This window comes from Spea bombifrons, chromosome 6, assembly GCF_027358695.1.
Source record: "Spea bombifrons isolate aSpeBom1 chromosome 6, aSpeBom1.2.pri, whole genome shotgun sequence".
Lineage (NCBI taxonomy): Eukaryota > Metazoa > Chordata > Amphibia > Anura > Pelobatidae > Spea > Spea bombifrons.
In genome coordinates this window covers 24,800,320-24,872,408 of record NC_071092.1, presented here as the reverse complement: position 1 = coordinate 24,872,408, position 72,089 = coordinate 24,800,320, and the positions used below count along the sequence as shown (strand labels likewise).

At 39.3% G+C, this 72,089-nt stretch overlaps 3 protein-coding genes across 4 annotated transcripts; 2 read left to right on the top strand and 1 right to left on the bottom strand.

Annotated features, from left to right (window-relative positions):
* Window positions 1–3,843: 3,843 nt before the first annotated feature.
* CDC42EP1 (CDC42 effector protein 1) lies at window positions 3,844–14,424 on the top strand. 2 transcript variants are annotated; one of them, XM_053470012.1, is made up of 3 exons: window positions 3,844–3,989; window positions 12,246–12,818; window positions 13,833–14,424. In XM_053470012.1, exons 2-3 carry the CDS (start codon window positions 12,425–12,427, stop codon window positions 14,366–14,368), a joined length of 930 nt encoding a protein of 309 aa, XP_053325987.1. In that variant the 5' UTR covers window positions 3,844–3,989; window positions 12,246–12,424; the 3' UTR covers window positions 14,369–14,424. The 2 variants fall into 2 exon arrangements, with proteins under 2 accessions (XP_053325987.1, XP_053325986.1); XM_053470011.1 differs by having other exon boundaries at window positions 12,246–12,830.
* Window positions 14,425–38,085: 23,661 nt separating this feature from the next.
* LGALS2 (galectin 2) lies at window positions 38,086–43,185 on the bottom strand. Its single transcript, XM_053468865.1, has 4 exons — window positions 43,093–43,185; window positions 41,095–41,177; window positions 39,483–39,642; window positions 38,086–38,278 (listed from the first exon to the last, which is right to left on the bottom strand). The coding sequence occupies exons 1-4, from the start codon at window positions 43,096–43,098 to the stop codon at window positions 38,132–38,134; spliced, it is 396 nt and encodes a 131-aa protein (XP_053324840.1). The 5' UTR covers window positions 43,099–43,185; the 3' UTR covers window positions 38,086–38,131.
* Window positions 43,186–57,094: 13,909 nt separating this feature from the next.
* GGA1 (golgi associated, gamma adaptin ear containing, ARF binding protein 1) lies at window positions 57,095–70,718 on the top strand. Its single transcript, XM_053469729.1, has 17 exons — window positions 57,095–57,184; window positions 57,682–57,766; window positions 61,016–61,091; window positions 61,454–61,552; window positions 64,040–64,163; window positions 64,273–64,373; window positions 64,902–64,982; window positions 65,458–65,595; window positions 65,770–65,851; window positions 66,090–66,197; window positions 66,322–66,489; window positions 66,820–66,881; window positions 67,648–67,802; window positions 68,394–68,575; window positions 68,736–68,905; window positions 69,589–69,699; window positions 70,038–70,718. Exons 1-17 carry the CDS (start codon window positions 57,154–57,156, stop codon window positions 70,146–70,148), a joined length of 1,884 nt encoding a protein of 627 aa, XP_053325704.1. The 5' UTR covers window positions 57,095–57,153; the 3' UTR covers window positions 70,149–70,718.
* Window positions 70,719–72,089: the final 1,371 nt, after the last annotated feature.

Below are 72,089 nucleotides of genomic sequence, written 5' to 3'. Positions count from 1 at the left end.
AAAGGAGAGAGAAGGGAGCTAAAGAGAAAAAGAAATATTAGATAATGAGACATGGGAAGAAGGGGAGGTGAGGAGACATGAGAGCAAAAGAAGAGAAGAGATAAAGAGAATGAGATGGAGAGATAAACAGAAAGAGAAGACATAAACCGAAAGGTGAGAAATAGGGAAAAAGGGTGAGGTAAAGAGAATGAGGGGGAGAAACATATCCTATGTGCACAATCTGGATACTGGGACAGTCCTATGGATGCTGGGCAGTTCTGTGGATGCAATTTGGTGCTGGGGCATTTCCTATGTGTATGTCTATTTGCAACAGGGTTGATGTTCCTGGACGAAGAAGCCAAATGGCAAATGATCTAGGTAAACTGGAAAAATGGTCAGAGCTGTGGAAACTGGCATTTAATGAGGGTAAATGCAAAGTAATGTATCTAGGGCATAAAAACCCAAGGGCAGAGTACAGAATATTTGATACTGTCCTAACCTCAACGTGTGAGGAAAGGGATTTAGGGGTAATTATTTCTGAGGATTTAAAGGTAGGTAGAGCAGCAGGTAATGCTAGCAGAATGCTTGGTTGTATAGGGAGAGGTATTAGCAGTAGGAAGAGGGAAGTGCTCATGCCGTTGTACAGATCACCGGTGAGACCTCACTTGGAGTATTGTGTACAGTACTGGAGACCGGATCTCCACAAGGATATAGATATGTTGGAGAAAGTGCAGAGAAGGGCTACTAAAATGGTTTATGGATTACAGGATAAACCTTACCAGGACAGGTTAAAGGATCTTAATCTATATAGCCTGGAAGAAAGACTGGACAGGGGGATATGATAGAAACATTTAAATACTTAAAGGGAATCAACAAGATAAAGGAAGAGAGTTTATTTAAAAGGAGAAATACTACCACAACAAGAGGACAGCTAGAGGGGCAAAGGTTTAATGGTAACATCAGAAAATATTACTTTACGGAAAGGGTAGTGGACACATGGAATAGCCTTCCAGCAGAAGCGGTAGATGTTAATACAGTAAAGGCATTTAAGCAAGGTATGGGATAGGCATAAGGCCAAGCTAGATATAGGATAAGAGCAGGTACTAAAGAAAAGTACTCAGAGGTTGGGCAGACTGGATGGGCCTACTGGTTCTTATCTGCCATCACTTTTTATGTTTATAATCTGGGTTCTGGGCAAGTCCTATGTAATGTAGGTGCCATCAACACACAGGGGTTAAGTGTATGATGTCCTGATATGACTCCACCCCAAGGGGCAGAGCCAAGGGCCGGAGAATACATTTTTGTCTAAGGTGACACAAATCCTTGCACCAGCCCTGGCAAAATGACGAAGCTTTTAGTGACGTCCCCTTCCCTGATTGGAGTATCAGGGAGAGGACTTCACTGCAAGTGCCGCCATTTTGCCATAAGTTCCTTGCAGGTTATGTCTGCGAAGATGCGGACAAAAATATAAGATAGCAGATTGAAGAGAGAAGAAAAAAAGTTAAAAGATATTATAAAAAAGATAAGATAAAAGTGAATGTGCACATGTCTAATATTTATATAAAATAAGTAATGAATGTAGGCACCAATTAGTAACCATTATGGTTGTTATTGTATGTATGATGGTGATTTCCTGACATACAGTACCAGCTTTTTATAAAACAGTATAGCAGCTTGCTATGGTCAGTTTAAGGAGGGCTTTTGGGAGAAATACATAACCGACATATGTATTTTTGGTTTTGTGCCAAACAAAATGAACTTATCTAAAACTAAAGTTCTCTAAATTCCTTGATACATAGTTTAATGATTTTTTCAACCAGGCTTGGCTTCATCCCAGCTCTCTTGCCTCCATTATTCATTCCTCTGAACTTTGAGTTGTGCAGGAACAACATGCGTTTTTTTTTCCTACCTACTATTCAAGGCCTTTCCCAGCTAGCTATGTTATATATATATATGTTAAGGCTGTGCAAACTTGTCAGAAAAGTTTCTCATTTTGTTTTTGTTTTATATAATTTCCATGGGTTTGCATAGATCCATAGTACAAACAGCAAGCGTTATGTACATGTGTAAAAATGGGCACATAGAACTTTTGGATTCATTTTTAAATAATTGATGTCCAGGTGGTTGTTGCCCGTTTTTGTATGGCCTAGCTTGCCTGAAATAAGCCTGCACATAGTTCCCATAGGCTGCTCTCTCAAATTATATGGTTTTTGACCCTTAACGTTACAAATCTGCACAACACTGCTTTAGCTCTACCTGATTGACCTGTAAGAGATAAAAGAATATCTGCATACCTGGGCTACCCTCTTAGGAATGCGGGTGGGCAAATCGATTTACATTAGTGGGTGGGCCTGTTTCCAGGCAGATGGGACTAGTCCCAAATGCATTAAATTTGTAAGCGGTAGGAGGGGGAAATAAGCACAAGAGTGGGGGTGCCTAAACACTCCTCCCACGACCTGGAGATTATGTGCAGTGGTCCGGGGAGGGCCAAAGAGTTCCTGGGTATGAATAACTGTATAATCTGCTCAAATTTCTTATTCTCTAGTGGTTCAGGATACAAATAAACAAAGCCTAAATGCTCACCATGGTACATACTTAGAATTTGAGGATTGTGCAATCAGACATAGTTTATTACTGTACATACAACAAAGCAAATAGTTTATTCATGTGTTATGCAGTCTATTGAGCTTCATAGTCATGCTTTAAATAAGTGCTCATATTAATTGATTAACATTGACGGTACAGTCATGGAGAGGAAAGATTCTAGATTGAAGAAGCCAATCAGTATCAAGAAAGCAATCCCACACTGAAACAAATGGGAGGATACCTTCTGAGGAGATTGGTTTCTCTACATCTGCATTTTACTTTTGGATAGTCATTACAATCTTTTTTTCCCATTAGGATACATGGCAGAGAAATTTTGAGATCGCAACCCTTTGGCCCACTGTTTGGTGCTTGCAAGAATGGTTTGTGTCTCAACCCTCCCTGCGCCAGTTTCACTTGTAGTGCATATGCCACCAAATGACAGTAAGAGATAAAAAGATGCCAGGGTATTTTAATGCCCAAAGCAGATCTCTGGACCAGCAACCAGTTATGAGGCTTATGAGGCAACCAGTTATGATATATATCATTGTGTTTTCAATTAATTTGGATAAATGCACCTTCAGTGTCAAGTTAATAATGCAGTCATTTGTTTAAATTAACATTGCATGGCATAAGAGAGTTGATTATGGAAGTTAATCCCCATTTAATTAAAATAATCAATGCAACAGAGTTTATTGCCACAAGAGGCAATGTACAATGTGCTACAGAACCCAACAGATCAATAGACCATGCAGGTCAAATGATGTTACATGAATGTGTGTTTCCAAATTTCAATGTAACCCTATAAACAAAACAAAGCAATTAAATGTTACTGGTTTTTCAAAGAGACCTAGTTAAAATGGAATCACTCTGAGAATAATATAATAACATCACATATTAAGCCTATAAAAAAAAAAATCAAAGTCAGGGCGCTGATGACTTCACACTTTGTTTTCCCATATATAGTAATATAGTAATGATATATTATGTACAAGAAAAATACTATAATCCTTTAATTCCCAACAGCTTGGCATCCAGTATTTCTTTCCATTATATTTATTCTTTATGTAGTTTACTCTTATCTCATTATTTACTTCTGCGTTTGCCTCCTGTAATGATTAACTTTCATTCTCTGGTTTTCTCTCTTTCCCCTTCTAAATTTTTTCTAAAAAAAAAAAATTCCTACCACCCATTTCCCCTGATTACATTACTTTCTAGGCCCCCTGCTCCCTGTCCCATATCATTCCCCCTCCCTCTTCAGTCTGCCAGCCCTCTTTCACTACCCACTTCTACAACACTTTCACAAATCCTTATGCATCCAGCTGGATTTGCACAGGACCTACAAGGAAAACTGTTCTGTATTTAACTGTTCTGTATTTGTCTGTCAAAGCAGAACACAGACGCAGGGAGCAAATCATAGAGAGGGGGTAAGTTAAGCATATTTCCCAGAACTCTACTAAATGGCTTTACTAACAAATTAATATGAAGGATGTTATTAAAAGTGAAGATTCCAAGTATTCTAGTACTATCCTTGTAGTACGATCATAACTTACATTAGAGAACAGAAATGCAGAACAGCTGTCCATATTTTTGTAATATAATTTCTATTCTGCACATTTGCTAATGCATGTAAAGTTTCAGTCACTTGTAAAACAGAAACACTGCTACAGAAAAGGGTTCTCATATCAATGTGAAATGTCTTGAACTTTTTAGACAAAAGCAGTTGGCCCAAATGGTCCATTTGTGTGCAGTACTTGGTACTTGGTGGCATTTTTTTTGGTTATTAGCTTGTGTGGTGCTTGTAATTAAGGGGTTAATGTGTGATAATTAAATACTTGAAACTTGTATTAGAGATCCTATTGGAAGATAAACATATGGAAAAATCTATCGTGAAATCTGGAAAAGGTAAACTGAAGATGCCAGACTATAGTAAAGTAAAATGAGATGTACAGACACAGCCAGATGATGGAATAGTTGTAAATCTTTATCAGGTGTTCCGTTACATCTCAAAGAGACACACAAATGTCCCCCTCCCACCTTGATCCATATTCCAGTATGATCTATGTGCCATTATCTCTTGTGTGTAGTTCACCCCTCCACACATGGAATCGCATTCCAAATACTCATATGGCTGGTTGGTTTTGAAAGATTAGTTTGAAACATGTATTTCTAATCTTTCTAGCCCACATTAAATGTCAACTTTTTCATACTAACATTTCTCACAATTACATTTTTCAATTGAGCCACAAGGGTATCTACAGTTGTAGCCGTTTTGGAATTGTTTCTCAGGCTTTTAATGGTTAAATTACCTAATTACCCACAAACCTTCTCACCTTTGAAAATCCAGAGTACAAAACCCCAAATGTGGAATCTGAGTAGTAGCATTCATAACAATATGTATTAGAAACAAGTTACAGAGTAATCATACAAGTTCAAGCACTTCATTGTATTTTAAGCAGCTTATCTGTTGGCAAGAGTGTCTTTGTATTTGGTGTTAGACTCAAATTAAAACTTGTCTGAGCATGCTGAGAGTTGTTGTTAGATGGCAAGCAGTCAACAGCTGTTACGCAAGATAGATTTTACTCTATTTTCTCCCTGCAGTAAAATGCCACTTACATTTTACTGAAACTGGACTCTTATCTGTCCTGGTAAAAATAGCAGCTAAATTTGTTTTACTGTTTATTATTAATTTGCAAAGTACTTTTCAACATGGCAAATCTGTTTACTTAAAGAAGGCAGAACGTCCTCTGTGACCAGAACTTTGTGAAATTCATCCATGCTGCCTTTTTGTTTGTTTTGGATTTATTGCCTTCCAAAAATTACATTAAAAATGCTACTTTTTTTTAATCACTCTCTTTGTTCTTTCAGAATTCAGATTTTTTAATAGTCAGTAAAAATTACCATAGATTTATCAATTCAACAAGCATGCTCATGAAGTGTGTGCGCATTTTCCATATAAACCTACAGCTTTTGGATATTTACACAAAACAAATTTCCATTAGCTACACGAATAGCTACATACCACTTGAAAATCATTGCAGCAAATGAATGGACCACTTTGTGCTTCTATTTTATGTCTTCACTCCCTCTCAGTCCAATCTTAGAAGTCGTGTTCCTTTGGTATTTTCCCCCAGTCCCTGCATCCTGCCTGTGCTCTTTCCTCTCTATTGTTTGCCCTTTGTTTACATCACTTTTTATTTATAAATGACTCTCGCTTTCTCAAGAGTGTTTATCCTTTTAAACAATCCTTAAACCTCTCTTCTTCTTTTTCCTTCACCTCCTCTATGCTGTGTTCAGTTTGCCTTGTTTTCATTTGGAAATTAAGGGAGGATGTTCTGAACTGAGCCAAAGAAGTAAAAGAAACTGCTGATTATCCCAAATTTAGCTTAGCCTCAAGATCACAACTGCTATTAAATGGTAAAGTGAGAGGGAAAGATGAGAGCAATGTTTGGTGTGCACCAGAATTTTTTATCTACCATATGCAGGGTGTTCCTTGGATATTAGAAACAAATGACAGACGTGCTACTTTTATATCTGAAGTGATTACAAACAATACATTTGGTGGTCAAAGGAAGGCTTCCATAGTGCTTGAGAGCCCAGTACCAGAGACTGATGAAAGAAGGGACTGAGGTTTGAAAGAAAGTGTGTGTGAAGGGTAGAACATATTTGTTTTCAGGGTGGCATACACTGATCAGCCGTAACATTATGACCTCCGACAAGTGAAATGAATAACACTGATAATCTTGTTAGCATGGCACCTGTCTGTTGGTGGGATATATTAGGCAGCAAGTGAACATTTCATCCTCAAAGTTGATGTGTTAGAAGCAGGAAAAATGGGCAAACGTAAGGATTTGAGTGACTTTGATAAGGGCCAAATTGTGATGGCGAGACGACTGGGTCAAAGCGTCTCCAAAATGGCAGCTCTTGTGGGGTGTTCCAGATTTGCAGAGGTCAGCACCTATCAAGTGGTGAAAGGAAGGAAAACTGGTGAACTGGCGACAGGGTCATGGGCGGCCAGGGCTCTTTGATCCACTTGAGGGGTGAAGGCTTGCTTTTGAAGGTGTGCTGTGGTATCTGGCACCAAGATGTTAGCAGCAGATCCTTTAATTTTGCAAGGTGGGGCCTCCATGGATGCATCCTGGTGCTATAAGTTCTCCAGATAAACAACGCACACGCACCCGGCCATCCACGTGTTGTAAAAGAAAACTTGATACATCAGACCAGGCCACCTTCTTCTATTGCTCCGTGGTCCCAGTGGACAGGGGTCAGCATGCGTACCCTAACTGGTCTATGGCTATGCTGCCCCATACGCAAAAAAACTGTGATGTACTGTGCGTTTTGATACCTTTCTATCAGAACCAGCTGCTTTAGCTCAAATTGTTGAAAAAGTTAATGCTGGTGTCAGTGTGTAACGTCATCTACTTGTATTTTGCAATCCATAGAAATGTTATAGCGCAAAGGATGACAGTCTGTACATGTGGTGGAATACAGAACTATAATTAGAGGGGCAAGCTGGGCCTAATATTGCATAAGCTGAGCAGGGCCTATCCAAATACACCTGCTGAACACCAAGTTGAGCATTGCTTTCAAGCATTAAATATAATGATGGGCAGGTTAAGCAGTCATCTCTGATGTTAATCTCTATCTCTTGAATGTGGAACATAATGTCTCTTAAAATATTGTTTGTAGCTGCATTTAGACATGACTTATACATAACTTCGACATTACAAAGAAGAATACATTAGTACTATAACCTTCTATTCACTGTTCACAGGGTTGCTCTGTGTAATCTCTATTAAAACTACCCTAAACTCTGTACTAACTTGTCCTGTGATTATTCTCTACAACTAGTTTGATCTGTCATAGGGGCAGGCTGGCATCCTCTGCTCCAGGGGACAGGTAAAACCAATTGGCCCCTTACCCCTGGGTAACTAACATATGCGCTTGCACATATAGTTGCACATACTCTTAAAACTAATGCACACTCACTCTCACACATACATACTTATGCTAACACACATGCCCTCTAACACACGCTTACACATACACACTCATGCTCACACACTTACATGTATACACTGACACATACAAACATCCAATGGCCTTTAGCCCCTTTAGGACTCCAATCCATCTATCTCTGTGGGGTGTTGTGCTAATAAATTAATCCACAAGTTATATGCCTCGTGAACTGTATTATGTAAATTAAATTATATTATTGTTATCATTTTTATAAATTACTCACTTTTTGGGGGGGTTTAGGGAAGATAAACAAGTGTTAGATTATTAGTCATATATATATATATGTGTGTGTGTGTGTGTGTAAAAAAAATGCCCTATCTTATCTCCTCCTAAATAAAATTTAAAAATCCCTTTCTAATCCCCCTAAACACTCCTCACTTTGCTAAAACAAATAGTAATAAAGGATACAAAACGATAACATTGTTTTATGGGAGTAATTTGAACTGAGGTACAACGAAACATACAAAGTATGTGTGAAAACAGCAAAAACACAATGTTGCCACAAAGATTTGGAAAGATTAGTGATGAAATGCATGAAAAGTGTCAGTTTTCACCCTGGGAGCTAATCGAATCAGAGGCTGTTAAACTGTACCAAATAAGACATGGTCCCAGAAAGTTTGAGAACTGAAATGCACGTGTTCCAGCTTTGGCCTTGCAACGTCCAGAAAACATGCCAATCTTATGTATGCAGGGCTGAATATAAACTGGTGTGTTTTTCCCCTGCAGTTGTTAATATTCTGCACAAAAATTTTAAAGCCACATTACAATGTATGTGTAAAAAACACCCAAAAATAAAATTACCGCAAAATTGACTGACTGAAAAGTGTCAAATAGTCCTAGTGATATACTCTGAGTTGTCCTCTTATTGGTAACATATAGTTTTATGGTGTGGTTTTGGATCTGTGACCGCTATATCAGTCCCAGCATTCCAAATTTGATTCTAAAAACTATAACTGCCAAAATAGATGAAAGTCCTAGCTTCCAAATCAGGGTATTTTAAAATTTAGAAAGTTCAGGCAAAATGCCTTATATATATATATATAAATCATGTACAATTTGTAAAACAGCCTTGGTCCTTAAGGGGTTAAACAGCAAAATCCCTTGCAAACCAGAGCACATTTTATCACGTCTTATGTTGTATGAGAACATTAAGTGGCAGAGCACTTTCTTCTAATGAAAGCATGCCTTCCGGTAAGTAACCGTACCATTTAGTGGGCTAAACGTGAGCCCTCAATACTAGTGAGACTGCCACATAATGTGTAAGCAAGTCTGTCTGTTAGTGACTGAGATGACAGGTATGGTATGACTCAAGATTTAAAGGAAGGAAATCTGTATGTATGGTCTAAAGAATTTCATGGGGAAAAGGGTTTACAGGAAAAGCAATGTAAACTTCCCCCATTTAATGAAGGCTTAAAAGACAAAGAGACAATAGCATGGAGGAGGTGGTGGCGTCAATACAGGAACATTCTTCCACTGACTGTATGCCAATACTGATAAAAGCAGATAAGTCACAAAACAGCCATACCAGGGATCTGTTATTTTGACCATGTCCCAACAGCACTTAATAAATGAGCAGTAATGAGGAGCATTTATCAACATCTTCTGTTTCCAGGGGGTAGCAATCTGACAGATTTATCATGCTAAATACAAAAGCGCTTTTCAGGGGGAATAAGCAATAAATGATATTCATGTGTAAGAAAATATCTCAGTAAAGAAACAAATGGTTGTGAAATGTGGATTAAAATATATTCAGGTAAAATAAATCCAAATGCATGTAATTGGATGCTGGCCTTCCCTCACCAATTATTTGGTTGGCAGGGAGGTCTTGCAACCTTCTGACCCTGGGAAAAAGTAAAGCCAAGTGGCCACATTGGCCACCCGCCTCAATAACTAACATAGGCACTCGCCAACATATTTACACATACTCACACAAACCTACACACACATACTAGCACACATGCACACTTGTGCTGCACACATACTCACTCTCACACTAACATACTCCCTCTAACACACAGTTATAGATACATACTAATGCTAACACACACATACACATACACATTCATTGTAACACACTCCCTCTAACACGCAATTACATATACATACCCATACTAACACATACACGCTCACATATAAACACTCATGCTTACTCTCCCTCTAACACACACTTAAACATGCACGCTCATGGTAACATATACACAATTAGACAGCCACTCTAAGATACATACTAACATGTATATATATTCACTCCTTGCCTAACTCCCTGGCCCTCTAACTACCTTTACTTTGCCCGGAGCCTTCTTTCTAGCATCTCACCTCTGCTGCTTGGTTTAGTTAATGCTTGTCCCCCAATTTACCTGCTCATTTAAACACATCCTGTTGGTATATATATATATATATATATATATATATATATATATCAATCATTATCTTGCATGAAAATATCCAGGATCAGATCAAGTCTCTGGAATTTTACACTATGTCTCTCAATGTGTATGGGCTATCCTCAGACTAATGCTATCTGAGTATCCCGATTAGTGGTTTTTTTTGTTACTGGTACATCATAATTAGAATCACTAATTATGCATACAAGTAACATAATTAAGAATGTCTCCATTTCCAGACAAGTTTTGTTTTTTATGGAGACTTATTATAACCAAGTTCATACATTAGACCATTAACAGGTCACTAATACCAGTAGCCCATCCTATCAGTCCATCTGTCTGTTTTTTATAATTCATTCCAGTGTTATCCAACTTGATACCCATTAATTAGGTATAACCCTAAAGTCTTTACTAATTGCCCAGCAATAAAGGTCTATTGAATAGTTACAGGTATCAGCCACACAATATAATGATAATGAATCATACTATTTATCAATACACCTGCTCCTGTTGTTCAGCTTAAAATCTTACCGCATCCCTATCCTTGTAAACTGTAACATAACTGTAATCTCTAGTCATAAATGAATGGAATATAAGCTTTTCTTCAATAATTTACAAAGTTACAGTTTAGCGTCTGTTGGTGGATATGTTGATTAATTGGTAACCTAACCACAATGTAGTACTGGCCATGGTTTTCAGAGGTCAAGGTTCTGTGCAGCAGTACATGCGGAATTTGGTGAGATAATTCTTTGTTTACTTTAAAACAGATAACAGAATAGACCTGTGAGGTGAGTTAACAGATCTGGGAAGGCCCAGACTTTGAGGAACGGTTATGGTTTACTAATTGGGAGTATTTAATACACATATATTGTATTATTTTCTCATTTAATTATAAAAGTACAAAAAACAATATTATTTAGGTATAGAAGACCAGGTATAGCACCCAGACATACACACACAAAACATAACCAGACACACACATACTAATATACCCATATATGTGAGTACTTTACTATACATTATTTCAAATATCTAAAAGCAAAATAATATACTCACCTTAGGCAGGTAGGCGCAGCTCCAGAGCTGCAGTGATTCAAGCCATTGATACAGAAGAAATGCAAAAGCACATCAGTAATTAACAAACCAAAGCAGGGCATCCACCATTTTAACCCCTTAAGGGTGAAGGCTGCCTTTTCTCCAATAGTAATCTTTCTCTCATTTAGAATACTTACCTAAACTATGCATTTTTCAGGACAAGTAGGCTTTCTATTGAAACACTGCATACGCTATTATTAAGAATAAAGAAAATAAAAAACCTTAACATATATTCATATACTTGTCTTGAATTTGGGAAAAACTTATATGCCTAGGATTTTTATCTACCCTTGGTATTCACAGCAAATATTAAAAGACTAGTGTATGTGCCCATCATTGACATAGCCAAAAACCTCTCTCTTTCCCCCTTTGTGTGACTCTGTAAAGCATAGGAGAGCTTCAGAGCAAACTGGCAGAGGAGGGAGTAGGCCAGATCAACAGGTGTAGGGCAGAAAGGGTCACTAAAGGGTAGAGGATCTAAAGGGAGCTTGAGGGGGCACATCAGAGCAGAGGGAGTTGGAGGGGTCAGGTCAAGCAAGGAGTAGCAAGGGGCTGGTCAGAGACAGGGGAGAGCAGAGAGGGTGGGTCAGAACAGAGAGCCGCTGGAAGAGAGACAGGTCAGAGCAGATGGAGCAGCAGGGAGCTGAAAGGATCAGAAAGGATCTGGATGGGACAGAGGGGAGTGGTGGGCAGCAAAGGGACACAGAGGGCAACAGAAGACACTTGTTCCCATGAGAACTTAAATACTGAAAGGGGCAGGGAACAACGTGCAACATGTACACCCTGATTGGCCTTTATATTAAACCCCACCCAGTGTGACAAATTCCCATGGTCTATTATATATTTATATATTAAATTAAATACGGTAAGCTGTATTGATTTTTCAAATTTGTATATGGGAACTGTAGGCTTGATAGTACTCACAAAAATACTTTTCTAAAAAACAATATAGAGTATTTCACACAGGCCATTTTCATTTAATTTCCAGCCAACATCTTCTATGGCATATAGAAGATATTTCACATTTTTTGTGAAACATTCGGTATTTCGTTCCAGATCCATATGATTTTTTTTTTAACAGCAGTATACTGTGTATATATATATATATATATATATATATATATATATATATATGTATATATATATATCAGTTTGCAATATTCATCAGTGCCTTTTACTCCACAGATGTCACAGCGTTCATCAGTCAGCAAGAAAGAGGCTTTATACCCTGACTGACCACTGGAAAAATTAACAAGACAAAAGGACCCATAGCTGGACGTGGAAGAAAATAGAATAATAAGAGAACTTCATGCCATCAGTCTCCTATATTTTCCTTTAGGATTGTTTTTCAGAAACTTGGCACAATGAATCTGGGAAGCTTGCCAGTCATAAAAAGTATAGTGTCTCGCTCAAAAAGAGAACGCAGAGTGGAACTGACTGCTGACATGATCAGCCCCCCTCTGGGCGACTTTCGCCACACTGTTCACGTTGGCAGGAAAGGAGAAGTCTTTGGGGATGCATCCTTTCTCAACAAATTTCAAGTGAAACACAAGCACAGCCGTTGGGGTCATTTAACCAAAAATTTGCGCCACACTAGGTGGGTGTCTTCGGGACAGCCAGATATTGGCGTTCCTATTAGTCAACCACCCACTGTCTCCCCTATCCTTAAGAATGCTGTATCTCTACCACTACTTACCAACCGCAGCTGGGATGATAGAGATGAGGAAGACTGGAAGAGTTTGACACAAAGCCCTTCAGGTAATTTTACAGGTATGACACAGATGGTAGTATTAAGTACACAGTATTATGTGACAGTTGTTTGTGCGTGAGACATTAGCCATTTAATTAAATCACCCAAGCTTATAATGTTAAGATTTGGTTTTAGAATTAGGCATTGAGTTTATATTTCACAAATTGTTTGTTACATTTCTGTTAGACCAGAGCCATTGTTAGGGGAGCTAATGAAGATTTAGCTCCAAGACTCTAAAATAGGGTCCAAATTCAATAAACCAGGATTCGTATCTCTTTTTGTGTGTCATTTGTGTGTCATATTCCATTAGCCCCTTCCACTGCACATTGCTTTTTTCAAATTCAGCAAGCTGGGACCCTAACTAGTGGTCACAGATCTCGAAACCACCCCATAAATATATACATTACTGAAAATAAGACAGCCCAGGGTATTTCACTAGGACCATTTTGACACTTTTTTTAGGGAGCCCTACAAGTTTGAAGTAACCTTTTTTGTGGATTTCGCACACATACTGTACATTGCAATTTTGCTTTGAATTTTTTGCCTGTAAAATGGACTGCAGAAAAAAAAACAGATTGTAAAAAGTGAACCCAAGGTGTTGTAGACTTTTTACTTTTTTAAGACATTGGGAAGCATTGTTTTTTTATATTTTTCTTAGGGACAGATTTGATAGGATACTAAAATTATACAGTAAATTCCGCGTTTCCTGCATTGAAGTGCCCTAGTTTTTACTCATAATTTATGAAAGAGGTCTTAGCTGTTAGCATGGTCTTACTGCTAAAACAGAGAGTGAGGACCACGTGTTAACTGGGATATATCTTGCAAAACCATGAGATTCTGGCTTGTACAGACAGGACTGTGAGCTATACAAAAATAGTATTGGGGACTGGATCATGGGCAGCCATTGGACAAGTTATTGGGTAGTACAGCAATGAAATCTCAGAGAATGTAGAGTAGAGAACGTTTAGTATGTAAGTTTATATTTCTTGTGTGTTGTTTTTCTAACTGCTCCCTCTGTTTAGGATTAAACTCTGCCTTCTGCACGCTACCCCGTCAGCCCTGCTCAAAGGGGACACCAGACGATACAAGTCATCAAATGACCAAAGGCGACTCTGCCAGTGCTGACTATTTTGATGCCAACGAACATAGCCTTTGTAGTGATACTGTGGAACCTTCCACCAGTCTCTGGCACCCAGATTCCATGGAGTCCTTAATTATGGATTTTGGTCCATCACTCATGAGTGAAATATTAAACAAAATCAGCTTTTCCAGTGATTCTCCAGAAACAGGGACACTTAATAATTGTGGCTTAAATGAACAAAACAAATCATCAACCAACCTTCACAACTCTATGACAATGAGCACTTCTGTGGACCATAGCTACTTAGAACCCACCCAATCACAGATACAATTACAAGAAACAAAAGAACATGCCAGTTGGAAACAAGTAAATGTAAATGATGAAATGGAGTTGGGTATAAAGGAAGATGAAGAAGCCACACAAATCACTAAGGACTTTTGGGAGGACAGTGATGATGGATCTGAGGTAGAGATGTAATTAATTCTGGAAATGTAAATTTGGGTTTATTTTCATTTTCTAGGAAACAAAGCAAACATGGGAATATTGTAATATTAGTTTATTTTTTATCTGAGATGGAATGGAATTAGGATTGTGCACCCTTGTAAATGCTCAAGTATGTGTCTCTCTGTCACGAGGAGAAGAGGAATGTTGGTAATTATGTTCCAGAACTTGCCTATATGGCACTTTTGTCTAAGGACCTTATTGTGCAGGGCGCATTGCTTGTCCTATGACATTATTAAAATGCTGGTAACCGAGAAACATAAGCACTAAACTGTTACCCATGAGATCCAATGACTGCAAACTACTTCTTCACCTGTAACAATGCAGTCAGCTACTGTTTCTACTATACAGATAGCAGCTGCAAAACTGTGCTGTTATCACAATAAGTGAATACACTAGTAGTAACATACAGGGCCAACAAGATAGTAGGTTATAGTTAGCTCATTAAGCTTAAAGCCATGATAACAGACAAAAACTTTCCATTATTAGCTGGAGTTCACATACAGTAGTTGTAAATTGTTATCTTGCTGGCAAGACAGATTTTTATTGTCCATGCTTTCCATCTTTTGATGATAATCTCTTAGAGAGTATAGGATTTTCAAGAGGAGGGATTTATGAACTATTTAAAATTAAAATAATGCAACGAGAAGAGTTTTCTGAAATATTTTATAAAATATCACATATTCTGCTCTATAACATATATCATGGTGCATATATAAACCTATTTACACATGCCTTTGTAATACATATTCAATGAATGTTAGATTATCACATAAAGATAATATAATATTGCTTTTGAAGTGACCTGGTGTGACCTGGATCTAGCTAAGGGTTTTGTGAAGCACAAAAGTTTTATTCAGATGTATGGATTACATACAGTAAATATTACAATTGCTATGCTTATCAGAAAGTTAGATGACAGACCACTGGAAAATAACATTTTATTCCATATATTACATTTCAATTACCTGTTTGTGGAATTAAAGTCTGTGTTTCCAACAATATGCGCCAGTCAAAAAGGAAGAACGAAGAAGTAACAAAACATTAACATCTAAGTTGCAAAGTTCAGTTATTCCACCCTTTTACTTACGCTGATGCTTTTCCATATTAAAGTAAGTCCCCGGAAGAGAGCACTGCTTTGTCGTGGAGTATTTAGGCAGGAGAACAGAATGTTGCTTTACTACAACCTGGAATGATTAAAGATCAAAGGGCAAATGCAAATGCAACATTAGAAGATCCTTGCTATGGATCTCTCAGTATGTAAAAACAAATAAGTGCACATAAGAACCATTTGGCCCTTCTAGTCTGCTCAGCCCTTGATCTTTTCTTACAATTCGAGTAGCTGTATGCCCATTCAAAGCATGTTTAAAGCATGTTTAAATTCCATCACTATATCAGCCATTTATCTACCATCCTCTCGGTAATGTAAAGCTTCCTTACATCTTACATCTGACCCTCTACTTTTAGATTATGACCTCTTGTTCTAACATTTCTCCTCTTTTGAAATAAACTTCCCTCCTGTACTTTGTTATATCCCTTTAAGTATACAGGTTTCTATCACACATCTACTCTCTCTTATTTGCTCTAAGCTATGCATATTACATATCTCTTAGTCTTTCCTGGTATTTTTATTTTGGAAACCATTCACCATTTTAGTAGCCCTCCTCTGAATTGTTCCAAAAAAAATGGCTGATACAGGGTCTGGCACTACAAAAAGCCATAATCGTATTGTGTGTGATAAATACAGAATGCTAGAATGTTATGGTAAGAAACTTTGTATATGCATGTACATTTATAGTACATACATTATGTTTGTGCAATATAAATATATTTGTGCTGGACTGGGCTCTATCTTGGATACTCATATACTTAATTAGAAAGACATTATATGCCAAGAGGTTAATAATCATACAAACTCTGTGACTGATTTAAAAAAGACCTATATCTTGCTATTGCTCTTATCATCTTATTTTTTGGTTTGTGGCTTTAAACTACATTTTAAAGGGCATAGTTTCGTATTAATAGTGTTAGAAACTTACCGCAGTCACTGTTTTCATCTTCAGATGAATTTACTTTCAGTCTAATGAAAAGGAGTTGAAACCAAGCTACTCAACCAAAGAGTCAGCAAAAGAGGCAAACCAAGGGATGTGTAAAACAGAAAGAATATGGCACTATGCCTACTATTAAGTGGACAGACCATTTAAAGAAGGCATGAGTAACAGTTTAGTTAACCATATACTTAGTGTGAGTAAGCCGTTGAGTTGACTTTAACTGTTGTCAATTTGGGGGCTGAATTCCCTTTACTGAATATACAAGCTGCTGAGAACCTTTTTGGTTTATTATAATATTAATTAATTTGTTAATCATCTACAAAGACATCTGTATTATGGGTAGATATATGCACAAGACTACCAAAGAATCCTATTTTATTTACAATTATTAAACATTATTGTTATAAAGCATTTTGATATATAGTTGTTTAATTGGCTTGCTTTCACTGTTTATCACTATTAAATGCTTACACATAGATATTTGTTATCCTAAAGAAGAATGTTATCCCTACAATAAAAATGGATCATTTTTACATTTTTTGTCTAATACAATTTATTTTTCTTGTATGCCATAGTAATTATGTCAAGAACACTGGCAAAGTTAACAAAACATTTGGTTTGGTAAAAGTTTACTAAATGTCTTTTTAAGGGCGTAACATGGCATCACACTCTGTACAAAGATTCCTGCCCACAAATAAGGAGCAGATTTCCAAAGAGAACCTTAAGTAAAAAAGGATATAAACCAGATTTCATTCAAAGACTGTATCATGTGTTAGGAACTACTATGTTGGCCTGTATATTCTGTAATATTGGAGTAGATGTGTGTAGAGCGCAAGAACAGAGCAGCACATCCAAGCATGTTCTTTATGTTATTTTTGCTACTGACATCCGTACACCAGTATTAGTCGTGGGACCCAAAGAAGCTTTCACTGGGAACTGTCTGGTGGCTCTTGACAAGATAGTTACATAAGTTAATTTCAAGATATCTACATTTTATATTTGTTGTTTATGATGTTATTTTGTTATTAAGTTAATTAAATGTTTTATCCGCTGCTGTGTTATTACTACTATATATGTAACACATCTTAAAACCAGAAAACTTCTGCCCCTTTCCTAAACTCACAAGAAGGATAACATTATAAAGCGTTATGTCTAGACTCTGCTTCATGTTATTTCATGTGTGCATGGCCGTGGTCCAGATAGGTAGGAGGAGAGGAGTAAAAGCTGAAGCAGAGCCTTATCTATATTTGGGAACTACCAGGCTCCGGCTAACCAGGGCCCTGCCTTTTCAGGGGGGCTGATGCTGTTGGTTGGCGGAGTTGATGAGATTTGTGTCGAGATTGATGATGTCTATGTGGCTATCCTCAAAATATTTAGATCTTCAGTGTGTTGGGAGGGAAAATGGGCGGGGAGAGGGTCATGCCAAAACACTGCTTCCGTGACCTAGAAATTATACACTGTGACCTCACCCTGAGTCTCTGGGGCTATCTTGTGTGTTGCCAGTGAGCTAGGATCGGGGTCTTCTTTCTGTGCTAATGGCCAATGATGTTGTTATGTCCCAGCATACTGCATGTGAAGGATGTGTTATGTGCTGGTTAGACATAAACCTTCATAGTGCAAATAGACTGATTACAAGGGGCAACTACCCCATTGAGTAAGCATATATAGAAGTATCATAAAACTACATAATGTCTTCTAAGGACTGGAAGTTAAGCATTACAGATTCTGTCAATGACAGAAAAAGCACAGACAATGACCTATCTCTTAGACCATAAGCAGGTCAGAATAAGGAAAGAGCAAGTGGCATAGTCATTTATTTAATAAGAAGAAAAGGGGAACTGCTGTGTCAAATTCGTTTAACCCCTTAGGTACCGAGCTGTTTTTTTCTCTTTTTATAATCATATATTTCTGAAAACTAGACATCCCAGTGTATTTCAAATGGTTGTATTTTAACTCTTTGCACATGCTAATTCTACGACCTGCCTTTGTTAACGTTTGTGTAGTAATTTTTGTTTGTTTTTTTAATACAAATTTTTATTTATTTATTTATTTTAATTCCAGTACAGGCATAGGTTTGCCTGGTTGTTTAAGGACTAAAAGGCTATATTAGGGAGATGTGCATTTTTCAATTTAGAATTTTACCATCTGGTTAACCTGCCCCCCCCATGTCCTATTTGGGACATATTTAAACCCGGCCAGTTTAATTCACCCCATCAAACCATACTTTTTTTTTTTTTAAACTAGACACCCCATGGGTATTTCAGATGCAAGTTTTTTTTACTTTTTAAAAATAAATGTTTTCTTTTTTTATATTTTTGGATTTTTTTATGTTTTGTTAGAACTGGATGGTTCCCTTGACGGTGTATAGTTATATTTAAAAATTTTTTTAACTATTTTCTTTTTTTCTTTTTTTTTATAATCTACAAATCACATTGTGATTAATGTCAGCCACCTCTGCTATTTGTTGATGGTACATTCCATGCAGGGTCTTTTACTTATTGTGTAATACACCCTAAATCCCTCTAGATTGTAAGCTTGTTTGCGCAGGGCCCTCCTCACCTGTTGTCTCTGTAAGTCAAATTGTTATGCTACATACTACTTGTTAAGTCCTGCCCACCCATTGTACAGCGCTACGGAATTTAATGGCACTATATAAAACTTTGCGTAGCAGTCTCTAGGGCTTCAGATGGAGTTAGGCCCCTATATTTTCCAAGTAGGTGAGTCTTGTTCTTAACCTTCACACCCTTCTGTAGTTCTATCAGCTGGCTAACTTTTCTCCATCTTGCCTTCCTGACTTCCAATCTCATTTTCCAAGGGTATGTTCTCTTGTCCTTCCTGAGTGTGTAGCCAAGCATTTCCAGGATTACGGTGGTTCATTGGTCTTATATTGGAGTTATAGTGGTAGTAGGCATGGGCTGTGAGGCATCTATTGGCATCTTCTAGCAAGGGTCAACTGAGCCTTGGTAATCAATCTCGAGGGTTGACTGTAGCAAGTTAATCCATGGTCCTATGCCTCATGTCAGCTGCTGTGTTCTGTAATGACAGGGGATGGTAGTGAAGTTTGGGCTTCGGGTGTCAGCCGCACAGCTTGTTGTTGTTCTGGGTCTCCTTGCATCTGTGGGATTCCTCACATCTGGGTTGTACTGTGCATTTGGTCATTCTCAAGTTGTGACAGTAGCTTCCTCTTGCATTGGGTTTCACACCTAGTGCTGATGTAAGCTTCTATCCATCCTTAGTTCTATCATACGATTCATATATCTCCTCTCATTTGGTCTACTGTGTTAGTAGCACTCCATCGGTTCCAGGTACTCTTGTCTTGTCCATGTATGGTTTGTTCCAGTAGCGCACTTGTCATCAGATAAGGATAATGGTCTGGGGCAGTTTTTCAAGGTTTGGGCTAGGTCCCTTAATTCCAGAGAAGGTTAGTGCACAATCCCATAGCAACTATATGCTTCCAACTTTGAGGTGCTAAAATGCTGTTCCAGCATGACTGTGCCCGTGTGCACAAAGGCCCTGCATGGCTTTAAAATTTGAGGAATAGTATACCTACGTTATATGATCACAGGATGTAGAAAAGATCTGTTTGCACATCTTAGGTCCTTTGGTGGTTTAGATGTGTTTACGTTGACAGACTGTTGTACATCTGTCTTCACTGTGTAACACTGAGTAAGCAGAAGTCTAGCATACCTAGCATGCGCATGCAATTTCTGTTGGCCTTTGATAATGACTTATGAATCTATATCTTATGAACCTTGCTTCAGATTTCAGCTTGGCTCATTATGAACATACCTCAAGTTTGTATTTGACATCCTAAGCATGCAAATTTTTCAAACTAGTTTAGCAGGTAAAAGTTCGTACGTGACACTACTTTATTCAAACGGTATCAAGAGCTCTCTTGGGTGAACACAATTGTCATGGTTTTCAGTACTATCCTGGTTTTCTACCTCTTTTAATGTTTAAACGTTCATATTACATTATGTATGTGAATGAATGAATGTTGGAGTAAAGGCTCCTGAGTCTTCTCACCACTGGGAAGATGGACACAAGTGATTTATAAGTGTTTGGGTAATTTTGTTGCAAGGTAATTAGGATTCAACAATGCACAATGCAGTTATGCTCTTTATATGAACATGGACAGTACAGTCCACTAGCATCACTTTGCACAAAGTATCTGGACATGCATCTGTGTGAAACTGTGTTTTAAAGATTTGTTTTTGTGTTAAATGAATGTGTATTTATCACACTATGATCTCTCTCTCTTTTAATTGGATAGGTAATTTGCTTTCTCTGCATTTTTGGAACACTATTTTTTGCAGCAGCCGGTTAGAACACATTCAGAGGTGGTGCTACTCCATACAGTGCCCTACACTAATATTGCCACCCTTGGTAAATATAAGCAAAGTAGGCTGTGAAAATTGTCTATATTGTTTAACCTTTTGATATCCTTGATTTTCCTTGATTTTCCTTAAAAAATACACAAACATATCAAACAATTTCAAACAGGAGACAGGTTTATAAAACAATATATATATAAAATGTTAAATGTGTGCGGCACAATTATTGGCACCACTATGAATTCATATAAGAAAATATATTTCAAGTATATTCCCCATTGATATTTTAAATTTTTAATACACCTGGGTGACTAGGAACAGGAAATAGTGAAACCATAACTTCCTGAGTGTGTAGCCAAGCATTTCCAGGATTACGGTGGTTCATTGGTCTTATATTGGAGTTATAGTGGTAGTAGGCATGGGTTGTGAGGCATCTATTGGCATCTTCTAGCAAGGGTCAACTGAGCCTTGGTAATCAATCTCGAGGGTTGACTGTAGCAAGTTAATCCATGGTCCTATGCCTCATGTCAGCTGCTGTGTTCTGTAATGACAGGGGATGGTAGTGAAGTTTGGGCTTCGGGTGTCAGCCGCACAGCTTGTTGTTGTTCTGGGTCTCCTTGCATCTGTGGGATTCCTCACATCTGGGTTGTACTGTGCATTTGGTCATTCTCAAGTTGTGACAGTAGCTTCCTCTTGCATTGGGTTTCACACCTAGTGCTGATGTAAGCTTCTATCCATACTTAGTTCTATCATACGATTCATACATCTCCTCTCATTTGGTCTACTGTGTTAGTAGCACTCCATCAGTTCCAGGTAATCTTGTCTTGTCCATGTATGGTTTGTTCCAGTAGCGCACTTGTCATCAGATAAGGATAATGGTCTGGGGCAGTTTTTCAAGGTTTGGGCTAGGTCCCTTAATTCCAGAGAAGGATAGTGGACAATCCCATAGTCCCATAGACAATCCCGTAATTTGCTTTCTCTGCATTTTTGGAACACTATTTTTTGCAGCAGCCGGTTAGAACACATTCAGAGGTGGTGCTACTCCATACAGTGCCCTACACTAATATTGCCACCCTTGGTAAATATAAGCAAAGTAGGCTGTGAAAATTGTCTATATTGTTTAACCTTTTGATATCCTTGGTTTTCCTTGATTTTCCTTAAAAAATACACAAAGATATCAAACAATTTCAAACAGGAGACAGGTTTATAAAACAATATATATATAAAATGTTAAATGTGTGTGGCACAATTATTGGCACCACTATGAATTCATATAAGAAAATATATTTCAAGTATATTCCCCATTGATATTTTAAATTTTTAATACACCTGGGTGACTAGGAACAGGAAATAGTGAAACCATAACTTCCTGCTTAAAGATTAGGTAACAAATAGGCCAAATGGGTAAGACCAAGGAATATAACTGTGATGTGCGGCAAAAGGTTGTTGCGCTTCACAAATGGGAAGCAGGTATAAAAAATTAGCAAAACCATTGATAATGCCTATTTCGACAATAATCAGGGCAATAATTAAGAAGTTCCAACCACTGGAAATTTTATGAATCAACCTGAAAGAGGATGTGTGTCTATATTGTCTCAACGCACTGTGAAGTGAATGGTTTGAGTTGCCAAAAAATGTCCAAGGATCACAGCTTGAGAACTGCAGAAGTTAGTTGTGTTTTTGGGCCATAAAGTCTCCCAAACTACAATCTGACGTCACCTACATCACCACAGAATGTTTAGAAGGGTTAAAAAAAAAAAAAGCCTCTACTCTCATCCAAAAACACACTCAGGGTTGTTAGTTTGCTTACACCAATGAAACTTCAAATGGGATTGGGTTCTATGGTCAGACGAAACCAAAAATGTAGCCTTTTGACAATAAACACCAGAGGTGGGTTTGCTGCACACAGAAAGGTACCTCATGCCCACGGTTAATTGTGGTTAAGGCTCTTTGGGGCTGTTTTTCAGCCAGAGGACCTGGACATTGTCTTAGGATACATGGCATCATGGACTTTATCAAATATCAACAGATATTAAATGAACCCCTGTCTGCCTCTCCCAGAAAGATTAAAATTGGCTGTGGTTGGATCTTTCAGCAGGACCATTTTCCAAATTATACATCAATATCAACCAAAAAAATGTTCACTGACCATAAAATCAAGGTCTTGCCATAGCCATCCCAGTCTTATCCTCATAGAAAACCTGAGGGGTGAACTGCAGAGAGGAGTCCGTCAGGTTCAATCTTGAAATTAGAAGGATCTGGAGAGATTCCTTTCCATGTATTCTCCAATCACATTAGGCATTATAGGGGAAGACTCAGAGGGAGGTATTGACTACAAGGGTACCAATAATTGTGGCACACGTATATAGATACAATTTTTCACAGCCTTCTTTGCTCATATTTACCAAGGGTGCCAATATTAGTGGAGGGTACTGTAACATAGTAATATGCTTAGAATAGTTCCCATTGGTTTAACAGGCCCTCTGAGAGAATGGATCATAAAACACAGATTCTGTAAAGTAATATAATTTTAATTTATATTTTTATGTATAATAATTACTTTGATCTTATACTTTGTATAAGATCCCCCCCTCTAAATTGTATGGCTTAGGGTCCTTAAAAATCTGAACACATTTTATATGTAAACAATGTGTATAGGTATCCAAAAGTCAATCATCCATATACATCTATTGACTACCAGTATGCCTCACACTACTTTGAATTTCTTTTTATTGCACATATAAAATGGAGTATGTGTGAGTGTCAAATAGCTCCATTACACTGTTTCTATTGTACATCCCACTGTTTTTCACTGTTCTTAAAAATTCTTTAACTTTCCATTCAGTGGTTGACCTTCTCTCTTAATTCTAAATTGCAATTTGTGTCAGCAGATCACGTGTTCTGTTGCTGTATCATGTTTTCTATGTGTTAGACATTACTATTTATACCTTTTATTTAACCTAACAGGAACTTTTATAAATAAATAGAATACTTTCCAAACCCCTTTAAAAAGTAGTGGTTTAGAATGCTTTGATCGCTAATCAATACTGACTCTAGGTTTAGTAGCACCTTAGGCAAACCACTATTCTATAATGACTTGCTTCTTAACATAGGGGAGAAATGGTTTTGGCACCTACCAATTTAGTTCCCTGGGTTGATAGTAAGAAGGAGGGGATAGATAGTAAGAAGGGGGAGAGGGGGTAGATATTAAGAAGGGGAAGAGGGGGGAGAGGGGGTAGATAATAAGAAGGGCGTAGATAGTAAGAAGGGGGAGAGGGGGTAGTTAGTAGTAAGGGGGAGAGGGGGTAGATAGTAAGAAGGGGAGAAGGGGGAGATAATAAGTAGATTCTGTGAATGCGTGAGGATGAATGAATTGGATGGATTTTGTGAATGTGTGAGAGAATAAATGAATTAATGTGTGGATGAATTGTGTGAATGAATTAGAGAATTAATGAATTAACGTGTGGGTGAATGATGAGAATGCATTAATGAATATGTGTAAATGATTTGTGTGAATGAATAATTGTGTGAAGGAATTGTGTAAATGACAGATTGAAGGAGTGACTGTATAAGTGTTTTGTGTGTATGATAGATGTATAATTGATTTGTGGAAAGGCAAAGATGGCACAAGCAGGGTGTTTGAGCTTTGGGGACCAAGATGGCACGGGCAGTGTTTATGGGACAAAGATGGCACAAGCAGGGTGTTTATAGGACAAAGATGGCACATGCAGGGTGTTTATAGGACAAAGATGGCACATGCAGGGTGTTTATGGGACAAAGATGGCACAGGCAGGGTGTTTATGGGACAAAGATGGCACAGGCAGGGTGTTTGGGGACAAAGATGGCTCACGCTGGGCTGTTTGGGGACAAAGATGGCTCACGCTGGGCTGTACTTTGTGTGTGTAATCTGGGTCCTGGTCAATTTCTATGGGGTGTGCAATTTGTGATGTATGCCTGTACTTTCGTTTTTTTAATCTATACCTTTAATGCGTAATGAGTTTGAATGTGATTTCATACATTATTTAGGTATACCTGCAAAGAGAAGGTTTGTAGAGCCTATTTAGTTGATCTATACCTGCAGTTATGTTTCCATGTGTTGTTTATTTGATTTATACCTTCAGTGCTGAGTTTGCATGTGATCCCCAGTTGATCTATACCTGCAAAACTGGGTTTGTGTGTTAATCTGTTGGATTATACCTGCAATGCTATACACGCAAGTGTTGTTTACATGCATTGTTTATTTGATCTATACCTAAACTACTGGAGGAAGGAAAAGAGAGGTGTGGCGTAGTGAATGAGGGGACAAAAGGACTCTGGGGAAGAGTACGGTAGAGAGGACCTTTCAAAGTCACAGTAGAGTCAGGAGGGAAGAAGGGACTCCACAGTCTTCCCCTAATCTGGGGTGTGGGGTCGGAGGGAGTGATCGCATGCTAGGGTGCATGAAGGGGGTGCAAAGGAAATACTTGCCTAGGGTCCAGTTTTTTCAATATTTAATGGGAAATGTTTTTGTTACAAAGTTACAAAGCAAAGCAGACCTGGCACTGGCAGATCATCACTGGACGGCGGAGGAGGTGAAACCATGTGTCATCGCACCGGGTGACACCAACCCTAGTGAAACCACTGGTCAGGAGTACTGAGATCAGCAATGGTCAGACAAAGTCAGGGCAGGAATGCAGAGATCAGAAATGGTCAGACAAAGTCTAGTCAGGAAAAAGAGATCAGTAATGGCCAGATGAAGCTGGTTTAGGAATACAGAAATCTAATATGGTCAAATGAAGGCAGGTCAAGAATATAGAGATCAACAATGGACAAGCAAAGCCAGATCTGGAATACAGAGATCAAAACACTACTAAAGGACCGCTAAAATCTAAACCACAAAAAAGCAACTAGAAAGTGGCACCTGGGCTTAAGTAGCCAACTTCGCACACAAGTACATTTCTTAATGGAAAGGGCAGAATGGTGCCTACTGCAATCTGCTGCAGGTGGAAGGACAGAAGGTATACGGAGCCATGGAGGACACAAGTTGTGCTGCAGCCTGGGAAAGCAAAGAGAGATAGAAGATTCAGCATGCCATCCAAAATCAAGACGCAAACTAGGAACCTCAATTTGAAACAATTCACTGTGCAGATGTATAATTTATCAGATAAAAATAAAGGTCAATTCTGGAGCAGTGGGTGACTTCCAGAGTCCTTCTTTAGTGAGGGTGTTTGCAATATACCACACATTTTATTACACTGACTCAAATGTCTTTTTGGGGACATTTAAAGGACTGACATTTTAAGCATCACTACTGTGGCAAACACACCCATTATTATGCAAGTTGTAAATTTTAGTAGTTTTTAATAATTCAAATTTTAAATAAAGCTGCTAATAAATTATTGAATGGTTAACGTTAATGCATTTTGTTTCTTGATTATCATTTACATACTGTGTCCTGAACCAATAACATGAGGTAATGTAACAATGTAATTAATGATTATATCTTTGAAATATGAAACCTCTCACTACAGATTATTTGCACTTAAAGCTGGAATTTTAGGGCAGATGTAAATGTGTTAATTACCACATAAGAGACACTCCTAGTGACCAATAATTTGACAGTGCTGTGAGGGAAACACATTACAGAATGCCATACAAAAACATTTTTTATCAGTGTGGGAAAAGTACAAATACTACTATGTAAGTGTATCACTGTTTATATAATGAACCAGTCATCTGTTTGCAGTTGAATAAATCACACACCAAGCTGAATAAATAGGGGAAAAGAACAGTAAATATATAAGTGGGCACATGCTGAACGGTGCAATAAAACAGACTGCCTGGCGTTTTGTGTTTTTGGTTATTCAGCATAATTTAAATTATAACTTTATGTATATTATTTATTTTCTTTAGTGGTGTCCATATCTAGGAACTGTCTAGGCATGCTCTACTGGAAGAAAGGATACTTTCTTGTGTTCCATGTAGCAATGTAGAGGAGCAGAACAACAGTGGAGGTCTGCTTTCATTTGTGGCAGGTGTAAAACACGAGCAAAACGTCCAGTGGGTCGGAAATGTGCCTAGACCCCCAAAAACACCCCCTTTGTAGGTAGGATAGGGCCCAAAGAAATGAACCAATGCTGAGCAGAGTAGGGTTTATTAATAAAGGTTGTGTTACAACACTGTTATTGTTTGCAAGGCTCTTCTCAACTCCTGTTCTGGGTTTGGGATATATGCGCTAAGAAGAAAAGGCCTATCCGGGCATAGTCGGAAGACTTGGCAGAAGGTGGCAAAAGCTCTGGATACATTCCTCTAAATGAGCTGCCCCTTCCCTCCCTACACATGAAACGATAATGAGAAGCTCCACCTAAACAAGCCCCCTACCTCCCTACACATGAAATGAGTAGAGCTGCTGAGCAGCCCTGGATAGATTTCCCTAAATGAGCCCCCCTACCCCTCAAACAAGCCCCCCGCTCATGAAAGAAGTACAGCTGCATCAGCTCTTGATATAATCCCCAAACGACTCTCCCCCCTTACCCTGCCTGTGTGCCAAGGAGAGCAGATGAAAGCAATTGACCCAGTCTTAAGAAGGAGGAGGTGGTATGCTGAGTGAGAATGTCAGGAGCCACAGAGAGAAAAGCCCAGGGAGGTGAGAAAATAGACAAGGTACAGCGAAATGCACAAATGAGAGCAACAAGACGCCCCAGAAGTTTAAACGAGACACCCTGCAAGTGCTAACGGAACACCCTGCAAGCACTAACAAAACACCCCAGCAGCGCTAACGAAACACCCTGAAGGAGAGGGTCCTGAAGTGTGTCAAATCCTTGACACGCCTCCCAAAAATTCAGGCCGAAAACAGCCTTCATATTGGTCCCAGTTGCTCAAGACAGTCCTGACTTCTGCAGGAGAATTAGGCACTGTGCATGAGAAAAAGAGGCAGAGACGCAGTGTTCATTAGACGGAATGCACCGTGAATTCTGCTTGTAACAGTCATTTAATTTTCCCACTGTCCTAGAATGAATTTGCTTGGAACAGAGCCCCTTAGATTTCAGAACTGCCTCAACTGTTCTATCACATAAGGTCAAAGTTTCTCAACCAGAGGTACATATCGCACTTCGGGCTGTCAAGGCATGGTCAGGATGTGTTTAATACTTCTATGGTTTCAGAAAGTGTTCAGAAATGTCAGAGTGGTACTTGTTTTGGTGTGATAGTTTTAGCAGTGGCATGGATGTTGGCATAGATATTTAACTATATATACGGTATATGTTTATACATAGATAATTCTATGGATGTATGTATATCTTGGGGAAACTGAAATGTTAAGTTTATGTGAGTATACATGTATGTGAATATAAATGAAAAACCTGCACCAAGCATAAAATCTAGTGCATTGTTACCAAATCATATACAACTGAATGATTAGATTCTGCAATTTATTTGTGTAAAAATTTAACTCCTGTGTGCTCCTGTGTGTTAAATACTTGCCTTGTTGAAATTGAATGTGTGTAAGAGAGGGAGGCTGTATATTGTGTGTACACATGGTACTGTCATAGGCGAATCATGTAATCTCAATACTGTGTTAAATGTCTCCCTAATATAAGCTGTCCGTTAATGGGTTAATAACTTCCCTCCTTGGTACAGGATGAGAGTATGAGGGGGAGAGAAATACCAGAAGAATGAAGTCACAGAGCTGCTTGGGCATTGCCCTCTGTACAGTGATTGTGACATAAACTAAGCAGAACAAACACGTTCTCAGATTTTGAGACAATGCCCTCTGTGTTGTGATAAGCAGTTTTGTGTGTTGTGTACACAGTACCATAATCTACAAACTGACACGCAATACCTAATCAAATTGATTCACCGTGATTCTGTCTTGTCTTGTATATGCATGTTACATGTACAAACCTTTCTTTTAACATTAGAATTATTTGGTTTGTCTACTTTCTCTTTTTGACTGTCAAGTACTGTCTGTGTTGTGCTTCTTCCTCCAGCCCGGCAGTTATGTGTACTGACACTGACTAGGCCGTGGGTGGCTTGCCCACGGTGTGAAATCATGAAATCCAATATGTCTCTGCTCAGTGAATCGGTTATAATAGAAATTTCTAAACTCTCCCAATCCGCCCATTTATACTAAGAGGACTATTCTGAGCTCAGATTCTGCCAGTGAGCGCCAAAGCAGTTAATCTGGCCAGAAAGGTGTTACACCTATCATAATAATAACACTGTCTTACACTGGCTAACACTGGGTTAGAGTATAGTACAGTTTGTGTTCACATGGAAATATAGGAAACCATATGAAGGCTAACCATCTATTTTTCACTCTATGTTTCTATGTTTATTAAGCATTGTAGAAATTCTACCCTTATTATGAAAGTTTATCTAGCACAAATAATGTATATACAGCTTTATGCAGTCCATAGGATGTGACATTAAAACCACAGAGACAACCAATAGTAAGCAAGTAGAAATGATGGATGTACAGACAGGGTTGGCTAGTAGCCTTGCCCTGGGTTAGGCCTAGGGTAGCAAAGAAGATAAATATGCAATTGAATACATTGTAATCTTCTTTGAAGGCTTCTATTGAATACTGATAAAATTTTGGGGAAGTGAATTCCAGAGATATGGAACACAAGATAAAGCCTTTAAGCATAAATAGGAAGAGCTGATAATGGCGTATACATGCAGCCCATGGTTATAGAATAAAGGCTGCCAAGGGAAAATGTTTGTTATGACTGCAGAAGTATGTCCAGTTGCCTGCTACATTGTGCATTCGTATTTGGGCAAACATGAAAACGACCACGAAGGGTGCGTTTTCGTTGTTCAGCCTGAATACCGAGGAAACGAACATGTCGGCAGCAAAACGTATACGAAGACGAAGACACACAAGAATCTTCGTGTTTGTCTTCGTCTTCGTTTACTAATCTCTCTGGTCCCTTCCCCATCTAGCCTATCTACGCAGCATAGAAGGGGTTAACGGGAGTGGAAATCCGTAGGTTCGCCGTCAGGAGTTAAAGGGTCATGCAAGCGACTCTATCGGTCGCCTGCAGGGGCCTCCTCTGGCATCAACCAATCCGTAGGTTCGCCATCAGATGTTAAAGGTCCATAAGAGCGACTCTATTGGTCGCCGGCAAGAGCCTCCTCTATCAGGCGACCAATAGAGTCACTTGCATGAACCTTCAACATCTGACGCCGGAACTAGGCCTGGGGAGACCATCCCGCTCCAAGAGTTAAAGGTCCGTACGAACGACTCTAATTGTCCCTCATACGGACCTTTAACTTCTGCAGCAGGGAGACCAGGCCGAGTTTCGGCATGAGGATTTTAAAAGTCTGTACGAGTGACTCTATTGGTATCCAGCAGGGGGCTTGTCTGCCATCAACCAATGAAGTGCAGGTGCACTTCATTGGTTGATGCCAGAGGAGGCCCCTGCCGGCGACCAATAGAGCGGCACGTACGGACCTTTAAAATCCTGGCGCCAAAGCTGCTGCATAGTGCGTACCGCATAAACCCTGTATTAACCCCTTCTACAAAAAAACAGCAAAAAACTAAGAAAAAACAAATATGTACAGAAATATTCGCCTGAACTGAACACAGGAACGGGCGAATATTCGTGGAATACGAAGATTCTTTCCCCCATGAAGGCGAACACGAAGAGTTGGCCGGTGCCAAAGTCGAATAAAAACGTAATGTACATACCCAGCCGAACAAGCATCATCAGGCATCTGTTGGCCTTCAAGTGGAAGGGCTGCTTCATCATCAACAGTCCGGCCCTGAATAGGATCAAAATTAGTAGCATAAAAGCAAAGCAGTGAAAAACAAATCATAGAAACATAGAATTTGACGGCAGATAAGAAGCAGTCAGTCCAGCTACTCTGCCTATTTTTCCTGATGTAGACACAGGATAGATTCAGGATAGCTGTATGCCTATCGTGTGCATGTTTATTTACATCATTATATTAACCTCTACCATTTCTGTTAGGATGCTGTTTCTTTTATTTACCACCTTCTCTGTAAAGCAAAAAAGTTAAATCCTAGTATCAGAATTCTAGGTAGCTTGGAGTGGAAAAGTAGATTTAGGAGAATCACGATTAAATGGGTACTAGAGTATTGCAAGACAGATCTGTAGATAACAAACGTCAAACAAGAACCTATCGGCCAATTGAGTCAGCACTTTTTCAAACACTTTTTTTCTGCATAGCTTTTTCTTGAATTTGTTACTATGATAATCTGTACTATTTACAATGAAAGTCTATTTTGTAAAGTATAATTTTCTCCACTACCCCTTTGTCTTCCCAGGTTGATTTTAATCTATAGTCCATTCCTGTGCTAAACTAAATTAATATTCAATATGGGTCAAAACAGAAAAGAGAATAGTAAGCCATGTGAGTTGGCTCTAGAATGTTCTGGGCTTGCCTTTAAACAGCTGTTGGTTGAGAAAGTCACATTTAAAGATAATATTAGATAATCCAGATCGATTTGAGAAAGGTGAATAGAGAATAGTCTGTGGTGGAGGGAGACAGAACAATCCAACAAGTAAAAATAAATAGACGGGGTCGGTAACCTCATAGCTGACCTCTTTCAGTATCTAGGCATAGACTCTGCTCTCAGTGGAAATAGTTAGGATGATTTAGAGTTGCTGGATATCATTCTATGAAAGAAGAGCCATAAGGTCAGTGAATGAAGACACAGTTCATTAAATTCCCTCTTATTCCCTCAGTGTTAGTCATGTTACTGTGCAGTTATGATCTTTGAATAAGCAGCCCGGAAAACAGCTCTCTGTAATTTCAACTCAATGCATTACAGCTACATAACTTGATTACTCATATCTCCCTGCCAAAGATACTGCTTTTGTATAATTTAAAGACTAAAACTTGAATGTGCAAATGTATGCAAATTTATGTAAAAACATATTAACATATAAATAACCTTACCACTGATAACTCATTTAACTGTAACACCACCACAGGCTGGCATAGGCGTACCAATTATATCCCTGCTGTGCCATGCACTGCAGACCATACCCACCAAACAAAATTATGAGGGTACCAGCCCCATGAGTGTCCTGCACTTAACCCGGAGGCTTGTGCACCACGAGTCCAATCACCTGTAATGGTGGTTATCCCTTGCCCCATGCCAGCGACCAACCGCATCAATCGGAATAGCACTAATAATGTGGAGGGAGGGCGGGACGATGCTAAATTCACTTCAGGTCAGCTACCAATAAGGAGTTGAAAACTTTTACCAGGAATTGTGGATAAATGGACGGAAAGGAAAATTTGTTAAAAATGTCACATCCTGCCAGGGGGAAATTTTGTCTAGACTTCCATCTTTAATTTATACAGTAACATTTTATGTGAAACTGTATCAGATTTGTGTGAGGTGCTGGGATCAGAGATCTCTCTTGTAACCAGCCTTTAAGCAATGGCACAGTTGAGACACAGGCAGCCCATAGAGGCAATTTGTCACCTGATTTTGTGGCAGGGTGACTTTTGCCTCCCGGACCCGCTAAACCAGGCAAGAATACGTAGCTGGAAAATACAACCTGCTGGCACGCCTTCAAGAATAGAAGAACTTGCAATATATCGGTAAAAAAAAGTAGTTTTTATTCAGGTCCGTATTCTTGTGAAAAAAAAAAAGATCTTTAAAAAATGCGTTTGGCACCTAGAGGAGCTTTGCCAAAAACTAGCATCTCATTGTTGAAAGTGATTAAATAGTCACACCAATTAAAATAATTAAAAATACATTGGTACGTTAATGAAATTTCCACAGCTCGTCATTAGATAGAATATCTAAACAGCAAAAAAAATACTGGAAATGGAAATAACAAACAAGCAAAAAAGTATGCAAGCTGACATATGTAAGATAAAGTAATGAATCAATATAATTAAAGACATAATGCCAACGCTTGTAATAAATATATCTGAAATTGATTCTTATGAAAAGGATCAATTAAATAAGTTGCAAAAAATAAATATATTTGAAATATTATATATATAAATATATATATATATATATATATAAAGAAAACACAACACATCATACTGGGAATATAGAGCTAAAGGTCTTCTATTGGCCAAATTGAAAATCCAATACACCTCACGCTCATTAAGGTAAATGAGTATATCACCACCTCTAGGGGAATTGATAACTCGTTATATTCCCATAAATGTAAAAAAAATTAAGGTTACCATTGTTACACAAAGCAATATGTTTACCAAGAGGACAAAAAGATGTGTGTGAGTCAATACTCACATATTGTACACCACATTTAACACATGTAATCAAATTACGGGTGGCACAATTTATAAATTATAAATGGTTTAATATAAAAAGTATGTGATATGACAGCATTATATAAATATATTCAGGGCTAATACAAACCATTGTGTGGAAATCTGTTCAAAAACAGGACTATGCATAGGACACGTGGTCACGCGTTTAGACCGGAAGAAAGGAGATTTCGTCTAAGGCAGAGGAAAGGGTTTTTTACAGTAAGGACAATAAGGATGTGGAATTCTCTGCCTGCAGAGATAGTTTTATCGGAGTCTGTACAGATGTTTAAACTGCACCTGGATGAATACTTGGAAAAACATAACATTCAGGGATGTAATCTTTAATTATGGGGAAACAGCTTATTGATCCAAGGAGGAATCTGACTGCCGTTTTGGGGTCAAGAAGGATTTTTTTACCTGGTTAGTGCAAAATTGGAAAGAGCCAAACTGGGGGGTTTTGCCTTCTTTTGGATCAACAGCAAAAAATTAACAGATATAGGAAAGGCTGAACTTCATGGACGCATGTCTTTTTTCAGCCCATATAACTATGTATGTACTACGTGTAGCCATGAAGGGATTTCTTGTGGGCTTACATGTAAAAAGGTAGGGGACAATAAATTGCCCAATGTTTTAGATTTGCTCAGTTATTATAACTGGCATCTGTTCTCAATACCCTGAGATGTTTTCATAATTTTATTGAATTCTCTGCTATATGGGATAGAAAAGACTATACTATTATCATTTGCAAAACTTGATAAAGGAGATGAATAATCAATTAATAGATCCTCCGTAGACCTTTCATTGGCCAATGTATAAGATCATAATATCACATTTCTTTATTTTAATCTCTCTACCAGATCCTGTGCTTGATTATCAGAAGGTAATTGATCAATGCAAATTTCCTTGATCTAATCAACAGCTCTACAGGAATACCGCTAATAACATTTTATAGGTGACAACTTCTAGCATTTCCTGCTACTTGTTTTCTATGTTTTAGTAGTTACTCAGCAATCAACAACAATCAAAACAAGATCTAAAAAGGAAACTGTATCAGGATGTGAATCATACTGTATGTAAATACAAGAGTTAAATTAACCCTTTAATGACAAAGCCCGTACATGTACAGGCTCAAAATGCATTATTTTCAATGGGTTTAGGGACCGCCCATTGTCCTTAAGGGGTTAATGACCTCTGCCTTGCTCTGCCTTGCTCTAGAAGCTGAAGGTAAAGGTGATGGACTGGCCAAGCATGTCTCCATACCTAAAACCTATTGAGCATCAGTGGGGCATCCTCAAATGGAAGGTGGGGGAGCGCAAGGTCTCTAACATCCACCAGCTCTGTGATGTCGTCATGGAGTGGAAGAGGACTCCTGTGGCAACCTGTGAAGCTCTGATGAACTCCGTGCCCAAGAGGGTTAAGGCAGTGCTGGAAAATAATGGTGGCCACACAAAATATTGACGCTTTGGGCCTAATTTGGGGTGTACTCACCTTTGTTGCCAAGGTTTTAGGTTAATGGCTGCGTGTTGAGTTATTTTGAGGGAACAGCAAATTTACACTGTTATACAGGCTGTACACTCACTACTTAACATTGTAGTAGAGTGTCATTTCTTCAGTGTTGTCACATGAAAAGATATAATAAAATATTTTCAAAAATGTGAGGGGTGTACTCACGTTTGTGAGCTACGGTATATGTATATGCATAAAACATTCAAGGGCTAAGTGATGGCAGATATGTAAAATATTCGTTACTGGCCTATTTGATAATCAAATAGGACTCAAGTTGTGTGGTGTAATTGTCAGCATCTCCCCCTTTGCAACCATAGCAGCCTCTATCCTTCTAGGAGAGTTTTGCATGAGATTTTGCAGTGTGTCAGTGTGAATCTGTGCCCATTTAGCACATTTGTAAGGTCAGCCACTGATGTTGGGTAAGAAAGTCTGGTGTTCCAATTAAGTTAATTAAGTTAAGGTCTGGGCTCTATGTATAACACTCATGTTCCTCCACATCAAACTTGTGAAAGTCATGCTGGAACGGGAATGGACCTACCCCAAAGTGGTGCCACAAAATTGGAAGCAAAATGATCTAAAATGTCTTTTATGTTGCAGCATTAACATTACCATTCACTAAGGGGCCTAGCCAGATTCTACTGCCACTGTTTGTCTAGGGAGATGGCATGCATATGTGCTTGATCTGTTAGCAATAGGTGTGGCTGAAACACCTAAACTCAATTATTAGGAGTGGCCACATACTTTTGGTCATATAGTTTAGGTCACCTGCTGACAGATCTTGTGCTGCATGAATGGTTTGTGTTAAGTTCACAGAAATTAAATGAACTGTCATTATCATTTAACCCCTTGATGTAACAGGTATTGCAGCCAACCATACAGGTCACTGGAGCCCATCATACTAATCATTATTACATCAGTAAAGTAAAATTTAAAAAGTACAAATAAAAGTTTTAAATAATTTAAAAATTAAAATTAAATAAAATGCTAAAATGAAAAATGATCACCATGACATGACATTAGTGAACCATCCAGTCCAAAGAAAACACATCCAAAAAATGTAAAAATGTGTCATGTTCAAATAGGACATGGGCTGCAGACTAACAAGATGTCAAAATGAAACCCAACAAACCAATGCATGGGTGATATAACAGTACTCAGATGTTTCTGAACACATATTGGGGTGTTGTTTGGCAGTGACACATACCAGGAGCTATAAATGTATACCTAAAGAGCATTATGTGTGAAAAAAAATCCAGACAAAAAATGACTACCACAAACTTTGACAAAGGTTAGTGGTAGAATTAGTACATGGCAAGGGTTAAAATATTCTGGGTGTCTAGTTTTCAAAAACACATGGTTTGATGGAGTAAGTTGAATTGGCTAGGTTCAAACATGTCCCTAATGGAACATGATGGCCAGATAACCACATGTCAAAATTCAAATTTAAAAAAAACAGAATTGCTCAAATAGGACATGGGTGCCAGATTTGAAAAAAAAATGGTTTTGAAATAGCAATATGCTACTTGTTCTTATTGCCTTATAACCACAAAAACATTGGGTATTTCTAAACTCAGGACAAATATTATAATCTATTTAGCCTTTGTAGATGAGTATATTATCAAATAAGCCAGAAAAGTGCTTTTTCTCACTAAATGAGAGAGAAGAAAAATACAACTAAACAGCAACACCTCAAAAATGTAGGAACAGCCATTGTCAGGAATTATACAAAAAATAAAAAACAGCTATGTCCTTAAGGGGTGAAGACTGTAATAGGTCCAAGTTATAACCTTCTGATATGTTGATGAGCCAGGCTTTTTCTAAATAAATAATGAGTACTTGGACATAATTGAGTTATTGTTTTCTACAGATTTATTGTCACAATTACACAGGGGCCCCCAGTCTGCCCTAAATCTAAACTTAATAGCTGTGCGGCTGCAAGTTTTAAAGTGGCCATAAGACCGCCTCCGCTGGCTGCATAATGATTTTGAAGCGGCCAGCATGCCTGCACCATGCCGCCCAGCGCCTCAGTGAAGCTCTTCATCACAAGAACAGTTCCTCATGACGGGGGGAAGAGCACATCAGAGGAGAGCAGTCTGCAGGTAATGAAGCCAGCATAAAAATAAGTATTTAAAAAAAAAAGTTGGGGTAGAAGGGGACCCATATTCAAAGGCAGGGCTACCTTGGGACAACAATTAAATACAAAAAGGGGATGGCTGTAGGTTATAAGTACACAACAGGGTATTTGGGGCATCACATAAATCAATACACAAAGGGGGGTGGGTGGCTGGAGGCAATACACATTGGTACATTAAACAGTTCGAAAGGGGGCATCAATACACAAGGAAGGGGGGCTGGCTGGGAAAATCCCATAAATCAATATACAAGGGTGTGGAGACATAAATGCACAAAGGGGGCTGGCTGGGGGCACAAATACACATGGGGCAATATACAAGGGTGTGGCTGGGGCATCAATACACAAGGAGGAAAACACACAAACAACAGAGCAGTTTTGTGTAGCTTAACCTGTCCTGATGCAGGTGTCAGTGTGGCAGAGCCTGTCCTGGTGTGTATGTTTGGGTGTCGGTGTGGAAAAGCCTGTCCGGTGTGTGTGTGTTTGGTTGTCACTTTGGCAGAGCCTGTCCAGTGTGTGTGTTTGGGTGTTGGTGTGGCAGAGCCTGTCCGGTGTGTGTGTGTGTGTGTGTTTGGGTGTCGGTGTGGCAGAGCCTGTCCTGATGTCTGTGTGTGTTTGGGTGTCGGTGTGTAGCAGAACCTGTCCTGGTGTGTGTGTTTGGGTGTCGGTGTGTGTCTGTCCTGGTGTGTATTTGTAATCTGTTTCCTGGCACTTTACTTACTGTAGGAATAAATTACATTTAATTTATACTTCCAGAGATAAAACACCCTCCTGAATTAGTAGTCGCTTCAGAGGACAAAACTTTCTAGGCCCAGAAATCAATGAGAGGAAAAGATGGGCATGGATGGTGGGCTGATTCGGTGGCGCAATGGGCCACTTGACTAGACTTGCCCCCAGGCCTTAGGCTGCCAGCCCGCCCCTGCAAAAAACACATGAAAGATGAGAAAGATTATTTTACTCCACTAGGTAGATAATGTTTAAATACAGCAGTTGGTAGATTGCAGGCGAGTGCAGCTTCAACTCATTGACTTCACTAAAGTTTTAGGAAATGACAATCCATCCAACGTTCTACTGTAAGAAGCATTGATCTGCATACCTGGGAACTCTCCGGGTTTGACAAGGAGACCCCCTGGTGAAGCACCGCTTCTCCAGTTCCCCGGTCAACACCCGAATCCTCCGGGTCACGGGAGCAGGGTCTTGACACGCCCCGTCCATTTCCCCTTTAAATGTTTTTTTTTCCATGATGTCAGCTGGAACGCCCCAGACATCAGCGGGAACGCCCACTGATGTCAGTGGATCAGCCCACACTTTTATGAAGAATAGTTATACTGAAAACAGGCCTTATGTGATCTTTACTTTTTTTTACGTTTGTCTATAATGATCAGTCCTGTTGCATTTTATTGGAAAAAAAAGAAACACAAACTATTTTAATGGAAATTGTTTTTATTTCTTGCTGCCACTACAAAATTCTTTACTCGTATTTGAAGGATGTCACTTTGAAGTCCCCTTTCACAGAAAGATAGGTAAGCTTGTCATAACCATGGCGGTTTGGGAAAGAAATTTCATGGCCATCTGGAAGTTTTACATCAAACTTGTCCCCATGAAATTTGATAGAGATCTGAAGAAAAAAGTGCTGGAATTACAAATGGTTCCCAATACAGAGGTAGCAAGAGATGCACATGACAAGCAAAGAGGGATCAATATGGGATTTATAGGCATCATAAAGAAAAAGCAACAAAGAAAAAAAATGGTAGAGAATAGGTTGCAGACTTAAATATTGAGGAGGTACATCACAGCGTTAAAAAGTTTTTTTTTTACAAGGAATTTCACATATGTAGCATCATGCATCCTAATATCATTATTTATTTCAAACCTTAAATAGTTTAGCATTTCCCAAAAAATACCTCACTTGTAAAGGTACGTATGCATCCATTTACAAACAACGAGCAGAGGTATACATTCAGACGAAGATGATCAGATTTTGTATGCAATAATTGAAGTGACTAAAACTTAGTTGCCCACATCTGTCTTGGATCGTCAGAACACAATATGGATGCATCTTAAAATTTTTCTTACTAATATTAGTTTAAAGTCGTTCAATAAAATACATTTTAATAGTATTGACTATGGTACATATATTTAATGGCATTTAATACCAAATTAGTTTGACATTTATGTTACATTTAGGCTTAGGAGGGGTTCTGGAGACTCTTTTGGTGACATAAAATAGCCAAATAAAATAGGTCACTGATCAGACAGTTGTCTCCTGGTCAGTGGTGTGTTTACCTTGGGAGCCGACCCTAGGCAGCACCCTCCAGCCGATAATCCCCCGATAATCCCCCCCTCCACTCATTGGGGAGATCAAAAGTCCCCCATTTAACCATCCCATTGTGCAGTGAGACACTGGGGGACTTGATTGCCTAAGAGGGTGATAAACTCCTGGTTTTGTAGCAGGGACACTGCCACCTAGGACAAGACCTGGATATGTCACTGCTCCTGGTTGCCCTAATCAAGCAGTCTCTAAAGGCTAAAATAAGAGGAAATCTGTAAAATATAGTATGTTATGGATATGTCTGTTTAATGGGAAGGATGTGTTACAACAAAATGTTTACATCACCTATGACTCAGAAATGTGACATAAACTAACAAATTTCATAGAAACTACAAGACGGCTACAAACATGGGTAGCAAGTCTCATAATCTCCATGGAAATGTCTCATCTTGACAAGTGGCACACGGCATCAAAATATGAAAATTTTAACAGATATAAGCTAATGCAATACTTGGCTTTGAATTTCTAAACATGTAATACCAACACTGACCTTGGCATCTGATCCTGGTGTGAAACACATGTGGCTAGACCTCTGCTCCGACTCCCAGTTGTTGCTGTGCTTGGAGTTGCAAACAATGGTATTCTCAGGCAAGCGAGGGTTAAAGTGTAATCCAATGTCACTGGCGCTGCGCCCCAGGTTGAAGGAGAAGCTACACAGGAATGAGGAAAGAAAGTATAGTGTATCTTCCAGACAGACATGGGTGAACTGTACATTACCATTCTGGGTTCAGAAACAATAATGTATAAGTAATACATACAATATGTGTACAAGAGGGCTTCATGTATTCTGTATTGGATTTAAATTGATGTTAATATTATGTAGCAAATATATCAAGTTCACTTGAAATATGAGTCAATGGTATGTCAACAAACACATTGAGTATGCTCAGTAATAAAATAAAAAAATCATTAACAGGAGATAAAGGCTACTTTCGAATGGCTCTGTTCTGCGACAAGCACCTCTTCCACTGTTTCCTGTGGTTGTTCTCTGCCCTGGTAAAGTTGGTATATAAACTATGCCCAGTCCCAATAAAGTGTGTTCTCTTGCATTCTGACTGGCGTGTTGTGTCATGTATGGTGGTGTGGTTCTTTGGGAGACCCTTTTTCCCCAGGGGAGGACCTTTACTCAGAGAACTGGAACGGCTACCCCTGACTTTTGCTATGAGGAAGGCGGCAATGACGGCCAGGGACTGGTAGACCCCCTTATTTCTGTTACATAAACACAAGCAACTTATCTAGCCTTTTTCATAATTAAGATTACATAATAATTTTGTATCCTGCCTCTGCACTTTTTCAATTTCTGTAACGTCCCTTTTAAGAACAGGTGGGCAGAATTTCATTGTGTATTCAAGGTGGGATCTTATGATTAAGTAACAATGGAATTTATTCACTAAATGGAAAGTTGACCAGGGAGTTGCTAGAGGGATGTGTTGGAGCTACTTGACTTATTGCTTATAGATTATGTAGGTTCAACCACAGCTGCAGAAATAGTTTGACTGGCCCTGTATAATATGTTATGTAGGAAAAGCACTTTTTGTATAGTGAAGTGAAGGCGTTAAAACCCCAATGTTCCTTCCAACTCTCCCTTTAGTGAATAAACACCAATATTTTATTGGCCCTTGCAGCAGCTGACTGACAAATAATGCATTGCTTCCCTTCACATCTGTGCTAATTTTTACCCATAAGGCTTTCACATCACCCCGAGTACCAGCATATAGGATTTCCTTAATAATAGCCATTTATTCGGGTTTACTTTATGCCCCTATAACCATTTAAATTAACTGTTCAACAACAAGAATTATCTAATAATGTTTCTGTGAAATAGGAACTAAATAGGAAGTACTATTCATCACTAACTGTAGCTACCTAATTTTGTATGGCAAGCTTTTTGCATTTACTAGCTATGTCAGGTTTCTTTGTGTTAAGCAACTTTTATATGTTTTACTTTAAATAGCTTCTTATTTGTGCTGAATCCACCACTCTGTTTCTGCCTACTGTAGGGCAATATTTCAGAATATCTTGGAAAATATTGTTAAACTGGAAAGCATGAGATAAAATATTTAGGATAGTGTGGCCATATCCTAAATATGTCATGAACTTACTTCTTAAAATCGTCCGTGAGTTTTCCTTTAATCTTCAAACTTTCACCAGCCTTCAGCTCCAAATTAAGGATTTCAAATTTCTCCTAGAATTGTAGAAAAGGCAAAAACATGAGGTAATAAGGAGACTCATGTGAACAAGTTATATCAGATTCTCTTAGAACAGCTGAATATTATATGGTTCTCAGGACGGAAGCATAGCAATAGAAAAATAAAAAGTCACAATCAAGATATGCACAGAGTCTAATAAGTATTCTTATAATAACTTGCCCCACAAATACTTGTGGTGTTAAGTAGTTATTGATCTCAGAAAACAAACACCTGCCTATAGTTTGCAAAGGTGGAAAGAAGATCACAGAAAGAATGAGGTGGAATACACTAAAGCAGTTGTCTTTGAGCCATAAACTGGTGTAGAAATCTGGAACAACTAGAAGAAACATAATATCAAACTCTTCTGAATATTCCCAGTAATTGTCCTCATAATTTCAGAATTTAGTTCTTTATTTTAAGGGTATGTGAGACAAGGGTATGTGAGACAAGGGTATGTGAGACAGTACATAGAAGAAGATTGGCCTTCAAAGTGGTCCTAGACATTCTAGAACAAATTATAGTATAAACTATGGAAGTATTAGGACACAAGCTCGAACATAATGACAGACTGCTCCAGATGTACCAAGTGTCATTATGAGGAACTTGCCAGGTTTCATTCGGAGTCTCCAGTGAAAAGCTGCTTCCCGAGGCAGAGGAGCATTAATAATAAAAATATCAAGTATCAATCACACTTGTTGCTTAGGTTTACTCTTTTCCCCAGCCAGATGGTCTAATGCTAATAATCTAATCCATCTGAAGGCTGAGTACATGGCATAACAAGTCAATAGATTTCCCTTTGTCAGAAGGACCAAACATATTCAGTGCCTTGGCTTCTGTTTTGTGTGCATGATAGCAGTGCATATTGCCTGGCGTAAGGAACAAAGCACAAGAAAGGAACTATATATTATTGTGGATGTTAAGTACCGGTAATTATTTGTCTTAACAATGTTTAAGAAGTTAATTTTCACCGACAGTTTCCGTATCTTCTCAATGAGAAAATGTGTGTAAATATAGAGAACAAGTTGATATGTGGTATGACAATGAAACAATTGTGAAACTTAAGAAACAAAGGGATAATTATGTACTAGCACCAGGGCATCAGTTGCAGCAGCTAAGCAAGGGGATGCATATACAAGGAAGTATAGAAACAGGAACAAAGGAAGAGGGGGTTGAATAGATGGAATGACAATATAGAAGCAGAGAAAGTGTACAAAAAGTGTTGGCAACAGAGCTCTGAGGCTTCTGGAACTGGGTGTAAGCTTAAATCTTGATAGTGATAAGCACATATTATTGCAATGTAGGTCTGGAACAGAGGAACATCTACAACTTACACTCTGCCACCATTAAGTGTTGCTTATTGAAAGATGATCTTAGTTGAAAAACATTATATATATATACACACACACATATATATATATTTACATATAGTTACTTCATTGACATTTCGCTTTAATAACTTTTTTTTTTTTTTTTCCCCAAATTAAAGAGACCATCTGGTCACTATACATTAGCCAATAACTAGAAAACTATATACTGATCATAATGAATGTCCAGAAAAAAAGAAGTACCCCTAAGGAATGACCTGGATTATTAGGTCTACTCATAGGTACCAACCTATGAGTATCAACCCAAGAAAACATAGACTCTTTAGTTGTAGCTAATATCTTTTAATGGACTGAAGAAAGGACTACTGAAGTCCTAAAACATTATGTGATTGTAGTTTTCTCTCTCTCTGTTGGTCCAATAAAAAGATATCAACCTCAACTAAGGAACCCATTTTAGATTTTGTAACAGGCCTTACAACATTTGCTTGTCTACTACTTTGGTTGCATTCATGCTAAGTGGCACCATATAACACATAAACATAGTCAAATTATTTTATACATAAAGCAGAATAAAAAAATAACTTACGGCCATGGTGGAGAGATACTGAATAGGCAGGGGGTAACTGAAATGCAAAGTACCCTGTTAAGGAAATGGCTCCTATTTATACCTCCCATGCACTGTTACATATTAACTCGTATAGATCCGGGTGTTGTAAAATTTAGGACTTTGCACTGGTATCAGTATTTGACTGTCTCTGTAAACCTCACACAATTATTGAGCCAGTACGAACATTTATTTAAATATTTGCAGAATGGCGGGTGGAATCGACTCAGAGGAGGGCAGGGGAGGTATATATTGGATGATGCAGTGATGTTACCAGTGTTTGCCGTTAGTGACTCAATATAGAATTAGTCTCCATTTGACAATGAATGGACGATCCAGGTTTTCTGCAGCGATATGTCATTGTCACCACTATCTTGGATTCATTTGTGACCTGCTTGCCTTGGTTTAACAATTTAACTTGTATTCAATGGAGTGTCTAAATTAAGTTCAATATGAAGCCCTGTGGTTTTAATGAATTGCAAGTCCATTGCTTTTCCCAGATGGCTTTAATAGTTTTTGTCTGTAATTCTCCATTTTCCCCTGAAGCTCGCATTTGTTTGTATTCTCATAGCATGTATCAAACATGTGTTTCTTGTGAGTGTAGGATCTATGGGTCTAAGATAATTGAGGTTGATAGTACTTCACTAAGAGTTGTCCATTGTCCCTTCCTGGTTTTTTTTGTAGCTACAGCTGCAATGTACAGTGTGAGGGTGATGACCATAAAATTGGGTCTATTCACAAAATTTAAAAAAATTAGAGTTTGCACAAGTTTAATAAATGCCTTGCTCACAAATTTAGTAATGCCAACTCCTACTACCACTCTTTCAACTTAATTCAACTAAATTGTCCAGTAAGAAAGTTAAGTTGATGCAACTGGAACAAAGCAAACAGTTCGCAGATTCATTAACCGGTGAATTACAAATGCAAGTTGAAGCAAAGTTCTAATTCACAAAATTCCCAGGGTTGGGACCGTGGCGTGCAAGTCTCCCCATCCAGAAGATGCTTACATTTAAGAAAGGGGGCCTTCCTTGGAGTAGTTTTAAATATTGCTGACCAGCCCAGATTAAAGTGCTGCCCTGCAGTATTTAGGGTGTACAAACTCATGGAAGTTATACATAGTTATCAGCTATACATCCCCCATACTGCAGAGCAACCTTTTATCCGGGCTGGTCAGCAATAAGTAAAAAATAAGCGTGTCCTGGAAAACATGGCTGATGTGGTCACCCTATCCAGCACAATTCACACACATCCTCCATCTCTAAGCAGGGGCACATCACCAAGTAGGAAATACTGAGTTACAGGAATAACGTGAGAACAACCGATATTAGAGGGAAGAAGAGGGAAGTTAAAATACCCTCTTAACATACCCTGTTAACAAGCAACATGTGGCTACTGTCATAATGGGCTGAATGTATAATGATCTTGATGCAGGAATAACTAATATGCCTGCAGGACATTGCTTCTAGCATCCTGGTAAACTAGGAGACTAGCACATAAAATTGGAGTCCCTCTATGCGTGTGCTTATTATTATTTGTACAGGGAACCTACTATTGCCTGTAGGGATATGTTTTAGGGGGAATTTAAAGATTGAATGGGGGATTTAATGGCATGAGGCCGAACATGTTTCATTTGTTTCATACAGTACAGCAAAATGGTAAATGGAGGTTGGGTATGAGTATATTTTAGTAGAGTAGAAGTTTTCTAAATTGGGATTATAACTTCAGTAATGCAAGGACTGATAATGCAGAATCTCTCCATTTGCATTTGCCTGTTTCCCTGGTGCCAGCTCCAATAAATATTAGCTACCAATGTGTGGATTGGAAAAGCAAAAGCTGGAGTTGAATAAGTAAGAAACATTGTATGGCCAATGCTAGTAAAATTAACAAGAACAAGGATAGTGATGACATGGAAAATAAAATAAAAAAAAAACCCCAACTCTACAAAGCCAGGACATTCATAGCACTGCTTTGGGGACATTAGGGAATAAAAAAGAGAAAGAGAAAGCTGCAGAATTCTCAATCACAATTTCTGATTTCTCTCTGAACAAATAAAACATGATCCGCTGGTGCATCAAGCAGACAGCCTAGTTTACAATAACCGCATGCCTCTCAAGTATTTGTGGGACAATCCTGAGTAGCTACAAGAACAGGACAGAGGAGATCATGGCCACTTGGAGTGATCCTCTCATCTTGCATGACTGACTCAGGAAGCTGTAAAATCAATGGATTGCAGATCTCATGTGGTCACTTTGCAACGCTTTGCAGATGAGCACCTCGAGGTGACTCTTGGGTAAGGTGGGAGAGTGGCCATGCCTTCAATCCCACCCACCCCTACCTTTGACTCACCCCTCCTACCTGTTAACCCCACCCCTCCTACCTGTTAGCCCCACCCTTCCCACCACTAGCCATGCAAGTGTGTCAATTTAGACAACTGATGTGATGGGGGGAATGTAACCAAAGAGAAAAAAGTGACAATATCTGCAAGCTGCTAGCTGATCGATTGTTAGGCCACATGTAAAACTGAATAGCATAAAATACTATAGAATCTATTTTTTGGATATATTAAGCACAGACAACAATTTCACCTGTTTAGACCCATACACCTTCCAAAAGTAATAAGTCCTTACCTTTTTCTGATAGCATTTCGTAAGCCTTTTCTTTATCTTTTTATAATTACCTGTATATTTATCATTAGTTCAATATTTTACGTGTGCAATCAAGTACAGTTTTATTTTACAAGAAACATATGTTTCTTTCAATTGTTTGTATTGGGAGGGGTTGTAACACAAACAAATGGAAGTGATGTTCTGAGTAAAGTCCTCGATATTGTTATCCATTATTTCTGGGAAATGCTACAATGAAACCATAGAAAACACCTCGCCTATGGTAATTCATTGAGGTGCATACATTTTGTTTCAGACAATCAAATCGTTCTTCTAGCCCCTACCAGAAGTAAATGCAGACATCGTACAAGACCAATAAAACACACTGCACATGTTCAGTCAAGCAAAAATAAACCTTATCAAGGACACTCAATGCTGACACATGTTGTGTACAAAGATGGCCCGTTCAGTCTGTCAATTTTTCCTAATGTAAGACTCAGGTTTTAATCAATACTTGATCTGGTCTCAATTTCAGGATAGCTTTATGACTATCCCATGTATGTTTCATTTCCTTACTATATTACCCTCCACTAATTCTGTTCCTTTTAATTATGTACCATAGAATATTAACCACATTGCTACACCAGCACTGCTTGACTTACATATTACTAAGCATGCTTAAACCTTACTTATAACCTCACTTATAAGTCATATCAGTCACTTGCACAAGCTATCAGTCCAAGTCAATCCCTGTCAATTGCCCCACTATTCAAATAAAACGTTGTCTACTTTGCTAAAAGAAAAATATGGTGTTTGTTAATGTTCATGGGTGCAGTGTTTGTGATATGTGCAAAGGTTTATTATGTGTCATTTACTTTACCACGCTCTCCTTCTATACATACTGTCAAATACCTATGGAGTCAACTCTCCCTCCAAGTATCCTCCACTCCTTAGCTCTAGTGTTATGGTATTAGAGTGGTGATGTGTGTACGCATGTATGCATGTGAAAGTGTATGGCTTTAAGAGTGAGTGTGTGTATGTGAAGGTGGATGGAGTTAGAGTGTGTGTATGTGTAAGTGTATGGTGTTTGAGTGATTGTGTGTACGTGTAAATGTATGTTTAAGTGTATGGTATTACAGTGAGTCTGTGTTAGTGCATGGATATAGATTGTTTAGCGTGTTTGTGTATGCTAGTTTATAATGTTTGCGTGAGTGTTTGTGCCAGAATATCGGGGTGAGCCTAGGGTTAGTGGTGCAAGGAGATGAGGGAGATAGTGTTTGTGTGTATGTATGTGTAAGTGTATAGTGTTAAAGTGAATTTAGTTAGCATGTGTTTTAGTTATGGGGCGGCACTAACCTTAGGCTCGTATCTGTATGTCTTCTCTACACATTCAAGATACAGTAATACAGTAGTTCGTAGCTTTAGTTACTAAGGGCAACTATTCATGTTCTGACACAATTCATGTTGTATGTCACTCTATATGACCAGCAAGCTAGAGAAGCAAACCTATTTTAATGAGTCCTTGAGGTCAGTGTATCCCTGGGGGACGTTTCTGCTCCTTTTATTAGTATTGTTGCTGGATCTCTTGGCAAGGGCTGTCAGACTAATGTAGCTATATCTGTCCTTTGTACCTTTGTGTCTGACAATATTAGATTCGCTGTTAGGGTTTCTCTGTCACACACTTTTTCCTTGTGTATTATACTTCCATACTTTTCCTATGAATGTTTACAGACCACTCTGAACAAAAGAAAAATTAAGTATTTATAAATGTTTTGGATGATCAAATTAAGTTTGACAAATCCATACATTTACATGAATTAAATGATGTAAAATGTTATCTCATATGACCTAAACATAGGGACTGACAGCTTGTTGCCCCAAACACAAAAATATTTCTTAAGCTTCTTAAAGGTTTGTGTTGTGTGTATAGGATAAAACTTTCAGTTGAATCAATAAAGTAGGAAATTTGCTAAAGTTTATTGGCTTAACATACTAGATGGTACAGTTAATATAGCACAGCGCCTTTATTCAAAAACTGTCTGAATGCCAAAGTAAACGTGCAACACCAAACCCTAATGCACCTTTGATAATGTAGCCTAAAATTATTATTTTTCTGCACCTGCCAAAATATGATAAAAGATAAAAAATATATATAGCTTCAGATTTTTTTGTCTACCTAACTCTGTAATTATTTGGATACATTTGACTTAAAACAAGGTAGTGTTTTATCTCTGTGAGGAGAAGAATTCTCCTCCTTTCTCCCTTGACCACCCTTACAAAGTCATGAGAAGCAAGGCTGGACCGAGATTGAGTAACTTTCCCTGGTACTTTGGAGGAAATCAAGTATTATAAGGCTCTTTATTTATATATATACATATATATATATATATACATATATATATATATATTTATACATATATATATATATATATATATAAAATATATAGATAGAGTTAGGTAGGGATTTAATTAAAAAAAAAATTAATGAAAACTTTCAATAAATGAAATTGACATACAAATATAGATTGCACATTAGAGGAAGTTAACAAATATATTTTTGGAAGTTGTTTTCCCTATACTATACTAGATGAACATAACATATATACCTGTAAAACTTAGGGAAAATGTTTGCAACAGTGTCGCTGTAATGATAAGAAAATATTAGCCTTACCTGTTGCTGTTCAGGCAGTTGTGGGACAGACAGTGCACCACCCACCCCCATTATCATGTTATATTTGTTTTTCCTGTTGCTGTGGGGTTTTTGTTTTTTTTTTGTATATTCTTCTAGTCACAGCGGACATTTGTGGACAGCCCCTTCTCATTGGGAGATCCTGTGCCTTGAAAAGGCTTGGGGAGACAAGTTCTGAGGAGGCTGATGGTAGCCAGAACAAGAGCTCTTGGTTATGTTCGGTGTATCTGCCTGTCGGGTCTCCCCAACAGCTGGCAGTTTTGGTTCATGTTTGTATTGGCTGGTGATGTATAATAAAGCTGTGGCCATATTGGCTGAGGGTTGGTGGCTTGGGGTGGTGGGATTGTTTAAGGCTTGGGGGCCAAGCAGTCATGATTAAATGCAGTAATTGATAAAAATATATATATAAAATTTGTATACTAAATGAGAAAGAGGGAAATAATAGTTGAGGAAAGACGTAGCAAAAACATGAAACATTTATCTGGCAGAAAATAGCAGCTAGTGATAAACTACAACTCTCTGGTCCTAATTGTTCAGTTCAAATGTAGCTTTTATACTTAGAAAATACTGCTACATGATTTTTTTTTTACTTTTTGTTTGGGGTTGTTCAGGGCTAGCTCATTCTGACATAAATCATTCTCTAAGTCAGCCAGACTGGATAAGTGGATTTCATACAATGAATCAGTCAAAGTGGTACATGCTACATTTTATATTTCCTGGAGCAATCATTAAAATACTAAGACTGTCCATAACAATCCATTCAAGGCAGTATATGTTTTTCATTTCTTATATCTCTTTCAACAAAGCTTGCATTGTTAATACATTATCAATAGGAAATAATTACATTAACATTAGTCCAAAAGTTTGTGTAATATATAACAAGAAATTAGGCCATGTTCATTTCACATTTTGCGATTCAGACTAGGAATTAAACCAGCCTTGGAAATAATTGCATGTGAGCCCCATATTTGATGGTGCCATTTTGAGCATACTGCACACATCAGGGTCTGGCTCCAATATTTTTATTTAGAATAGGGTCAAATCCTCCATTATAAAGTATATTCACCTTTCCCTTTCCATTATCACCCTATATTTCAACACAATCACCCCCTCTATCTTCATGCTCCCTAACATAACTTTTCATCATCTCTATACCCATCCTCTATTTCCTCATCATTCTCATACCCTTCCCTTTGCATGCAATATTCATACAATATTCAACAATAATTTTCATTATTTCATACAATTTAACACAGGAGCATATATATAGAACACAGTGCCACATTTGTTCCAAACAGCTTGTTTCTGCCCCAAACAGTTTGCCAATCCAGTTTTTGCAACAAAACAGCCTGTCTGTGCAATTTGTAGCCTTCAAACAGCATGCGTGTGCCATGTTTGCCCCAAACAGCATGCATGTGCCATGTTTGCCCCCAAACAGCTTGTCTGTGCTATCTTTTCAGTGCCCCCAGATTATCAGACTTTTTTCTATAATTTAACTTAATACACTATATTCCCCACAATCTTACTGCAGCGGCTGATGTAACAAATACAGCGTTTACAAAGTTATCTTTAAATTCATTACAGAAACATGTCAAGGTAAATGTGTTGGCATTCTCTTTTTATTTAAAACAAATTATAACATTACTATCATTTACATCTAGCTGCACAGTTAGTGTACTAACACTATAGCTAGTCATAAAAAAAGCCTGCAGCACCCATGTATGTAGTAAGCAGACTAATTAGGAATATATTTCTGCAGCTACCATAAAATCATATAGAGGGGCTGTGATAATCAAGACCATACTGATGAGGAAGTTCTAACTACACTGTTACACCTATCCACCAAAGTATTTTCGTGTGATAGAGTAACCAAATAACCATATTAAAAGAACATAATAATTATTGGTGCTAATGTGTGAAAGCCTAGACCCAAAAAAGGTGCTACTGCTGAACTCAATCCAAAAATAAGACAAACCCCAAAAATCTGAATATTAATTTAGGAAAAAAAGAAAAGGCCTGAACATAAGACTACCTTATAGGAAAAAAGTTTTACTAGTAAATATTAATTCACATTAAAATATTTTTCAAATTAAAAACTATGATTGAGAAAAATGCATTTTTTTGTTTTTTTATTTCCTTTTATGCCACTCTGCCCCCCAGATGTACCGTATACCCCTTATATGCCACTCTGCCTCCCAGATATGTCTTATACCCCTATATGCCACTTTGCCTCCCTGATATGTCACTCTGTCCCCCACGTAAGCATTATAACCCAATATGTCACTCTGCCTCCCTGATATGCCACTCTGCCCCCAGATATGCCTTATATCCCCTGTATGCCACTCTGCCCCCCCAGACTTACCAATGCATCCCAGACTTATCCCCCGCGCTTCAGACTCCCTGGTGTCTCTTGGGGGCAGCCGGTGAATGGCTGCGTGACTGAGCACCGGAGGATCATATGACGCCGGCGCACCGTCATAGAAGCCCCAGCGGAAGTGCCGGCAGCAGCAGAGGTTGTCTCCACGCATCTCACATATGTACACCGGCTGTCAGAGAGGAGGATCTAGGACGGAGGGTGGTCTGGATCTTAGTCTAATATCCAGACCTCTATTTGAGGTCTGATTATAAGATGACCTCAAATATAAGACGAGGTCTGAAAATAAACTTGTTTTATATTCAAGCAAATACGGTAATGTTCAGCAACAGTTATAGTTTAACCCATATTTATATGTCCACACCAATCCCTTAAGAATTACCCCAATGTTGTATTATTTAAGACTTCTGTTTTAGGGGTTTTGTGGGTAATAAAGGTATTTGTTTTTATTATTTTGCATTGTTCCTAGATGGTGATCCCCCTTGAGGATCCCTCTTATATCTTGTGGACAATAGTATTGTCATATTTACGGGCTCCCTAACATTTTTATTTCCATATAATTTTAAAGCCTTTATGTTATGCAGGACCCTGGGGTAGTACAGGTATCTGGGCCCACGTAGCAGAGATGGTATAGCAGACTCACAAGACAAAGCCAAATACAAGTGCAAGGTCGGGGCAGGCGGTACAGAAGCAAAGTCGAGGATATCCGAGGTCGGGGGCAGGCGACACAGTATCAAGGTCAAAAGGCAAGCCTAGGTTCGGTATACGGTAGACACAGATATAGCACAAGGAACTGGAAACACAAACACCCAGAACAAACAACAGTAATACTCTATTGAACGGGCACTACAGTAATGGAACTAAGAGTTTAAATAGGAACAAGGGCAGGAAAATGGAATAGAGAATTAAGTCATCCAGGCTATGCAAGAGAACAGCGTCGTTGTGCATGTCATTCTACTGATGTACCGTGTGCGCGAGAGCTGCGACTCATAGGGTTGCGAGCGCTGCGGATGAGCAGGGGCAAAAAGACGCAGGACCTGGCGGATGTGGTAGGTGCAACACTTTATTGATAATGTGACCTGTACGCAAGGCTCTGTAGTCCTACATTGCTGATCATAATGTGTGCAATCAGAGATTCCAGCAGGGCCTGGGCTGATCCTCCTGGATCTGTCCTGCTGGGTCCCATTAGTGGGTGTCAGCATTCACGCCAGCCAGAAGAAAATGCATGATAACATGACTGGGCATGTACATAGTAACAATGTACCAGCATTGGTTTTGCTGAATTCCATTGAATGTGGAAAGTGCAGGCTGTCTTTAGATCTTACTGCAGCTCCAAAAAAGACTGGGTTTACAGATATGTGGCCCTTCGGTGCCCTCTTGTGTACAAAGCAAGATCCATGATTTGGTGATTTGGAACACCAATTGCAAGCCAGGCCTCTTCCAACATAAGTGGCTGAATTCTCTTTTGGCTTATTGGGCATAAATTCCCCCCACACATACACACACTGACATTTTGTGGAAACCCTTCCCAAAATAGTGGAGATAATTCCATATTAATGGAATATCAATGGTTTTGGAATGGGATGTCCAGCAAGCCAGTGTCCGCATACTTTTGGCCATATAGTGTATCTGACAAAGAAAAAAATATTTGAATTCCCATCTTTCTGTATATCAAAGAAACTATGCTTTGTGTCTGACTCCCCTTTCACTGCACAACTGCCAGTGGTCCTGAATTTGTCAGGTGTCCCTGGGATGTCACAGCTAAAAACCTTGCTTAAACACAGATGACCTTATTATATATTTACCTCCTGAAAAGCTATTAAGAATCACTGTTAGCAACATTGATTAAATGATTAATTGTGTGAATGGTTTAGATATCCAATAGTGGTATTAATAATGCCCCTAACAGAGTAGATGGAACACCATCCTTCCTGTAGTCCACAGGTTCGAAAATGTGCTCTTTATAAACCCATTTACAACTCAAGTTAAACAAGAGCCATTCCCTGACACTTCTCTTTGAATTGTTTTACCCCCTATTTTTTTACCATAGATAAACCTAAGGATTTATTTAAAGCAGGTGATCTGATTGACAAGCATACTCACTTAGAAAAACAGTAATCACACATACATTTTCATGTAAAAAAAGTCAATGTATTTCCTGGTAATTTCATGCAAGACAGATATTACATCACAGAGATCACATCAAGGGAGTAACAATGATTCAGTTTCATTTCTTGATCCTGTAGAGACATCTATTGCCTTTTTGGAATATTGCACTAGTTAATAATGAACCACTACCACCTAAAACATACGGTACTTTAAAAGGAAAAATAAAATATTATTCAACATATAATTTAATTTATATATTTTTGGGGCTAAACACCCTCTTATAAACTAAACATATTTTTAATAATTTTGTGTTGGTAGGCAACAAATAATGTGTGTGTGGATATATATCTATATATATATACACACACACACATACACAGTATAGTTAGATATATCTCATATATATGGAGGACGAGAGCGTCCTGGAAAAAAGGTTTGGAGCTCATTTCTTCCATTTATGTAGAAAACTGCAGTCCTGTTGTCCATGCAGAAGGCTACTGATGAAGGAGGGGACTCTGTATCAATCTTGGAAGTGCGTAACCAGTGCTGGCAGTTCAAGGAGACTGATGTGGAAAACTAAAGTTGGTTCTGACCAGACATCTTTTACGTTCTCTTACACTCTCATTTATTCTCTTTGCTGCACAGCTTCGCTTCTTCTCTTGTTCTTCTGTCTTCGTCTGGGGCACCATGTGTCTTGTTAGGTTGGGCCAAAGCTCCGTGGACACAGCCTCCCGCTGAATTTCTGTAAAAGGGCAGTGCTTCCGGATTTGGTGGAACGGGGGGCTCCACCCTTTTTTTGGAAGTTGACAGAGAGGCCAGAATAGTGCACATAGATTCACGGAGAAAGGGAGGTGCAGAAATGCTGCTCTTTCTCAGTGAATCTATCTTCATTATTCCTCCTAGTAAACTTTGACAAAAGGGCGGAGCTTCTGGGCACATCCTCAATTACGGAGCTCTTTGCCTCAATTTTGTTTGTTTCGTTGGAGGTCCCTCCTCATTTAAAGATATTCATACGAATTGCTGGAATTGGCAAATTTTGGTAAAATTTTAATTCTTACGAATCTGAATGCACAAGTGTAGTAACTGTCCACTAGAAGATCCAGTCTTTCCAGCAGAATCATAATAACCTTAGGAGGAGGATAAAGTAGAATGGAGTGGAAAACGTCCTGAAGGTCAATCTTGACCATCCACGACCCCTGAGGTAAAATAATTGGGAGATCCTGAAGGCCCTCAATTTAAATTGGTTTGAAAGAGTTGAAGCTTGAAGACAGGACAAACTGAACCGTCAGATTTTAAGATGGGGAAAATGTGACTTAACCAACCTTTCTTTGTGCGGTTTGGGGAGGGGATATCACCAAACTGCCGTCGTTTTGCCCTAACTTGAACTCAAGGCAATAACAACACTTCTGGTGAAGTTCTCTCCCAGATCCTCCAATAGGGGGAGATGATGTTACCAAAAGCGCCGCCATTTTGCCCTAACTTGAACTCAGGGCAATATGTAATGTACTCCTTTCCCAGAAAAATTGTCCAAATCGTTTTTGGCCTCTCTGGTACATTCATTTGTGAGATCTTAGAACCAAGTCATCCTCTTTGACCAGGGGAGACCGAAAAGATAATTTAAAGAAGACATAGACCTCCTATTTAGGGTCTAACTCTCATCTCATTGGACAAAGCCTTTGAGGGTGACTAATACTGAGCAAGCTAACTCTGATTATCTACCTGTGGCATCTTTTGCCTGTATTCCCTAAAGAATAAGAGTTAAAGGTACTTTTGGACTCCCAGTCAACAAAGCAAAGCCAAGGTTTTTTCTTTACACTAACACCGTGAGTAGTGCACAGGTTGCCAGAGCAGGTGCTACCAGACAATCCAAGAAAGCATTCCAAATGCGCACGATGTGGACAAAACTTTCTCCACAGTAGTCCCTGGGAGGCTTTCCATCTCCCACAAGCTGTTTCTAGGTATATACAGCTCATCTGGGTCCCTCGGAAAGAGGATCCCCAAGTGTTAAAATGTGCCAGGGACATGCATGTTTTATGTCTGGGAGAAGCTGACCTGTTAACCACAAGGTCTACAATTTATTTAGATTTATCATAAAACCCAAGGCATCCTCAAAGGCTGTCAAGAATTTTAGAACAAAATGAGAAAGGGAACGCCACTGCCTCATGCCCCTGCAGAAAACAAAAAAAAAAGGGAACTTAAGTTTATTTGTAGTGACTTCATTCTCACTGGGCCTCCCAACTCTCATTGGGGTGAGGAAGTGCTGGGCGCATCTTAAGCTATAGGAGAGTGTGGAGTGTTGTTGATATAAATGACATGAGATATTTTCATGTTAGAGACTTTGGCAGATTAATGAGTCTTAGGTTGTTTCTGTGACTCCTGTTTTCTCTTTTATTTTGTCTTCTAGGAAGCGTAGTTAATTGTTTAACAGGTCTATTGCTTCTTGGAGAGTTTCTATCTGTGTTTCTTATGCTTATATCTGGTGTTCCACCTCATCCAGTCTGTCATTGGTAGATTTGGCATCTTGTCTCGTTGCTTTTATTGCAAAATTAATTTCTCCCAGGTTGCTCTCCAGGATATAAGATAAACGGTCTACCATGGTCTCTGGGCCTGTAGTAGTGAAGGGGCAGAGGAGACCGAACCTGTATCCTCCATCTCACCTTCTAGTGTCTGTAGTCTGTTCTTCTGACTAGTCTGCAGTTTCCCAGACATCATGGGAGTCTTGTCTAGGAATTGCTCCATACAGCACTCCATGTCTTCTTCGAATGGAAGCAGTATGGGAAAAAATAGGGAAGGAAAGGAGAAGGGAGGTGGTAGGAGGAGGAAGGGGCCCTCTGGGTGGATGTGTACTGGGGTAATAAGTCCCTAGGGTCCAATGGACATACAGAGCCTTCAATGACATTGTTAATTAGCCATTTAGCATTCCCCATGAGTCAGCCCCACCCCGTTGAGAAACTCCAAAGGCATCTAAACACAAGAGTAGCAGAAACCCCCCAACTCCTCCCCTCCCCAAACATGCTTATGGCTTGGCTCTAGTCAGGTTATCAGTGTCTAGTACGAAAAACCGTCAGCCCTTTCCTAGATGGGGGGCACAGTCTCTCAGATCACGTATTTCTATAATCTATACTGTCCCAAGATGCAGAAAGTCTCTTTGACATGCAGATGGAGGTGTATTTATTGTCACTTGTAGACTGGTAGCAGATGTTCCAGGCTATTGTCTGATGCTCTGCAGTTACGGATAGCAAGAAACCAAGTAGCCAGGCCAGGATCATCATGGTGACATCACTGAGCTCCCAGTAAATAGTATTTTTCTTTTTCATTTTTTTGCAAGTGCGGTATACATTCTCCTGTGTCCTAGAAACTGTAGAATGAAATCAGGACAACAGGATTGTGGTCCCAGATATTGCATTGATCTACCTTTGTGCTGGAAAGCGGGACAGAAGTACACCTTGGCACCAAAGCGGGGCTGTCCCGCGCAAAGCGGGACAGTTTGGAGCAGTGTTCCCTCTAAGCTGTGTGCTTGTGCGCGCGCACACATAGCTTTTTAAGAGAGTGCACACGTCCAAAAATTGTGCGCACAACAGTTTTTCCCCAAAAAAGAAAAAAAAATAATTTTTTTAAAACTTTATGTGGCGTGGATATTGTGCGCACAAAATTTTTGCTTTGTGAAAATTATTGCACAAGAGAAATTTTCTGCGCACACCAACTAAGAAAAATTAGAGGGAACATTGGTTGGGAGGCATGCATCCTAAGGGGTCCTAACATGTCAAAATGCTGAAGAGGAACACTTTTTAATAGGATTTTGTAGCCTATTATACCTATGTACCTAACTAAGGAGTTTGGCTTTATAAATGTAATATGTCCCAAAGAGGGACACCATGGCGGGATATGAGGAGGAAAGTGTGATATAGGGATTTGGGTCACAAAAGAAGGACCCATAGGAGGTAAAGATAACAGGTGCAACTGCTACACATTAAGGGAGACGCTTGTCCCTTCTAAAGTGATAATGTAAATTAAAACACTCCTCGAATCCCACCCCTAAAACAAAAGTTAAATGTTAGCGAATTCTATATAATAAAAAAATAACTAACACTACAGTAGCGCAAGGTGCATTCCAGCAATTGGGCGTACTCCAAGCAAGGCAGAGCAGAAAAAGCGCGACACAGGTATGACTGGCGTCTTGGCGGAAGTGAGGTAAGGTCGGCCTCAGAACCTGGCGGAAGTGGCGCGGACACAGCCGGAAGTGGCGAGTGAGCTGTTTCGTTCAAAGGATGGACGAGGAGAGCTTAGAAGCCCGTATTAGTGAGTATTGAGTAGGGATGAGTTGCACGTGTTTGACGTTGTAGTGAGGTAGCCTGCATGTTGCGTGTTATAGCCAAAGTGACAGGCAAGGCCGCTACTTCCGTATGATACCAGTGACGTAAAATGGCTCTCTGTCTCCCACCGGCACTCGTGACGTGTTTTCTAAGTTTCTCTGTGTTGCAGCTATCTACCATGACTTCAGTATATGACGTTACCGTTCATATTAAAATACTTTTGGCCATTGGTTTTGTCCTGGTGACACTGCAGTACGTGTGATTATTCTGTGATATGGTGTTAGGTCCCTTTGCTTCTCCGTGTAGCGCCGCTCAGATGTGTCACTCCTAAGCATTAAATGGGTTTGACGCACAGGTTCTGCCAGTTGCACTGCTGTTCTACTTGTATTGTCCCTATTGCATGGTCATCCACCGGTGTTAGTTTGTTGGCAAGTCTATGCACCATCATGTGACTGTGTTCCTGTTTTCATTCTTCTTATGCAGACCGGGCCACAAACCCTCTAAACAAGGAACAAGACTGGGAAGATGTTCAGGCTTTCTGTGATCAGTTGAATCGAGAGCTTGAAGGGTGAGGATTTTTGTACCAATGGTCAAAGTATATCGATCATCCTATATCCCTGTGACTAACTAGCATTGAGAATGGTGGTAGTTTCTAAAAGCTTTTGGAGTTATGAATGAACCTGTTTTAGATGCCTTATGTCAGTTTTCTACACTGATACTGTTTGTTTCAATATTGTTAGTTTTTCTACCTTTCAAGTGTGGCTATTCTATATCATGTCTAAGCTGTGTGTGCGTGACTGCATATGTCTGAATAAACATGATATTTTATGGAAAAATCCCCTTTAAGTGTAAACACCCATAAAAAAAAAAAAAAACCTATACAGCTATGATGTCATGAAAGCTATTTTTTTTATAGGATACGGCAGTACTATTTATTAAAGCATGGCGTGAATACAATTTTTTTAATGTGATGTATGAATGATCTCATCCTTTCCAAAGCTGGAATCGTGCTTATTTGACATCTCTTTTAGAACTAAATTCCAAATACTCTTTATACCTTTTCTTGCCTGTTAGATATTACCCCTGAACCAACCTACGTGCCAGGAATATGTAAACATGAATCGGGTCAATGCAGAGTTACAGGAACCTCTGCATTGTACTGTACTATTTATTAAAGCATGGCGTGAATACAATTTTTTTAATGTGATGTATGAATGATCTCATCCTTTCCAAAGCTGGAATCGTGCTTATTTGACATCTCTTTTAGAACTAAATTCCAAATACTCTTTATACCTTTTCTTGCCTGTTAGATATTACCCCTGAACCAACCTACGTGCCAGGAATATGTAAACATGAATCGGGTCAATGCAGAGTTACAGGAACCTCTGACATGAGGCTAACAAAAGCACTAAACTCCAGTGCACGCCAGTCCTATTTTCATGTTAAATGCAAATTTTACTGCATTTAAGTCAATGCAGGTATCATTGTTATGGGTGTTTATACATTTAAAACTTCTGTCTCATTTAACAACTTCCTTAGCTGCCTCTTCTTAAAGCACACTTCTTGCGCTTACTTAGTAAGACTCCGATTCTAGTTGATAAGTGCTGAATTCCCGTTGAAATCATTGACTGAAGTGGAAGTCGGTAAGTAGAGGCGAAAACCTAGAGAAAAAACTAGCAAGGGACAAGTAATTGTTCCAAATCATAAGAGTCGTGTTGGAAGGAACAGAAAGCACTGAATAGTTTTTGTTAACTTTGACTAAGACTTTTGCCACCATTTCCAATGTTGTCTGGAACTTTTACCAGGTCCTGAAAAATATATGTAAGGCAACATAGAATCTGTTACAGTTATCAGTTTCATATTACCGTATTGGCCCGAATATAGGCCGCACTTTTTTCCCCCACTTTAAGTCTTTAAAGTGGGGGTGCGGCCTATATTCGGGGTCTAGCGCCCGACGCCCGGGACATGCAGCGCCGGGCAGGCAGCGGGGTTAGGATACAGATCCCCCGCAGCGGTGCAGGGGACCTGCATCCTACTCCCCGATACGCTCAGACAGCCTCCCCTGCCGGCACTTTCCACGGGGGGGGGGGTACCGGCACGGGAGGTTGTCTAAGCGCATCGCACGGACGTTCACCGGTAACGGCGATTTTAACCCCCCCGGCTTACCAGGGCAGACTCCCGGGTGTCTTGCAGGGCCGGCGGAAGCTATCTACGCAATACGCGTATACAACTTCCGGTGCCGGAACTTCCGCTGAGTGCCGGCACCGGGAGTTGTATACACGATGTGCATAGATGTCCCCCTCCGTCCCCGTAAGACACCCGGGAGTCTGCTCCGGTAAGTCGGGGGGGGGGGCAGAGGAGGACAGTGGTAGCATATCTTGGGGGGGGGCAGAGTGGCAGCATATCTCGGGGGGGGGCAGAGTGGCAGCATATCTCGGGGGGGGCAGAGTGGCAGCATATCTCGGGGGGGGCAGAGTGGCAGCATATCTCGTGGGGGGACAGAGTGGCAGCATGTCTCGTGGGGGGACAGAGTGGCAGCATATCTCGGGGGGGGCAGAGTGGCAGCATATCTCGGGGGGGGGGAGAGGACAGAGTGACAGCATGTTTTTTGGTGCTTTTTTTCTTTAAAAAAGCACCAAACTTTTAGGGTGCGGCCTATATACGGGGGCGGCCTATATCCGAGCCAATACGGTATTTTGCTTTATACAGTTTAGCTAATTTGAATAAAACATCTAGGGCACAAAACTATACTCATATTTCACGATTTCTTACAGAATATAAAATACATTAAAGTAGAGCAGCAACAACTAAAAATAAATCGATAATGAAAATTGTTGCGAACAAACTTCATTATTGATTAGTTGAATTGATTTTTATCGATTATAAAATGGGGGGGGGTTAGCGCAAATAATCTGAAAAATGCCCCTCATTTTATTATCCTTTTCATTCAGTGTGACTCACAGCAGTTACTACTTACAGTCTCTCCCTGCAGTCACTCTGGCTCCGCCCCTTTTTTCTCCCAGTCCCTCTCTGCAGTCACACTGATGATTGGCCCGCCCATTTCCTATAGCATCCACATGGCCCAGCAATTCATCTAACTATAGAATAGAATTAATATTTGGGTTGCTGAAAGTTAGGGGATGTGGGGGTTAATTTAGGGGCAGTTATGATTAATGGGGTGTTTAGGGTTAATTTAGGGGCAGTTATCATTAATGGGGTGTTTAGGGTTAATTTAGGGGCAATTATGGTTGATGGGGTGTTTAGGGTTAATGGGTTCTTCAGGGTTAACTTAGGGGCAGTTATGGTTGATGGGGTCGTTAGGGTTAATTTAGGGGCAGTTATGGTTGATGGGGTCTTTAGGATTAATTTAATGCTGAGGACTGAGGGTTAATTTAATTAATTTAATAAGGTTAATTTAATGTGCAGTTAGAGGTAATGGGGGGGTAAACTAAGGGGAATCTAAATCCTGTGGCAGTGAAGATTCGCCCATTATGTACTTTTATGCATGGATTCTTCCCTGGTTTCTACCGTCTTCATGTTCTGTGTATTTTAAAAACTGCTATATTTATGTAATGGTTCACATAAAGCTTTTTCCTTTGTTTAACTTTACCACTTTACTGAGTGTGAAAACTCAAGCCCTGATGAAGCGAAGCTGTGAGTAGCGGATATCTCTTGAGATCTGTAGAAACATTGTGCATGTATGTGTCAAATCATGTGGTCTTTTTATGAATTCACAAACCCAGGAGACGATTTCCACGGAGCTCCAGATGGAGAAAAGTCCATAGCTACTATAATGATCTTTTTTTCTGACTTCCAGGCCCCAGCTTGCAACCAGGCTTTTAGCCCACAAGATACAATCTCCACAGGAATGGGAGGCCATGCAAGCTTTGACGGTAAGAAGTCAAATAAGTCGTCTTCTAATTATTTTAACGTGACTGATTCCTGTAATTTAGTCTATGTATGATGGCAAGACTATTAGTTGGGACTAGGGTTTCACAATTTTATATATTTCATTTTTTTTTATTATATAGGTTTTATTTTTGAAATTATGCAAATACAACATTTGCATAATCTAGCACTGCATGTAAAGCTAGGCTTGATTAGACTAGTAAAATGTCTTATCATTCATAACAATCAAAGGTAGAACGTTTATATTTCCTAAAATGGTTGATGGCTATTCACCGCACCATGTTTTTACGTTGTTTTGATAATTTTTATGCCCATATTTCTCACTTCCTGTATTATTATATGATAGGTCCTAGAGGCATGCATGAAAAACTGTGGCAAGCGTTTTCACAGCGAGGTTGGAAAATTCCGGTTTCTGAATGAGCTGATAAAAGTCGTTTCTCCAAAGGTGAGATTTGAAGCTTGTTATGAAGTCTGGAATGCTGTGGCAAACACACCTTACTCGCTTTCTGCATTTTAAGTTTAACACATATAGTGTATTTTACAGATAAAAATACGCTAGATGTGTGTTAGAAAGCCACCCAATTCCCGTGTCAGCATTATACCAGGATCATATTTAATGCATTTCCTGTGCTGAATTTTGCTGTTTTGCGCCATTAAAGATCCCCAAATGTATGTGCTGATTGTCAAGTGGAGTAGCTTTTAATAAGCAATAGTCTTTCTATTGGTATTTGTCATGTGAAATGGAGAAATTTCATTGAAGTGGGCTTTTCAACACAGTTTATCCAGCAACTCAAGTGTGTTAAGAGTCCCCTTTCTAGCAAGTCTTTTTAGATAATTTGAGAGAATTTTAACTTTACTCAGCAGAGATGATTGTAGCAATATTTTTGTTGTAACGTTGCTTTTAGAGCTGAAACAACGAATCGATAAAATCGATAATAATCGATAACGGAAATCATCGATAACGATTTCCGTTATCGATTAATCGAGTGATCAATTCGTTGTTGGAGCACTCGGCTCCTTTTACTTACCTCCGCGAGCGTTCCCCGCTTCTGCTACACGCTCTGCAGTCTCCGCCTTCTTTTAGCTACGTGACGGATGTGACGCGTTCCGGAGGTAAGTATTCTTCATGTCTATGTGCACGGATCGCACAGAGCGAATCGCTCTGTGCGAATGGAGCCACTCGCACAGAGCGGTTCGCTCTGTGCGAGTGGCTCCACTCGCACAGAGCGGTTCGCTCTGTGCGAGTGGCTCCATTCGCACAGAGCGGTTCGCTCTGTGCGAGTGGCTCCATTCGCACAGAGCGGTTCGCTCTGTGCGAGTGGCTCCATTCGCACAGAGCGGTTCGCTCTGTGCGAGTGGCTCCATTCGCACAGAGCGGTTCGTGAGTGTGGGTGCAGGGCAGAGTGGGGGTGGGGGTGCAGGGCAGAGTGGGGGTGGGGGTGCAGGGCAGAGTGGGGGTGGGGGGTGCAGGGCAGGAGACTGGGTGCAGGGCAGAGTGGGGGTGGGGATGCAGGGTGTGAGTGTGGGTGCAGAGCAGAGTGGGAGACTGGGTGCAGGGCAGAGTGGGGGTGGGGATGCAGGGCAGGGTGTGAGTGTGGGTGCAGGGCAGAGTGGGTGCAGGGCAGAGTGTGAGTGTGGGGGCAGGGCAGAATGTGGGGGCAGGGCTGGGTGCAGGGCAGAGTTAGAGACTGGGTGCAGGGGCACAGTGCAAAGTGCTGGGTGCAAAGTGCCAGTGCTGGGTGCAAAGTGCCAGGGCTGGGTGCAAAGTGCTGGGTGCAAAGTGCCAGGGCTGGGTGCAAAGTGCAAAGTGCTGGTGCAAAGTGCTGAATGCTGGGTGCAAAGTGCTGGATGCAAAGTGCCAGGGCTGGGGCAAAGTGCTGGGTGCAAAGTGCTGGGTGCAAAGTGCCAGGGCTGGGTGCAAAGTGCTGGGTGCAAAGTGCTGGGTGCAAAGTGCTGGGTGCAAAGTGCAAAGTGCTGGGGCAAAGTTTCTTGAACAGTAATAGTCCACCTCTTTTCAGAATGTTTGGGGTTATTTTGTTTCATAAATATTGTGTTTGGGTTCTTGTACTTTGAAAATATTGTTTTTTATTACATCATAACAAAATAAGAATGTTAATGTAAATTTTAAGTTGTTTTTTAACATCCAGTTCATTAAATTCTTTTAAATAAACGAAAAATTTGCATATTGTTTTTTTTTATCCGATTAATCGATTAATCGAAAAAATAATCGGCCGATTAATCGATTATTAAAATAATCGTTAGTTGCAGCCCTAGTTGCTTTCATTTTAAATTCCATTGCCCTGCTTCTTTGTGACCATTGACTGTCTGCCAAAACCTACTGCAGTGCAGAAGAATTATTGCATATAGGAATGGGTTGGTGACATCGTAGAACAAACATAATCATCGATCTATATTTTCAACTGATCTTTATACATTTGTATAGTATGTGGATATCAAAAGTGATGCTTATTATTAGGAAGTATTTGTTCCTACATCAGTTATTCTATATGTTAAATGTGTGAGCATTTTTTCCTGTGCATACACCTTAAGTGATGCACTAGTTTTCTTCAGCAGAATGAGATCACTTCTCTACATTTTGGCTAAGATCAAGATCAACTTTTATGACATTGCATTCTAAATATATATACATCAATATGTAGTCCCCCCCCTTTCCAGTATTACTACCCCAGCGCACAAAGCAAGGTCAATAAAAGACATGGTTAAAAGAGTTTGATGTAGAAGAACTTGACTGACCTGCACGGAGTCCTGACCTCAACCCCATGAAACACCCCAGCCTTCTCTTCCACCACCAGTGCCTGACTCAACAAATGCTCTACTGGATGAATGGGCACAATTTCCCACAGAAACACTCCAAAATGTTGTGGATAACGATCATTTGGAATGGGTATTTGAGCTTGGTTTTTTTCTATAGTATCTAGGCACTCGTTCTCCAGAAAAGGTAAAGCTGAAGATTCTGGAACTGTTGTACAGCTGGACCCTAGGACTTCCAGATGAAGTAAAGATATCGGAGGCATATCAGATGCTAAAGAAACAAGGTGAGTGTGGATATGATTTGGTATATTTTTGGCAAGAGTTTTTGCTTGTATTTCACTTGTACACTATTGTACAATATTCTTTTATTTACATGGAACTTTCTCTTCACAGGTATATTGAAAGAAGATCCCAAGCTACCAACTGATGCAATGATCCCCCCTCCCCCTCCTAGACCTAAGAATGCCATATTTGATGATGATGATAAGTCTAAGGTAAAGTGAGTGCAAAATATTTCTTCTGGAGTAGTACAGCTCAGTGCTTCTTATCACGCTTTTAATTTACACTCAAATACCTTTCATCTCTGTGGGATGTTAGTATGTATAGACTTGTGTTTGCTCAGTGAGTGAATTTTCCTAATTGCCCTTGGAACTTTTAACACATGAAAACAAATTTATACAAGCCTTAGTCCTACCAAAATATCCCATGTTTCTTTTAAATCCTGTTTGCAAATAAGATGGGGCAGTTTGTATGCAAAATTATACATATTTTAGGCCTGTTAACATAACATATTTGTACTATTTGCACATAGTTGCCTTAAACATGTTGTTCGGTTTTACGTTAGAGATTTTTGTTTGACTTTTAAACTGTCATGTAATGCAAAATAAAATATCAATTAACTAAACCTATTGTGTTTGCACAGAATCGTATTTAGTCTCATATGTAATTCACAGATCAAAGTGCTTATAAGCCATGCGCTGCATATCTATTCATTCATAAACTTGACAAACTCTCTCTGACAGATGTTAGCCCGACTACTGAAAAGTTCCCACCCAGAAGATCTGCGAGCTGCTAATAAATTGATTAAGGAAATGGTCCAAGAGGTAAGGCATTTCCAAGGTTGAAACAACCAACGTGTAACCATCTTAAAGACGTTTCACAAAAGTGCATTAAGATGTGCTTTTTGCTTAAAATTTCTGCTCATTGACATGAGTGTTTGTAATACTTATATTAACCCATTGAATGCATGCCAGTGTACATTCCCAAACCATACAAAAAAAATAGGTTAATGCTACAAGGAAAATTATTTCTTGTGATTGTGTGTCATGGGTATTGTGTATTCTATAAGGAATCAGTATAGCCTGTTTCTGAAAATCCAAATCTTGTAGTTTAGAATGTAATTAACCTGCTATAGCCCACTTAAAGTGTATAACACCTAAAATGCCTTAAGCCAGTAATATTTCTCACGATTTCCAAAGCATTACAATCATACCCAGAGATCACATTTTCTGGATTTTCCTTCTCATGCTGTCTGTGTCTTAACATTTCTTTCTCTTGCTGTTTCCACATCCCTGTTAGGATCAGAAACGTATGGAAAAAATCTCTAAAAGAGTTAACGCTATCGAGGAAGTGAACAACAATGTGAAGCTACTGAGTGACATGCTGAGCACGTATAAATCAGGGCAAACATCGGAGGGGAGCGAGGACTTAATGAAGGTATCTGTGTTCAGTAGGGACCGATCAGCTAGTGTCGTGAATTAGGGTACATTGATTATCACTGGTATCTGATTTACATAGTGTTTATTTTTAATGAATTATAAAGGATGGGTTGGAGCTATATTGCCCTATTGTTCTTCGTTTAGAATTTAATCAATCTCAATTTACCCATAGGAGCTGTATCAGCGTTGTGAAAAAATGAGGCCCACACTATTCCGTCTGGCCAGTGACACAGAAGACAACGATGAGGCCTTGGGTAAGATGAATGACTCCTATAAACCAAACAAACATGGGCAGGTTCCAGCGATATGCTCATATGGGCTATTAGCTTGAATAGGTATTGTCGTTTTTTCACAAAAGCATGCAAGTTATCCTATTCTGCCAGTCCCTTCAGATAAAGCGCTCCTATTCTACCAGTGCCTATTTGAGACATGCATATAGTTTTCTTCTCGGTAGCATACTTTTAACACCAGACTTTTCTTTCTTGCATCTAGCGGAAATCTTGCAAGCTAATGACAGTTTGACACAGGTGATCAATACGTACAGGGAGCTGGTGAAAGGAGAGGAGATCAATGGTGATACTGCATCCAACAGCATGCCAGGTTAGACGGAGCACTATTCTCCACAGACAGAGTATTGTATTATTCTAAGTTATTAAAATGCCTTGTAAACTCATCTTGTCAATGTCTGGAATGTCATTTTGTGTTCTCTCCTCTTTCCACTTAGCCAGCTCCTCTGCATTGCTGGATCTTTCAGGATTGGACATGGCCTTTGCTGGTGCTCCTTCATATCCTTCTGTTCCAGCCATGCCCTTGCAGCCTTCTTCTGGTCCCCCTTTACAGCATACCGCATCCACGTCCATATCATTACTTGATGATGAGCTCATGTCCCTTGGTAACAAATGTTTTCAGTCTCTGTTTACATTGTCTAACTGACCAGCTCCTGTTTGAGTGTTTTAAACTACAAGCCACTCTGCCAAGTACTTCTTTAGAACATCATTCATTTTAAAAGTTCTATTTAAATAAAAGGTAGTACTTATAGCAGCACTATTAAGAGCAAAATAATACTCATACTTATTTCAAAAGGTACATTTTTAAAACTGTTGCTTTAAATTTGAAAGACATGCAAGATGGGCGAAGTGGTTCTTATCTACTGTAAAATTCTGTTTCTAGGTAAATTTAACAGAAACTGCATTGCAGTAAGCATTTATTTTGTCTCCCCCAGGTTTAAATGATCCTGCTCCCTCCACACAACCTTTAGAGTCATCCACATGGACTATTTTCCAGGTAACCCGAGTTCAGTCCACGTTTTCTTGCGGATTAGCAGTGATAAATAGTAGCTTCTTTATGCCTTGGCTTAACTTTCCATACAAACGGTTAGCATCATTTATATGCGATAAGCGTCCACAAATTTAACATTAGAATTCAGTTATTTTGTCTATCAGTGTGTCAGAAAATACGAATAGACCTTGATGAGGCTTAAAGGGGTTGATGCGTATTTCTAGCAGCCATAGCATACATGTATCCATTGATTTCTGTACAAAGGCTTAATGAAGGACAGCAATAAGTCTATACTTGCAGATCAAGTTGTTTTAATATGTAGAATTTGAGGTGTTATTTACATGAAGTGTGATATACAAAATACGCTGTTCAGTTCTTACATAAAATGTTGTAGGTGCGTATCTGTCCATTTGTTGAATTTTCTGCATTACTAAATTTCCCAATGGTGCTGATGGTATACAAGAAGCAAGGCAGACCAACATGGACATAATTTAACAGTTAAAAAAAGACCATGCTGGCATAATCTCAAGTATACTACTATACTGTGACTGATTTTGTAGCCTTTTATACTTGAAACTGACTAATACTGAATGTGTGAAAGAAATCTGAAGATGTTCTATTTTTCAAGGGCTTCTCATGAAACACATTTTTACAAATAGTCTGATATAACATAAGGTTTTAAAGGTTGTGTCTCAGTAGTTGCTGTTAAACTTAATGATGTGTGTGCACATAAATGACATACACAGATATGAACCAACATTATCACTTCCAGTCTTCAGAAAGTACGAATCCTGCTTTAAATGAAAAAGGAGCTTCCTCGCTTCCACAACAGTGCCCACAGGGTAGTAAAGCCCTGGAGGATTTAGATCTACTAGGAAAAACTCTTCTACAACAGTCCTTGCCGCCCAGTGGTCCCCAAGTACGATGGTGAGAGCACCTTGCACGTATCTTCTAATTTTCCCCTTTATGGTTAGTCTTTCTTATGCTTGCTTTATCAAATCAAAGGAAAGCAGAAACTGTCTCGTGTACATGGGTGAATGTTTTAGAAACATTTGTCTATATTACACTTTGTATAATACTGTTTGAGTATACTTGAAAAGTGTGTATTTTAACCCCTCCCGTACCGATGACGTACCTGGTACTTCCCGGTTGGGTGTCGCCCACAGACCGGGACGTACCAGGTATCCCAGCGATCCGTAACAGCCACTCCCCCTCAAAAATATTTAAATAATACTGCGGTCTTCAAGGGAAGACGCAGTACGCGAACGCCGGTACGGAAGGGGTTAAATGTGTCCCTCAATAGAATGTATTGGGCTTCTATGTGTACAAATGTCATGTAGTTTATGTGTTAAAATAAAAATGTGAAGAATGTTGTCATCTAAATGATCCTCTTGCTCACAGAGCAATTTGAACAGAAAATCAAAAATTCTATTGTCTTGAGTAGTAACGTAAATTACTAGTAGATTTTTTCTAACATTGTATTTACCATTGGCTACTTAATGCTGTGTGTCTAAATAGGGAAAAACCCCAGCATAAACCAACTCTGCGAGATCTTCAGTGTAAAACTGTTCCTGTCGCACAGCCTGCAGCTGTACTTGGGACCCTTCAGCCACTTGGTGGAGAGCAGCTTGCACATTCCCCTGTGAAGACAGAAATTTCTCTGGCAAATGTCCATGTGCCTCTGGATTCCATTAAACCCAGTATGTTTCAAAGATATGAGCTGAGCATGATTCTGTTTATCATATTTTGGGGCAAACTAACTGGTGGTGTAGAGCTTTACGTATTTCTCACACTAGGCCCTCCATTCCAGGCCTGCTTTAAATGATCAATGATTTCCTTTTATCCTTTTGCTTTCCCCAGGTAGTATACTCCCAGTAACCGTATATGATCAGCAGAGTTTTCGGGTACTTTTTCACTTTGCTCAGGATCCCCCTGCGGGGAGGCCGGACATCCTTGTGGTTGTGATTTCCATGTTAAGTACAGCCCCGCTCCCTGTCACTGGAATCAGCTTCCAGGCTGCTGTGCCTAAGGTAAGCAAAGCGTATCATATGGTTTTACTTGGAAGTTACTCTTCTCAACTTTAACTACCCAGCTATGCTCTCAGAAACATGTTTTTGCCAGTAACATGTCACATGATAAAACTCAGTTGAAGTGGCATTAAACACTTTTTTGAGCGTTAAGAAGAGTAAGTTGAGTAAACCTTACTTTTATTAAAAGTAGGGTTAGCAGAATTGTGCTTAAGAAAAAGAAGTTTACCTGCCAATGCTCACTTCCACCTGCTGTCTCCCCCCCCCCTTGGCCTTCAAAGCAGAAACCTTTCTCCGACTGTACTGGTGTTGAGCGTTCTTTTTGGACACTGCCGGCTCCTGTACGGTCAGAGGCTGGCTTCTGCAGTGAAGACAGGCAACAGGGGATGTGAGCATCAGTAGGAAAGTAAAATTGCTTTTGTTCCCCCTTCTAAACGAAGTAAACCATTCTGTAAACCTTACTTTTGTTGCAAGTAAGCCTTACTTAACTGTGTAATTCCAATTTCTCCTTTTTATTTGTAGATAGTAAACCTTTTCGGTGCATTGCCAGTCTCCTGTCACTAAATTGGATGTCTGGCAATCATTTGAATAGAATATCAATTACAGGATACTCTGTTATTAAAAACTTAAAACTTTGCTTTGCACTCCCTCTTCTTATGTGTCCTCTATTGTTGATTCTCTTTAAGACCATGAAGGTGAAGTTGCAACCAGCATCTGGGAATGAGCTCCCTCCATTCAATCCCATACTGCCTCCATCTGCGGTCACTCAGGTGCTGCTGCTGGCTAATCCCACCAAGGTAAAATTCAAAGAATAAGACATGTAAATATGCACAACAGCAATAAATACAAAGTACACACTTTTTGTCCTGTGTACTTTGAAACTAGGATTGCTTATTTGATGATGTGTGTATTTCTGACCCTTTAAAAAATCTTCATACAGTTATCAATTTACTTCCTTGTTTCATACCCATGTTTAAAAAAAAAAATGAAAGACTTGCTAATAGCTTATTGAATAGACTTCCTTTTGTATTTCCCCACCTCTTGTATTGTTAATGTGCCTTTTTCTACATACACCTGCATTTGTCTTGTTTGGCGCTTGTTTCATTACCCTGTCCTGTCTTTTCCCTGCTCATAGGAGAAGGTGCGTCTACGATACAAACTGACCTACACCCAGGGGGAGCAAGCCTTTGATGAGATGGGAGACATAGAAGACTTCCCACCAGTTGAGAAGTGGGGGAACCTCTAGAGCATGACCAAGAAAAACCGATGGCAAGCGGTGCAGAAACTTTACTGGCATAAAGTGACTGCGCCTCCTCACTTTACTTGGAAGATCCACTCCCATAGGTGGCGTCCAGCAAATGTAGTGCAGAAATGACTATGATGGGCACACCTTGAACTGCAGTAGATACATCATCATGAATTAATGTGGCTGCTCTTTAGTGAGATTCTTTTATGTTTATCCAGAACTGTCTTACTTTCTGCTGTTAATGGATACCCCTGGGGGTACATGAATTGCCACCAGGTACCAGAGTAATTGGTAGGTTACTCTAAGGAAAGAAAATCCACTTTTTAACAGTTGCCCCATACTTTTTATATGAGGCTTTTGCTCTACCCATCCTTTCTAGTTATATTTTGAAATGGTCTAGTACCTCCAGTGGGGCCTTTCCTGAAACCTGTCCTTTTACCTCAGAAGAAATACTCACCAAATATTGTCGGTAGTACAAAAAGCTTCCTCTTGCATAAGACTTAACTTGTTTTCACTTCCTGCTTGTTTTCTCCTTTCTTTCTCTGCACATAAACATGATTTCTCAGTCTCTATTGTGTGTCCTATTGTGATAGAAGTTCCTCTAATCATTTCATTATACTTTCTCCAAATTAATATTGGCACAGGCACATAACATTTTTACAGTGACTCTACTAAATACGAACTGGACAAATCTCACCTACTGTGATTCATAGTATATTTCTACATACAGATATATACAGGGTTGTTTTTATTTATTTTTATGTACTGCAACCAAAAAACAAATTACCACGTAACTATATTATTGTCGATAGTTTTCAAGCTAAAACCTGGACAGTGCTATAGCAGTCGACGGTAACATTGCATTTGTTTTTGGGATGGTTACTCTATATTAATACTTTGTCTCGGATGTTTCTCCACTTTTGGAAATACGGCTCTGCATATCAAAAAGTCTGTCTTGGTTACAAGATTAGTTTACAGAATAAGGTATTTAATAAAAGGTGTGTCAAAAATATTTCCACAAGCTTTGTTAAACTTCATGAATGAAGCCCTTCTTGTAGAAAACTTCATAGTAAAGTCACTCATCATTTAGTAAATAAACCCTAATGAATTATTAAATTATTTCCCCTTCAGACGGACAGTGGCAAGAGTTTCTATAACTTGTCATTGATTAGATGTACTGAGCCATGAAAATGTGTTAACGTCAGTCTTTGGCAGTATACTTTATACTGTGGGAGGGTCTGTTGTGTACACACTCATGTCTACATATACAGCAAAAGTCATGAAGTGGTAGACTAAAATCACCCAATATATTCATTCAGTTTGCCTCATGGGCAGTAGTGCTTCAATACCTGCCTCCCATTTGCAACTGCAATATAATATGTGAATTCACACAAAGCAGACTGTACTGTTTTCTGTATCCGTGCCACACATTCTGTTTTAATGAAGAGTATTCTGTACTATATGGTGATGCTTCCTGTGTTAAACTAGTTTTTTTTGGGGGGGGGTTGCACCTTAGACAACCTGCAGTCATTTTTTTGTAACATCTTTTCAATAAGATCTTTAAGCACTACTCTTCACGGCACACATTCTTTTCTAAAACAGGCTCTGCCGTGTGCTAAGCTCAGGCTTCCCCTACACACAAAACATATGTACAAAGACTAGTTAGCACAGGTCTAAGAGGGATTTGTGTGACTTAATCCAAGCTCAATGTATTGACCACATCTCCTTCTGAGTCACACACCTTTAGCATTCACGCTCCCACGCTAACATGAACCGCTTCTTTCAGCTGACTTAATGCTGCTTCTAGTTGAGGGTAGAGAAACGGTTGTGAGCTACAGCATATTTCACCATCAGTGGTTTGTCATATTTACAATAGTTAAATTGTAAATTGCATGTACTGTTTAGGTGTCAGATTACATAAAATGTTCTGAAACTTAAAAT

Excerpts from the sequence above, each read along its gene's own strand:
- CDC42EP1 (XM_053470011.1), top strand. The coding sequence starts at position 12,425 with ATGAATCTGGGAAGCTTGCCAGTCATAAAAAGTATAGTGTCTCGCTCA. Across the intron at positions 12,831-13,832 it reads CCCTTCAGGTAATTTTACAG|GATTAAACTCTGCCTTCTGC; the intron begins GTATGACACAGA and ends CCCTCTGTTTAG.
- LGALS2 (XM_053468865.1), bottom strand. Across the intron at positions 39,643-41,094 it reads CTCACGGACGATTTTAAGAA|CTTCTCCTTCAACCTGGGGC; the intron begins GTAAGTTCATGA and ends ATTCCTGTGTAG. Across the intron at positions 38,279-39,482 it reads CACCAGGATCAGATGCCAAG|ATCTCTATCAAATTTCATGG; the intron begins GTCAGTGTTGGT and ends TTTTTTCTTCAG.
- GGA1 (XM_053469729.1), top strand. The coding sequence starts at position 57,154 with ATGGACGAGGAGAGCTTAGAAGCCCGTATTA. Across the intron at positions 64,164-64,272 it reads TCAGATGCTAAAGAAACAAG|GTATATTGAAAGAAGATCCC; the intron begins GTGAGTGTGGAT and ends TTCTCTTCACAG. Across the intron at positions 64,983-65,457 it reads TTAAGGAAATGGTCCAAGAG|GATCAGAAACGTATGGAAAA; the intron begins GTAAGGCATTTC and ends CATCCCTGTTAG.